This window comes from Dendropsophus ebraccatus, chromosome 12, assembly GCF_027789765.1.
Source record: "Dendropsophus ebraccatus isolate aDenEbr1 chromosome 12, aDenEbr1.pat, whole genome shotgun sequence".
In the NCBI taxonomy this organism is placed as follows: Eukaryota; Metazoa; Chordata; class Amphibia; order Anura; family Hylidae; genus Dendropsophus; species Dendropsophus ebraccatus.
In genome coordinates, this window is record NC_091465.1 from 51,053,693 (window position 1) to 51,125,781 (window position 72,089).

A 72,089-nucleotide genomic window follows, 5' to 3' on the forward strand; every position below is an offset into this window, starting at 1 on the left:
ATGCTTGAGTGGTAAGAACTCCCCTGTCCAACACAGCAAGTGAGATCGGAGGGTCATACTACTCTTTTCTTATACAAGGCATGGGGAGAAGATGAGGGTAACCAACATGCACCTGGCCATTTTGTCCTAAGGTGTTAAAGGGATACTCCAGAGGGGGGCCTTTTTTCCTTGGGCCGGGGAGGAGGTGGCTGAGGGAAAAGATGTTCACTCACCTCCCCGGTTCCAGCAGCGGGTCCTGCATCGCGGCGCTCCGTTCCCAGGTTCCCGGCCGCTTCCTGGTGTCTGACGCGGGCACGAGACGTGAAGTCTTAGGTCCGCTCAGCCAGTCAGTGACAGAGGCGGGATCCGTTTCAAGTCTGCTCAGATCCCGCCTCTGTCACTGACTGGCTGAGCGGACCTAAGACGTATCGCCTTGGGCCCGCGTCAGACACCAGGAAGCGGCCGGGAACCGGGGACCGGAGCCCCGCGATGCGGGACCCGCCGCTGGAATAGGGGAGGTGAGTGGATGTCGTTTCCCTCAGCCACCTGGTCCCAGGAAAAAAATGCCCCCGCTGGAATACCCCTTTAAGGTATGATATATATTGTACATCTAGCTCACTCTGCTACCGCTGTATGGACTGTAGCTGGGCCTCCAGTCTTCGGCAAGAGTATGGGCTTCACAATAGACAATGACGCTGAGGCAAGTCAAGAATAAGGGCACTTCCACTTTATTTGTCCATTAGTAAAAGCCTGTACATCCAAGCACACAAAATGGCAGATGATGGAACAATGTGTTTGGAATGCACCTGTCATTTCTATCAGCGATAACCATGATTAGGAACAACAGAACTGTTCAAAATGCAACTTGTACTGTGATATCCAAACCTCAGGCCTACTGTTCACAACACAGGCCATCAGCATCTTCTACTGAAACCTCACGGGGGAAACACACTCCCCAACTGGCTCCAAACTCCAAAGCCTTTTTACATGTTCCTAGGCCACCAGTTATCTGTCCCATCCATTCCCATTGTCAGCTACAGATGTCACATGGTTCCTGCAAAAAACATTGAAGCTCATTTACATATATGCAATGCAATACATAATATAACCACTGAGCAGTCCCTCAGATGCATAGTGTCCATTTACAAATGTTTACCAAGGTTACAGTTCTTGTAAGGAACGATAGATATTCACTCCTTTTTATACCGTGTGTGGCACTGTTACTTAGGTACTTAGCAGTATTTGTATGGTGGCGGTAGCACTATATAGCATTGTTACTATATTTAGGCACTTTATGCTAGCAATATTAGTATACTGTATCACTGTACACCATTTGAGGGGGTGCCAACAAAAGCTACTGCACAGGGCACAATCCAAAGTCAATTCAGTCCTGGTTTTAGGATTTTGATTTTTGTATACAGAGGAGTCACTTTTATCTCTTTAGAGAAGAGAGCACCAAAGTAATGCAAACAATATTCTCTGTTTTTATCTGTTACACTGTAATTTTAAATCTATTTTAATTTTATGTAAAGGGAATCACAATTAAATGCATTTAAAGTCCTCTTCTGGTGTTGCTATTACTACATAGTGGCTTATAACTGATACAAGGAAATAGAGACTGATGAGCTGGCTCTAAAGGTCCTATTACACAAAATGATTATCGGCCGTAGCTGCTAATCGTTTGATGTAATAGAGGCCATGATCAGCCGACGTGAACAATGTTGGCTGATCGTGGTCTTTCTACATGTTGAAACAGCCCGATTAATGTCAGTGACAGCCTGCTGCGTGGGGACAGCACCCCACTGCTGACTTCAATGGGCAGCCTGGACAATCTTAGCATCGTCTAAGCCGCCCCTCCCGCTGCTCCCTGCTTGTGCGTGGAATAGCACAGGCAATGAGCAGGGAACGAGCGGTGACCTGACAGGTTGTCGCTTCTCCCTCTTTATAGTGCTGTGTAATACGGCCTTAACATATGATAATCTACAGCTATGAATAGAAAATCCTGGAAATGCACTGACATTGATAGCAGTTTATGATATACCACCATTTGTATTAGGCCGCATTCACATGTTCCGTGTTCTGCACGGAACACAGACGTGGAATGCCTGTAACGCACTTCCCCCCCGCCCGGGCAGCATCTGTAATTATATGCTGGGAGCGGAGGAACTGTATTCATATGCACCGCTCTGTAATGAATCAGTCGGGTGGCTCTGTGATTACAGCACGGCGCATATTAAAACAGTCCCTCCGCTCCCAGCATATAATTACAGATGCTGCCCGGGTGGGGGGGAAGTGCGTTACATGCATTCCACGTTCATGTTCTGTGCAGAACACAGAACGTGTGAATGCGGCCTTAGGCCTCATTTACATGGCATCCCCTAGCATAACTCTTTTACAGACATGTTTTTTTTTTTTTTTTTTTACAAGAAACAGTGCTTCTAGTAGGGAATACCTGTTCATGTGATAGTTTAAGGCTGGGTTCACACTACGTTTTTGCAATGAAAAACAGATGGAAAAAACAGATGCAACTGTGTGCATCTATTTTTCCATTGACTTCCATTATAAAAAACCCCAAAACGGATCAGTTTTTTTTGACGGACACAAAAACGTAGTCTACCATGTTTTTTGTGTCCGTCAAAAAAAAAATCGAATCCGTTTTTTTTTTTTAATGGAAGTCAATGGAAAAACAGATGCACACCGTTGCATCTGGTTTTTTTGCAAAAAACGGATTGTAAAAAGGGACTGCAAAAACGTAGTGTGAACCCAGCCTTACATTTTATTGTTCTCTTTTGGCTTATGTAACCTTCTGGTTTATCAATTGCCAGACTAACCCCTTCCTGCAAATAGACATACCATCGCACCCTACATGTGGTGTCCTTGCTGCTGTAGGAAGTAATGGTACTGTATATCCTTGGGATGAAACAGATAACACTGATCCCAGCCGTTTAACCCCTTAGATACTATCAGAGGAGTTTAAGAGATGGAGGCACTGCCTCTGACAGCCCACTGGTGCCTTGCAATGTTTGGGTTTTTATGTACATTCCTGCCCCTTCACTGATAGTCAATAGAGCTTTTGTTATTATAATTTATTTTTAAAGTGTCCTCCCGAGTACTTTACATATACAGAATGTAGTAGAGTAGGAGGACTTCACTCCGCAGGTCAGTGGTGCTCATGGCAGCTCACAAGATAAGTCAGAGTGAGGGGATGGGACCTAGTACGGAGGCAGGTGGGGCAGAGAGAGGCTGCCAAGGACTGCTAATGACTCATGGTTAAGGCAGCATGAAATAGGGTCCAAGAGCTCTGCACAATGCCTTATTGCAAGTATTTTTTGCAAAATATGTGACAGAGGCTTTTAAGGGAACCTCTGATACAGATGTGAACCTAAACCTTAAAGGGAACCAATCACCATGAGGCTATGTTACCACACTGTACAAACAAACCCGTTGATCATTAATTCCGGCCATAGTTAGCGATAAACAACGGCTGCTGTTTGTATATAGTGGGAACATATGTCACTTGACCTGTAAATACAGTGTAATAAAGCCTGTAATACTTTTTCCAGACATATAAGTATTCAATAATTAAGGTAAAAAAAAAATTATATTTATATATATATATATATATATATATATATATATATATATATATGTATATATAATTCCTCTTTTCTAGAGATGAGCGAACCTCAAGCATACTTGAGTCCATCCGAACCCGATTATTTGGCATTCGATTAGCGTTGGCTGCTAATGTTGGATAAAGCCCTAAGGCTATGTATAAAACATGGATATAGTCATTGGCTGTATCCATGTTTCCCACATAGCCTTAGGGCTTTCTCCAACTTCAGCAGCCAACGCTAATCGAATGCCGAACGATCGGGTTCGGATGGACTCGAGCATGCTCAAGGTTCACGCATCTCTACTCTTTTCTTATTATAAATTGTGTTTTACAAAAAAATTATGTATTTGGTATTGTTGCATTTGTAACGACCTGGGCTATTACACAATAATATGATTTAACCTGCGCTGTGAAGGCTGTATTAAAATAAATAGTAAAAATTGTTTGAAAATTCTTTGTTTTGTTAAAACAAAAAGTGGGTTGCGTTTCCCAAAAATAGCACTAAGCATATCGACTCCTACCCGGAGAATCAAATACACCCACAAATCTATCAACATAAAAACATGGCTCTTAGAATATAGCAGAATTGGCAACATTTTTTTTTACTTGTTTCACCGCATAAAAAGTGGATCAGAAAGTGATCAGAGTGTCAGCTGTGCCCCCGAATGACACCAATGAAAACTTCATCTCGTTCCTCCTCTGCAGACTTGAAAGATGGCTGCAAAGGATCCTGAATAAAATCAAATCCTAAAGCTCCCCATGTCTGGGGTCTGTGTTGTGTGCAAGGGACAGCTCTAACTGCAGAATCAGGGTAATACATTGAGTTCCATGTCTCTATCGGTGCCTGCTGTAATACAGAATTAATGAATTATAAGGAAATATTTGCAAAAAGAAAATTAAATTATGCCTCCATTTTGTGTTCACTTCTGTGACATGGTAAAGGGTCAGCAGAGTTATCTCAGAAACACTTGGCTGAGGTCCCTTTTACGCGGGCTCATTGTCGGTAATAAGAGTTGCTAGAAATGCTCATTCGGCAAATAACGGGCCAGTGAAAAAGTGTCAGTGATCAGCCGAAGAGAGAACCTTTTGTGCAGCCCCATAAATCATTGTAAACAGGGGATGTACGGCCATTAACAACGTATTTAAAGGGACGCAAGAGATCGGATGTGTCCAGCCTTTTGATTAGTTGTGCCGCATAAAGGCATTGCAAGCGAGCGTAGATCTCACTGATCAGTGTCTGTTTGCAGCTGCAGAAGGTCAAGGATTGTTTAATGTAAAAGGAAAGCACCAGAGCCGTATTACTAGCTGCTGCTGCCCTAGGCACTAAACCTGAATACGCCCCATCTTCACTCACCAATCAGCCTAATAATTTTCTAGTTTCTGAACATCATATTGATATCTGATTAGTCTTAGGCCGCTTTCCCACATTTACTGTATGTCACCACATGCAGCAGATGCCAGACCCTCATGCGGTAGCCAATAGGCGTATGGCCAATAATCACGGTAACAGCAAATGACAACTGGGGACGTCACATTTACCACCACCACACCAGACCTGACCAATACCACCATACTGTGACTGGATAACACCAGCATATCAGACCTGACCAATACCGCTATACTGTGACTGGATGACACTGCCATACCAGACCTGACCAATACCGCCATACTGTGACTGGATAACAGCCATACCACACCTGACCAATACCGCTATACTGTGACTGGATAACACCGCCATACCAGACCTGACCAATACTGCTAGACTGTGACTGGATAACACCGCCACACCAGACCTGACCAATACGGCCACACTGTGACTGGATAACACTGACATACCAGACCTGACCAATACTGTGACTGGATAACACCACCACACCAGACCTGACCAATACTGTGACTGGATAACACCACCACACCAGACCTGACCAATACCACGATACTGTGCTGGATAACACCGCCATACCAGACCTGACCAATACCGCCATACTGTGACTGGATAACACCGCCACACCAGACCTGACCAATACCGCTATACTGTGACTGGATAAGGCTCTATTCATACGTCCTGTTCATGTCCTTAATTGCGGATCCGCAATAATATAGGACCAATGTATTTCAATGGACCTATACACACATCCGTGTTGTGTACTGGGCTGCAATCCGTTCCGCAAAAAAAAAAGGACAGACCCTAGTACGGACAGTAACTGACACATCCAATACAACTCTATGGGGTCTGTATTTTACTGAAGCAATACGGATGCAATACGGATGCAATACGGATGCAATACGGACTGAATTTGCGGATTGTATACTGACTGAAATTTGCGGATTGGAAAAATATACTGACGTGTGAATAGACCCTTACACCGCCATACCAGACCTGACCAATACCGCCATACTGTGACTGGATAACACCGTCATACCAGACCTGACCAATACTGAGACTGGATAACACCGCCACACCAGACCTGACTAATACCGCCATACTGTGACTGGATAACACTGCCACACCGGACCTGACCAATACGGCCACACTGTGACTGGATAACACTGACATACCAGACCTGACCAATACTGAGACTGGATAACACCGCCACACCAGACCTGACTAATACCGCCATACTGTGACTGGATAACACTGCCACACCGGACTTGACCAATACCACCATACCCCATCCCAAAAAGACACCAGCTTTACTGGCAAGTCTAAACATGAGGTGGGAGGTTAAAAAAAAAAAAAAAAAAAAAAAAAGTTGTTTCCTTCCCCCTGCTCTGTGGCACTGCCCCCCTATGCACCAGACCGCAGGTGCCTAGTGGTAAATACGTCTCTGGAAAGCCAATATTATTAGCACCTAAAGCGGGGTAGGGACCCTTGGCTCTGCAGCTGTTGCAAAGCTACAACTCCCATCATGTCCGGACAGACAAAGCGTCACCTAGTGAGGCTGGTTTGATTTGAAAAATTGGCTGGTCCTGGAGGGGTTAATTTAATACATTTCCTGTGAAACTAGTATGTATTGTCCTAGGCACACTGAATAATGGTGGGTATCTGGCTAGAGTTACCCTTCAGGAGTTTAGTAAAGCTGGGTGACAACCTCTGCAGGTTATTCCCTCTATCCCAGCCACCCAGCTTTCTCAGCAGGTATAATGGGGGCGGTGTCTGTTTATAATCTCGCGTTGTCACGTGATCTCAACATCACGCGCTCACAGTCCGGGTGATCACTGCGAGGTGTTGAGTTTCTGCGTCAGCTGATCACCTGCACGGAGGCGTGGAACGAGAGGCAGCCTGTGATTGGTCGGATTGGGCGCCCTTGTCTCTGTATGGCCCCGGGAAGGAGGTGGGTACAGAGCGGCTCTCTGATTGGACAAGGGAGTGACAGCGTGGATTGTAGCGCGCAGCACGTTCCCGGGATCAATGTGTCTGTTGTGTCAGGAAATAACTGACCTGTGCGATGTGATACTCCCAGAGGCCTGCAGGGGGCGTGCTTATATATCCTGAGCCGCCTGCACACACTGCTCTATCCGGAGGATGTGAGCCGGCGCTGTGCTGTGTGCGGGTCATGTGCTCCTCCTGTAAGGAGAGGGCCGTGCAGTGTGCTATGTCATACATTATAGAACAGGTGCAGGCAGGAAGGGGAGTCTAGTGCAGCATGCTATAGGTCACAGAGCAGGGAAGTGTACTGCAGCATACTGTACAGGCGATGAGTGGAGTTTGGGGGCAGCATTCTGTACATGTGATGAGTGGAGTTGGGGGCAGCATTCTGTACAGGTGATGGGTGGAGTTTGGGGGCAGCATTCTGTAAATGTGATGGGTGGAGTTTAGTGCAGCATTCTGTACAGGTGATGGGTGGAGTTTGGGGGCAGCATTCTGTACAGGTGATGGGTGGAGTTTGGGGGCAGCATTCTGTACAGGTGATGAGTGGAGTTTGGGGCAGCATTCTGTACATGTGATGAGTGGAGTTTAGTGCAGCATTCTGTACAGGTGATGGGTGGAGTTTGGGGGCAGCATTCTGTACAGGTGATGAGTGGAGTTTGGGGGCAGCATTCTGTACAGGTGATGAGTGGAGTTTGGGGGCAGCATTCTGTACAGGTGATGAGTGGAGTTTGGGGGCAGCATTCTGTACAGGTGATGAGTGGAGTTTGGGGCAGCATTCTGTACAGGTGATGAGTGGAGTTTGGGGCAGCATCCTGTACAGGTGATGAGTGGAGTTTGGGGGCAGCATTCTGTACAGGTGATGGGTGGAGTTTGGGGGCAGCATTCTGTACAGGTGATGAGTGGAGTTTGGGGGCAGCATTCTGTACAGGTGATGAGTGGAGTTTGGGGCAGCATTCTGTACAGGTGATGAGTGGAGTTTGGGGCAGCATCCTGTACAGGTGATGAGTGGAGTTTGGGGCAGCATCCTGTACAGGTGATGAGTGGAGTTTGGGGCAGCATCCTGTACAGGTGATGAGTGGAGTTTGGGGCAGCATTCTGTAAATGTGATGGGTGGAGTTTAGTGCAGCATTCTGTACAGGTGATGGGTGGAGTTTGGGGGCAGCATCCTGTACATGTGATGAGTGGCGTTAAGTGCAGCATTCTGTACAGGTGATGAGTGGAGTTTGGGGGCAGCATTCTGTACAGGTGATGGGTGGAGTTTGGGGCAGCATTCTGTACATGTGATGGGTGGAGTTTGGGGGCAGCATCCTGTACAGGTGATGAGTGGAGTTGGGGGCAGCATTCTGTACATGTGATGGGTGGAGTTTGGGGGCAGCATCCTGTACATGTGATGAGTGGAGTTTGGGGCAGCATTCTGTACATGTGATGAGTGGAGTTTAGTGCAGCATTCTGTACAGGTGATGAGTGGAGTTGGGGGCAGCATTCTGTACAGGTGATGGGTGGAGTTTGGGGGAAGCATTCTGTACAGGTGATGGGTGGAGTTTGGGGGCAGCATTCTGTACAGGTGATGGGTGGCGTTTGGGGCAGCATTCTGTACAGGTGATGGGTGGAGTTTGGGGCAGCATCCTGTACAGGTGATGGGTGGAGTTCGAGGCAGCATCCTGTACAGGTGATGAGTGGAGTTTGGGGCAGCATCCTGTACAGGTGATGAGTGGAGTTGGGGGCAGCATCCTGTACAGGTGATGAGTGGAGTTGGGGGCAGCATCCTGTACAGGTGATGAGTGGAGTTTGGGGCAGCATTCTGTACAGGTGATGAGTGGAGTTGGGGGCAGCATTCTGTACAGGTGATGAGTGGAGTTGGGGGCAGCATTCTGTACAGGTGATAAGTGGAGTTGGGGGCAGCACTCAGTGGCTCACAGTAGTGGGGTTTAGTGTAGACCTCTTTTGGGCCTATGCATAGGCTGGGGTTGAGTGTGTTCACACATTCAGGTTTAAAATTGCAATTAATAAGTAAACGACCAGGGGTGGATTTCACATTTCACCCATTTTAATTGAGTGGGTCCATGCACATTATGGACGGGTACAGATGTGTTATTGGGGCCTCGCGCAGCAGTATAGTTAGATGAGTGTGTCGCAGCACAGCGGTTATATCAGCAGCAGGCAGGTGGCAGGCTTCAGTGCAGCACTATATGGTTGTATTACCAGATTTTTCTTTCATATCAACTGATCAGAAAGTTATATAGATTTGTAATTTACTTCTATAAAAACAATCTCAAGTTTTTCCATTCTTATCAGCTGCTGTATGTCCTGCATGTTTTATTTTCAGTCTGACTCAGTGCTGTCTGCTGACATCTCTGGCTGAGGCAGAAACTGTCCAGAGCAGTCCTGTCACGGTTAGAGATGTCAGCAGACAGCAGTGTGTCAGACTGAAAATAAAACATTTCCTGCAGGACATACAGCAGCTGATAAGTATGGAAAAACTTGAGATTGTTTTTATAGAAGTAAATTACAAATCTCTATAACTTTCTGACACAAGTTGATTTGAAAGAAAAAGATTTTCACTGGAGTACCCCTTTAAGGCTATGTTCACACACTGTTTTACGTGTTCCTGCGGCTGATACTGTCATATCAGCCGCAGGAATATTATGTGATTTCTATTTGGATTGTGGGCACCTTTGGGTGTGCCTGCAGTCTGACTAGCCGTAGACCTCTCTGCAATGTACGGCCGTTGTGAGTTGGACCCTCTGTGCATACACTGTGCCCACAGAAGGTTAACTACGACCACTGGTTGCCGAACTGCGGCCATAGAAAATCGACTTTCATTTTTTTTTTTACAGACGTCTGTTACACTCACCGGCCACTTTATTAGGTACACCTGTCCAACTGCACGTTACCACTTAATTTCTAATCAGCCAATCACATGGCGGCAACTCAGTGCATTTAGGCATGTAGACATGGTCAAGACAATCTCCTGCAGTTCAAACCGAGCATCAGTATGGGGAAGAAAGGTGATTTGAGGCCTTTGAACGTGGCATGGTTGTTGGTGCCAGAAGGGCTGGTCTGAGTATTTCAGAAACTGCTGATCTACTGGGATTTTCACGCACAACCATCTCTAGGGTTTACAGAGAATGGTCCGAAAAAGGAAAAACATCCAGTGAGCGGCAGTTCTGTGGGCGGAAATGCCTTGTTGATGCCAGAGGTCAGAGGAGAATGGGCAGACTGGTCCGAGCTGATAGAAAGGCAACAGTGACTCAAATAGCCAACCATTACAACCAAGGTAGGCAGAAGAGCATCTCTGAACGCACAGTACGTCGAACTTTGAGGCAGATAGGCTACAGCAGCAGAAGACCACACCGGGTGCCACTCCTTCCAGCTAAGAACAGGAAACTGAGGCTACAATTTGCACAAGCTCATCGAAATTGGACAGTAGAAGATTGGAAAAACGTTGCCTGGTCTGATGAGTCTCGATTTCTGCTGCGACATTCGGATGGTATGGTCAGAATTTGGCGTCAACAACATGAAAGCATGGATCCATTCTGCCTTGTATCAACAGTTCAGGCTGGTGGTGGTGTCATGGTGTGGGAAATATTTTCTTGGCACTCTTTGGGCCCCTTGGTACCAATTGAGCATCGTTGCAACACCACAGCCTACCTGAGTATTGTTGCTGACCATGTCCATCCCTTTATGACCACAATGTACCCAACATCTGATGGCTACTTTCAGCAGGATAATGCACCATGTCATAAAGCTAGAATCATCTCAGACTGGTTTCTTGAACATGAAAATGAGTTCACTGTACTCAAATGGCCTCCACAGTCACCAGATCTCAATCCAATAGAGCATCTTTGGGATGTGGTGGAACGGGAGATTCGCATCATGGATGTGCAGCCGACAAATCTGCGGCAACTGTGTGATGCCATCATGTCAGTATGGACCAAAATCTCTAAGGGATTCCTTCCAGCACCTTGTTGTATCTATGCCATGAAGAATTGAGGCAGTTCTGAAGGCAAAAGGGGGTCCAACCCGTTACTAGCATGGTGTACCTAATAAAGTGGCCGGTGAGTGTAGTGTCTGTACCACAATTGTAGGACGTGTTAAAACCAGTCTAAATCCGCAAAAATAGAGGATGTCTGAATTGTACCTTAGGAATTAATGGGCTGCGAACTACTCCGCATTTGCAGATCCACAAATACTGCAAACTTACATGGACATGTGAATAAGGCCTTAGGATGGGATTTAGAGCCGCCCAGTTATATCAGCAAGAGGCAGGTGGTGAGGGCTTAAAGGGAACCTGTCACCCCCAGTGCCGGGGTGACAGGCTCCCGACCCCCCGCTACAGCCCCCTATACTCACCTGATCCTGCCAGGTCCCACTTCTGGATCCGGTCGGGTCACGGAGATCTCAGCCGCTGCAGCCCGACACGCGCACTGCGAGATGAGTCCAATGCTCATAGAGAATGACGGAGAGTCCAGGGCTGCAGCGGCTGAGTGGAGGACCGTATAGTATTAGTAGATGATGAGGGGTGTAGTGCACAACAGTTATATTAGAAGATGGCGCATGCAAGTAGTTATATAAGCAGATAATGAGTGGTGTACTGCAGCACAGTAAAATCGTATCCGCAGATGATGAGAGGTGTAGTACGGTTATTTCATCAGATGCTGAGAGGTGATGAGAGCTAGACATATTTGCCAGCTGCCTTTCACCTCACTGCCCCTCCTCCCCGGGTGTTGGGAAACTTCTCCCAGTTTCCCAGCACTGGATCCAGCTTTTCCCAGCACCCGGGGAGAAGAGACAGTCAGTTTATTACTGTATATTTGCAAGTTGTAGTACAGTTTTATGGTAAGAGTTGTAGTAAAGTTACATGAGCAGATGAGAGGTTCTATGAGCAGATGATAGGAGTTGTAGTACAGTTATACTGTATGGTAAGAGGTTTAGTACAGTTCTATGAGAAGATGATGGGAGTTGTAGGATGGTTATATGAACAGATGTGTAGTAGAGTTGTATGAGCAGGTGATGGGAGTTGTAGCACAGTTATGGTAAGAGGTGTAGTACAGTTTATGAGCAGATAATGGAAGTTGAAGTACAGTTGTATGAGCAGATGATGAGAGTTGTATTATGGCTGTCCCAGTAGTAGGCAGGGTCTCTATATAGACATGTATGGTGGGAGTTGTAGTGCAGCAGGAGGCAGGGGCTCTCTATAGACATGTATGGTGGGAGCTGTAGTGCAGCAGGAGGCAGGGGCTCTCTATAGACATGTATGGTGGGAGCTGTAGTGCAGCAGGAGGCAGGGGCTCTCTATAGACATGTATGGTGGGAGTTGTAGTGCAGTAGGAGGCAGGGGCTCTCTATAGACATGTATGGTGGGAGTTGTAGTGCAGCAGGAGGCAGGGGCTCTCTATAGACATGTATGGTGGGAGTTGTAGTGCAGCAGGAGGCAGGGGCTCTCTATAGACATGTATGGTGGGAGTTGTATCGCAGCAGGAGGCAGGGGCTCTCTATAGACATGTATGGTGGGAGTTGTAGTGCAGCAGGAGGCAGGGGCTCTCTATAGACATGTATGGTGGGAGTTGTAGTGCAGCAGGAGGCAGGGACTCTGTATAGACATGTATGGTAGGAGTTGTAGTGTAGCAGGAAGCAGGGGCTCTCTATAGACATGGTGGGAGTTGTAGTGCAGCAGGAGGCAGGGGCTCTCTATAGACATGTATGGTGGGAGTTGTAGTGCAGCAGGAGGCAGGGGCTGTCTATAGACATGTATGGTTGGGAGTTGTAGTGCAGCAGGAGGCAGGGGCTCTCTATAGACATGTATGGTTGGGAGTTGTAGTGCAGCAGGAGGCAGGGGCTCTCTATAGACATGTATGGTTGGGAGTTGTAGTGCAGCAGGAGGCAGGGGCTCTCTATAGACATGTATGGTGGGAGTTGTAGTCGAGGAGGCAGGGGCTCTCTATAGACATGTATGGTGGGAGTTGTAGTGCAGCAGGAGGCAGGGGCTCTGTATAGACATGTATGGTGGGAGTTGTAGTGCAGCAGGAGGCAGGGGCTGTCTATAGACATGTATGGTTGGGAGTTGTAGTGCAGCAGGAGGCAGGGGCTCTCTATAGACATGTATGGTTGGGAGTTGTAGTGCAGCAGGAGGCAGGGGCTCTCTATAGACATGTATGGTGGGAGTTGTAGTGCAGCAGGAGGCAGGGACTCTGTATAGACATGTATGGTGGGAGTTGTAGTGCAGCAGGAGGCAGGGGCTCTCTATAGACATGTATGGTGGGAGTTGTAGTCGAGGAGGCAGGGGCTCTCTATAGACATGTATGGTGGGAGTTGTAGTCCAGCAGGAGGCAGGGGCTCTCTATAGACATGTATGGTGGGAGTTGTAGTGCAGCAGGAGGCAGGGGCTCTCTATAGACATGTATGGTGTGAGTTGTAGTGCAGCAGGAGGCAGGGACTCTGTATAGACATGTATGGTGGGAGTTGTAGTGCAGCAGGAGGCAGGGGCTCTCTATAGACATGTATGGTGGGAGTTGTAGTCCAGCAGGAGGCAGGGGCTCTCTATAGACATGTATGGTGGGAGTTGTAGTCCAGCAGGAGGCAGGGGCTCTGTATAGACATGTATGGTAGGAGTTGTAGTGCAGCAGGAGGCAGGGGCTCTCTATAGACATGTATGGTGGGAGTTGTAGTGCAGCAGGAGGCAGGGGCTCTCTATAGACATGTATGGTGGGAGTTGTAGTCCAGCAGGAGGCAGGGGCTCTCTATAGACATGTATGGTGGGAGTTGTAGTCCAGCAGGAGGCAGGGGCTCTGTATAGACATGTATGGTAGGAGTTGTAGTGCAGCAGGAGGCAGGGGCTCTCTATAGACATGTATGGTGGGAGTTGTAGTCCAGCAGGAGGCAGGGGCTCTCTATAGACATGTATGGTTGGGCCCCGCTGGCCCCGCCCGCCTCTTTATCCCAGGCTCCCGTGGCTCGGGTGGGCGGTAGAAGCCTCAGGAGCGGCAGAACTGAGGAGCTCGTGCGGGCAGTCACCGACCATGGCAACCGGGGCAGCTCTATCCGGGGTGAAGGTGAGAGCAGACCGGATCCGGGGGAGGGGGGAGGGAGAGCCGCTCTGGGCATCATCCATACACAGGCATGGAGGGGGGAGCGGTAACACGGCGGTACCGGAGCCTGGTCTGAGCACCGGAGCCGGCCATACAGCCACCCTGATCCGTGCCCCAGTGCTCTTATATAGCAGGAGATCACATATACAGCTGATGTGTAATACAGGCTATATGTGTGAGTGTAGATCACCATACATATGGATACAGGAGGAGGATATCCTATATACAGCTGATGTGTAATACATGTACTGGTATATAACATTGTATACAGCCTATATGTGTGACTATAGATCCCCATACACATGGCTGGAGGAGGAGGATATCCTATATACAGCTAATAAGTAATGCATGTACTGGTATATTACACTGTATACAGCCTATATGTGTGACTGAAGCTCCCCATACACATGGCTGGAGGAGGAGGATATCATATATACAGCTGATGTGTAATACTGTCATATAACACTGTATACAGCCTATATGTGTGACTATAGATCCCCATACACATGGCTACTGGAGGAGGATATCCTATATACAGCTTATATATAATAGCGCCTATATGTGTGACTATAGATCCCCATACACATGGCTGGAGGAGGAGGATATCCTATATACAGCTAATAAGTAATGCATGTACTGGTATATTACACTGTATACAGCCTATATGTGTGACTGAAGCTCCCCATACACATGGCTGGAGGAGGAGGATATCATATATACAGCTGATGTGTAATACTGTCATATAACACTGTATACAGCCTATATGTGTGACTATAGATCCCCATACACATGGCTACTGGAGGAGGATATCCTATATACAGCTTATATATAATAGCGCCTATATGTGTGACTATAGATCCCCCCATACACATGGCTGGAGGAGGAGGATATCATATATACAGCTGATGTGTAATACTGTCATATAACACTGTATACAGCCTATATGTGTGACTATAGATCCCCATACACATGGCTACTGGAGGAGGAGGATATCCTATATACAGCTAATAAGTAATGCATGTACTGGTATATTACACTGTATACAGCCTATATGTGTGACTGAAGCTCCCCATACACATGGCTGGAGGAGGAGGATATCATATATACAGCTGATGTGTAATACTGTCATATAACACTGTATACAGCCTATATGTGTGACTATAGATCCCCATACACATGGCTACTGGAGGAGGATATCCTATATACAGCTTATATATAATAGCGCCTATATGTGTGACTATAGATCCCCCCCATACACATGGCTGGAGGAGGAGGATATCCTATATACAGCTGATATGTAATACATCCTATATGTGTGACTATAGATCCCCATACACATAGCTACAGGAGGATATCCTATATACAGCTGATATGTAATACTGTCATATAACACTGTATACAGCCTGTATGTATGGCTATAGATCCCCTATACCTGGAGCTGATATGTAACACTAACATACTGGTTGCAGGATATGGGGTCAATATACATTGTTATAGATCCTATCCTATGTATGTGAGCACTGGCCCCAGTACTGAGTCTGTAATAACATTGGAGCGCTCTATGCTGGTCATGGTATGTGCAGGCCTCTTACATACTGGTGTGACTGCGCCTATGGCAATAATCCCCCATCATCTCTCTCCAGCTGTTTCAGATCTATAGCTTCCAGAATACCAAGACAGCCAGGCATGCTGGGAGTTGTAGTTTCACAACAGTTGGAGAACCACAGTTTGGAGACCAGTGGCCTATAGGCCATATATATGTATAAACACCTATAAGCCCATCCGATATACAAATGAACCAAAGATATACAATGCATAAGTACAAAAAAACTTTATTGGAAAATATCGCAACAATGATATGGGCAAGAAAAAAAAAACATAAAAACAAACAAAGACCCGGGAGGTGGGAGACCAAACATGAGGACAGGTATATGTTTAAAAATTAAAGTGCAAGTGCATATCTTAAATGCTCATAATTTGGCTATACATAGCCCGGTTGTAAACATATAGTAAAGTACAAATACTAGAGTATATCCAAAAACACAGGCTGCATAGCTCAATAAGACAAGGTATAAGCAGGTGCACATAAACAATGTTACCCAGGGATACAGTTCCCAAAGCCTCAGGCCTCCCACCTCACACTCCTCCAACGTCGTTTCGCTATTGGCTTCTTCAGGGAGCCAATAGCCTGAAGAAGCCAATAGAAGCCAATAGCGAAACGACGTTGGAGGAGTGTGAGGTGGGAGGCCTGAGGCTTTGGGAACTGTATCCCTGGGTAACATTGTTTATGTGCACCTGCTTATACCTTGTCTTATTGAGCTATGCAGCCTGTGTTTTTGGATATACTCTAGTATTTGTACTTTACTATATGTTTACAACCGGGCTATGTATAGCCAAATTATGAGCATTTAAGATATGCACTTGCACTTTAATTTTTAAACATATATCTGTCCTCATGTTTGGTCTCCCACCTCCCGGGTCTTTGTTTGTTTTTATGTATTTTTTTCTTGCCCATATCATTGTTGCGATATTTTCCAATAAAGTTTTTTTGTACTTATGCATTGTATATCTTTGGTTCATTTGTATATCGGATGGGCTTATAGGTGTTTAGTTTATTCATTTTACCATTCGGTTATTTCTTTCCCCCCGTTTTTCTTTCTGGGGTATAGGACGTTCATCATAGAATCCAGAATCTATAGGTGTTTTCCATATATATGTATAAGGTGGTTCTCCAGGTGAGTACCGGATATGTTGCATCCATGTTTATATGGAGACTATAGAGTGATAATAATTCCACATCACCGCTCATATGCAGCATCATAAGAAACCTGAGAGTTTTAGATCCAGAACTGGTCATAGTGGATCACTCCTATAAGCCTGTGTACACACCTATTTACCTATGTTTCTATGTTATATTTCAAAGCAAAAATAGGTGCACATTTGTGCAACTGCATATTCCCGCCATACATCTGTATGGGATGGTGTCTACACAGTGCATGGGTTTCTGCATTCAGATGTATGGGACGGTGTCTGCATTGTGCATGGGTTTCTGTACTCAGATGTATGCTGTGCAGAGGCCATCCCATACCTCAGAGTACAGAAATGCATGCACAGTGCAGACGCCATCCTATACCTCAGAGTACAGAAGCCCATGCACAGTGCAGACACCATCCCATACCTCAGAGTACAGAAGCCCATGCACAGTGCAGACGCCATCCCATACCTCAGAGTACAGAAGCCCATGCACAGTGCAGACACCATCCCATACCTCAGAGTACAGAAGCCCATGCACAGTGCAGACACCATCCCATACCTCAGAGTACAGAAGCCCATGCACAGTGCAGACGCCATCCCATACCTCAGAGTACAGAAGCCCATGCACAGTGCAGACACCATCCCATACCTCAGAGTACAGAAGCCCATGCACAGTGCAGACGCCATCCCATACCTCAGAGTACAGAAATGCATGCACAGTGCAGACGCAATCCCATACCTCAGAGTACAGAAATGCATGCACAGGGCAGAGCTTTCTGTCGTGTGTGAACATGCAGCTTCCCTTTAGGCATATCCATAGCATACATGTGTAGGTTACTAAAGGTGAGTGGCCCACTTCTTGCATTAGTCCTTGCAGACATTTCAGACAATGCATTCCAATGAAAGTGACTGCTCTACCTGTGGTTGTCATAGATCATGGCTGTCACTCTGCTGAGCTTTCTAAGAAGACTTCCTGAAGGTCACCCTGCTCCTGTAGCTGCACTAATGACAACACGTCATGTGATACAACAGCCTGCACAGTACATACGGCTAGTGGAGGCTACATTATACTTCCTAGGTGCTATAGATCTAGTATTGGAAGCCCAGGACTGACCTACTTATTGTATTCTGCTCTCTGCTCGGTATGCTGTGTATTCATGGCACTGTCTGTACTAGTAGTATGTGATACAGAATGTTTGTAATGTGGTTACATAGGTCCTCGTAGATGACCTAGACAGGAGTATCTGGTATTTTGCTATATTGTGATGGTGCGCCTGAGCCTCAGAGGGGTTGTACAGGATTGAAGAATGTGGCTCATGGGTATTATTTTACCATGCAGGTGTTCTAGTCACAAAAGACTCTGCACTGCCACAGCAACACTCCTGCCATGGTGCCGGGCACCATCCCCACAGCATATATCATCTCCTCCATGATGCTGCAGTGCTCCCCCCTTCACTATAAGGTCGTTCTCCCTTCCTGTGCCAGTATCTGTAGTCAGACGTCAGCACTGGAGGAGCAGAGAGCCATATGGTACATGGCTGCATGTATTGTGCTCTGTGGTAGTACTTATGCCTATCTGGGGCTGGTTTGTACCCATGGCCTCATGTAGTTTGCCTGCTAAAAGACATTGTTGCTCCACTTATGTGGCACCTATTCCTTTTGAGGTGGTCTATGGTTAAAGGGATTCCCTTTAGGACACATGTTGCATGTCTATAGGATATGCCATAGATGGCTGATAGTTCCAGAGTGGAACCCACACCTAAATCTTAAAGGGGTATTCTAATTTTAACTAATATAGTTATACTTGTAGGGCTCATCTAGTTAAATATTTTTGCAAATACATTTATTTAGCAAACTCCCCTCCTTCTCCTGATATGTCTGTTCTTTCCATCCAATTTTTCACGCATCTTTGTCTAGGTTACAGACCACCACTCTGCTCTAAAAGCAGTGGTCTGTATATATAGCTATAATGTAGGTGTATTGTGATATAGGGGGAGATTTATCAAACCTACTGTATATCGCAACCAATCAGATTCCACTTTTCATTCCTCACAGACACAGACGAGTCCAACAAGTATAACTATATTAGTTGAGATGGGAATGTCCCTTTAAGGGCAAGGCCTCCCTGACCCTGCATGACTTGCTGTCAGTGGGCTGAGGTGGTTGGGAAGCGTAAAACAGCCAAACAAGCTGTGATATGTGTTTTACATAACTCAATAGAAGTTACTAGGAGGTGCATAGAAGGCGTAGCACCGCAGGCTGTACTCTTTCCAGAACTTGGGAAGCTAAGGACACAATGTACTTTGTGACGCCACTCCTGCAATTCTGAGGCGTAAGCTATTGTAAAGACATACTGTGTTATATGTGGCCTTTATTGTTAAAAAAATAGTATACTGCACAGTATACATTGTTTTGCCCTGGCTTCTGTAGGAAAGTGCAGTCTGCATTTTTCTATACAGTTAAAAGAAAGGTAAGAGGATAAAAGGGCACGCTTTTCACCTCTGTCTACTATAGATATGTTTATTGTACACACCAGAGGCTTATATATACACCCATGTACATACTGCTGGCACCCATGACTAGCATGCATAGCACCTGACATCCATAACAATGCAGCGTCTACAAAGGTTTTCACGTTAAGTTAATCCCAGTTTAACAAAATAAAGGCCATGATTCTTTACAGACTACAGATTTGCTGTGTGGGGTCCTGCCGCTCAATACCTCTTATTATCCCGGGGGCATCTAGGTACAATGGGCTTAGCAAATACTCAGCTAAAGTACCTACATGGAGCTTCCCCTCCCCCATGTGGTGGGCACATTGGGGAGATGTATCAGTAGTGTGATCACATGCAGCAACACTTCTATACAAATGGAACAGGCGGCCTGGTCCAAATCCCGCTACTGCCGAGCCTGTTCTTCTGGATAAACTGGAATTACCCCTTATACCAGCGGCAGAATCGGTTGTATGTGGACCGGGCCTCATACAGAGATAATGCAGTGTGACCCAGCTATACGTGCCATCAAGAAAGAGGGATGCTCATGTAAACTGTGGTGCTCAGCAGAAGGTCCATTCACTTTAATGGCTGCTGACTACATTTGGCCCACTTCCCGCATGTATATGTTTCCCAGTCTTTCTTCTGTACGGGTCCTCTGTTCTTGACCTGTTCCTGGCTTTGTATTGAATAACTACAATTAAAAACCTGAACATATTCTAGGGCTATGTTCACACACGGTCTTTTTTCATGGCCGTTATTTAGTTAGTTATAACAATGGCCATAATTATACAAATAATGTTCTTTATATGAAATAACAGTCGTTTTTTGGCCCCAATTTGCTGGCCGTCCTAAAAGATGGACGTCAAACCGCCAGAAAGATGCGGGGTAAATATAGCCTGTGGGGGGACAGGAGGCGTCCTATGGGCCCATTTATCTCCTGGGTCTTCCAGCAGTTACATTACCTTTGCATTGTTAGCATCAGATGGATGAAGCAACATGCATTGTCTTCTGCTATAGACGCTCACTCTCTCCTATTCTCCCTTCGTCCCATTTATCCAGCTATAAGTTCTCAGTTTATGAAAAGTCCTTGATTGAAGAGCACGTCTGCCTCATTCAGGCCTCTTCTATAGGAAACAGTATGGGGGATTTTCTGCATCTTCCGAGGATACATCAGTTCTGTCTTCCTGCAGAAAAAGAGATAAAAAATAAATGTAACTCATTGTAGTTTATTCAACATCATTATGTCAGCACTATTCATTGCTTACCAGACTCTACGGAGGGGGGGGGGGGGGGAAAGCTTTAAAATCAACTGATGTCAGAAAGTTATACAGATTTGTAAAATACTTCTATATGAAAAAAAAATCTTCCTGTACTTATCAGCTACTGTATGTTCTACAGGAAGTAGATACACTGTGCTCTCTGCTGCCACCTCTGTCCCTGTCAGGAACTGTGCAGAGCAGGAGAGGTTTTCTATAGGGATGTGCTACAACTCTGGACAGTTCCTGACACGGACAGAGGTGGCATCAGAGAGCACTGTGCCAGACTGGTAAAAATATACCACTTCCTGCAGTACATACAATAGCTGATAAGTACTGGAAAACTTGATTTTTTTTCAAATAGAAGAAATTTACAGATCTCTGACCTTAAGACATCAGTTGATTTACAAATCACAACAATCACTGGGCTCAGGGAGATCAGAAAAAAAATCCAATGTAGTACTCATTCAAGAGTCTCCATTAATACATTGCCCCCTATAAAATTTGAATATGCAAGAAAGTGGTCCACAGAGCCTCGATTGCAAGTCTCAAAGCATATGATTAGCCATTAGGGTAAGTAAACCTGTTTCCAAGGGGTACCTCCCAGTGGGGGAGATCTCCAAACCACCCTGATACGTAGTCCCACTTGGTTGCGACTGTTGGAACACAAGTGGGTAAATACCAGCGTGGCCCCTTTTCCGTAAAAGTCTAACATCAGTTGATTTAATAAGAAACATTTTCTCTGGAGTACCACTTTAATGCATTTGTATTAGCTGTATTGCAACTTGTCCCATTGGCTTTTACACAAGCAGCAGTACCAGGTACACATACCACTGAATATAGAGCTAAGCGTAGGCCATCAGTGTGAAGGTCCTGAAAATGCTTTTAAAGGGGTTATCCACCACTTAAAGGTAATTTTTCCTTAAAAGCTGAAGTGCCACAGCTATCTGCGTGCAGCATTTTCCTTAGAAATTGAAGTGCTGCAGCTATCTGCAGCTTTGTACCTGGTAGGGATCTGACAGATTCCCTTTAAAAACTTTTTGTAAGTTGCTGCCCTTATATAAAACCTACATCTTCTTACTGTTGTGTCTTCCTGTGCCTTCTCCGGGTCCTCTGCTGACCACAGTAATGATGTCCCATCTCAGTCAGTGATTGGCCCACTTGGCTGTTACTGCGATGGCACCTGCGGTCAGTGGGGGATTCAGAGACGTCGCAGGAATACGGCAAGGGAGCATAAAAATAAAATGTTTATTACGCTTTATATAAGGGCATAATATATAAAATGTTTTAAGTGCCAGAGTACCTCTTTAAGGACAGTAAGATTTCTGCATTTTATACATGTGTTAGAAGCAGACATTATGTTAATGTGTCTTCCTTGAGACCCCCTCGAGCCACGAGGAGGAATATTTAATTATTCATAAAAAAAAAAAATGGTTAGCCCCTCCTACAGGAAGTCTATAATGTGCGGCCTCCTGACTGCCATAGTCTTAGTAAAGAGACATTAACATAATAATGTCTTCTCCCCCCCCCCCCATGGGAGGGCTTTCCTGCACCGCAGCACTGAGGCTTGACCTAGCAAAGGTTGTCCGAGCAGAATGAAGGGAACCAAGTCCCTAACCAATGTCGCATGGAACAACCAAGTGGCAGATTGGCAAATCTCTTCTAATGGAACCAGACTATGCTTTGTCCAACTAGTATGGAATGAGCCCTTGTGAAATCCGGAGATTGAAGACCTGCAGAGGAAAAAAGCCAGTTTGATGCAGTCACAAATCCAGCGAGATATAGAAGGTTTTGAAGCTTTTTTTTCCTCCTTATTTTTAACGTGAAACAAAACAAAAAGGTTTTCTTCTGGATTAAAAAATCCTTGACTCTGCAAAGGTAAATCTGTAGACCTCTACAGAAGAAAGACATCTAGAGAAGAAAGATTTAAGGAGCTTGGACCTTCAGGGAAAAAAAAATGGTAAAACGATATCCGCTGCAGAAGTGGCCGACATGCAGACATGCTCTGATGTCCATGTGCAAATGGCCCAAAGGGTTCTCAGGATTAAAAACCAAAGCTGCTTTTTCCCCAGAAGACAGCACCACATCTGTCCACTGGTTTACAGCTTGGCCTCATTCACTTCAGTGGAACTGAGCTATAATACTGGGTACAGCCAGTGGAATAAAGTGGCCATGCTTGAGCATTGCCTGAATACACACGGAAAGATTGTCACTTAAATCTATGTGATATCATGATTTTTCACACAATACAACGATTTTCCGAGTAATAGGGCCCTTAGTGGCTGGCATCTGGTCTCACCTCACCACTGCTTATTCAGCTGAAAGTGAAATCTCCAGGATCTGCCATACTCTACCTTTCTGATAGAAGATACGCTGAGCCACATAGAAGAGGCTAGAAATGGCTTATAAAGTGATTATTACACATACAGCTGCCCTGCGGGCATTTACAGATTATAGAGTACCTGTTATACTGGTTTTTCCCTATTGTAGTATCTCCTGCAGTAGATTATTCGGTAACGGTGGATGTAACTATAGAAAGCCTATAGGTTGTACACAGTTCATGTATAGGTTGTGTCACTAAGGTAACATTGCTAAAAAGCCAATAATTGTCCATAGGTATTGATTGCATTGAGGTGCCAAGGCCACTCTTACATAGTTACGGTCAGTTGTGACTGGGGTCCTGGGTACAAATGCTGTAGGCTATGTGCATTTCCAGCAGATAATAAGGAGGCAGAAAATGACCAGAGAAATTGTAAAAATTAATGAAGATCATTTACAAAGTGTTAGAACTTTGTTTTTAGTTTTTATAAGCTGTTCATTTATTAGTAATTTTTCTGTAGTACCCCTTTAAGTTGAAATTTCTAAACCAGTTACCTAACCACTACCTAACCCCTGGTCCATATGTTATATTACATTACCAATATGCACCGGAAGCAAAGTGTATGAAATTATAGGAAATCTCATTTACACTATGGACTGTATGTGTTGTCCTGTTTGCAGTAATTTAGATTATTTTACGTCATACATCTAACTATGTACCATGCTCTATTGCAGTGATTTTCAACCTTTTTTGAGCCGTGGCACACTTTTTATACTTAAAAAATCCCGGGGCACACCACCAACCAAAATGGCACAAAATGACACTAAAACAGTACATATTATACATATAGTTAATAATATAGATTCTAAATGTATTTATACTAACTCAGTGTGAAACCTGGGCCTCTTTTCTTCTCCCCCCTGTGCCTCTCTCCACCATACTTCTCCCCCCTGCTTCTCTCCACCATACTTCTCCCCCATGCTTCTCTCCACCATACTTCTCTCCTGTGCTTCTCTCCCCCATGCTTCTCTCCACTGTGCTTCTCTCCACTGTGCTTCTCTCCACCATACTTCTCCCCCCTGCTTCTCTCCTGTGCTTCTTTCCACCATACTTCTCTCCTGTGCTTCTCTCCCCCATGCTTCTCTCCCCCATGCTTCTCTCCTGTGCTTCTCTCCACCAAACTTCTCTCCCCACTGCTTCTCTCCGCTGTTTCTCTCCCCCATCCCCAGGTTTCTCACCCCCATTGTTTTCTCCTGTTTCACAGGGGCACCATAGTTTGGGGAACTTTCCCCGCGGCACACCCGTCCATGTGTCGTGGCACACTAGTGTGCCACGGTACACTGGTTGAAAATCACTGCTCTATTGTATATGAGGCATAGAAGGTGTAAAAAATACAGGCACATATTAAGGCTGCATATCCTGACCCGACTGTGGCTGCAATGACCTGAATTGATCACCTTATATTTCTAGGATGCTGCCGGTCAGGTCCAGCAGCTGGGCCAGGGCATGCGGGTCCATGTCACCCTCTGGTAAAGTCCACCTAACAAAGCAGCAATTTACTGTACATCTCGGTTACAGTAAAGCAGAGCGCCCTCTGGTGTTCTGTTTCTAGCACATGTAATTACAGAGTTGAACACTAGAGGGAAGCATTGTTCTATTTCTATTTACAAGCCTCTCTATAACTACGGACTTGGGCCTTGTTCACATGAATATGTTCTATTTCTGTTCGTGAGCGAGTAGCTGAGGTTGTTATATTTTCAATCAGTTAGATTTCTGTATACATTTAACTATACAGAATGCTCTATTATATATAAGGCATAGAAGCTGCAAAAAAGAAAAAAAAAAGCTGCAGTGTATGAACACAGAACAAAACTGATTGGCCTAGAGGAATCTTCTGTAGCATGGCACCTTTTTCTTACTTTCTTCTATTTCACTAAGGATCCAACAGTAAAACACCAATGCAGGCATGAAATGGGAGAGATTTAAAGGTACATTATGCCGATAGCACGAGATACCTTAAAGGTATCAAATATTATAGACGATTACTTATGTGTTTATTATGTGTCTACATTTATGTGGATAACAAAAAGCTTCATTAAGAGGAAGCATTACAGAAACGCACCTGGAGGGCACTTAGTCATGTTTGCTGAGCCAGTGATATGCCATGTGAACCGACCAAATGTTTTCCAAGGTTACACCGCCTGGTCATGGAGTTTTTCCTACAGTCTGTTATCTGGCAATCATCAGCTTGATATTGTGGACTATAGACAGAAGGTATATAGTAGCTGGTTATGAGCTGAAGCTGGTATATTGGCCTACCAGCACTCACTGTAGTGAATGGACATGAACCAGAGGATCAGGATAAACAGTACTTTAGCTCTCTCTCCAATGTATAGGAAAGTGTGAACTTGTGCTGCAGAGCGTAGAAGACAGATAAAAGTGAACAGTTCATGATTCCACTGTTTCCAGCAGAAATAAAGAGCTCCCTTTCTGTAATACACTATTAATGACTGTTTAAAGGGATTAATGAGAGAATTTCCCAGCTCTAGAAATTGTTGTAAAATAGAAATAGTGTAAAAAAGCCCTTTAATTACCCATTTCTTCTAGATCCTCAGATACTCACACCAGCCAGTCACAGGCTTTGGGGATGACATGCGGTCTAACACTGAGGCCAGTGATTGACTGCGGCGGTGACAGGGATGTATGGCCATGGTATCCCTGGGGCCATGACATGTACATAACCCAAGTGTGAAGGACCAGAACAGTAGTACTGGATGGAGGGGGTATTCAATTGGTTTAAATAGGCTTTTTTCCCTTTCATTTTACCACAATGCTGGGCAATTTTTTCGATAAGTTGAACAATTCACTGTAAAGGACATCTGATATTTAAAAGACTATCTCAGCACCAGAAAGGTAATGAAGGGCACAATGATGTGAGGTGTCAGGGAAAATTGCTGTAACTTGTAAGGAGAAGCATGTCGGGGCTTGTCCACGAGGAGGTCATGGGGCTGGAAGCCGATGCCAGCGACAAGTGCCAGAGAAGCACCTGAGAGGTTGTCAGGAGCCCGGCCAGTACCACTATGCTGGTTGTAGTTCTGTGCTGTGGAGAGGCCTTGTCCCCAGGGAGACGCTGAGGGAATTTATCAAAGCTTTTACCACAAAATCAGTGCGCAAAACACAGGAAAACATTTAAGTAAATAGGCTTAAATAAAAGTGTGACAAATTTACACCAAAATCTACCCAAAACATTGATAAATTCCCCCCTAGTGCCTGCTGAGGGATAACTGAGAGGTGCAGTGTATCCTTCAAGGGGAACTCCATGCATATACACAGATATTTGCAACCTGTTAATATGAATAGTGTGAAGCCTATAACTCAAATCATGCCGTGAACTTGTTAGTATAACCTCTTATTTAGAGTAACAAAAAACCAACATATAAGACACCTGTTATGTGGTATCCTGCATCCCTCACAGCCCAAGTGTCTTGTATCACTGATGGAGCCTGGTGCTACATATGTACAGAAACAGACTGTTTAGTCTGTAAAAGATGACGCGCTTACACTCTCATAGTGCCAATAGATTTACCATCTGAAAGCAAGGCTGAAACAAATGACGGCTTGTGCCATGTGATGTTTATATCATCCAACTTCTAATGTGCGATTAAGTTTTTTTCTTCTCTGCAAAATTGATAAAAATGTTGCAGTATGAGATGAAGGACTACAGCTGCTACCTTAGCTACAACCTCCAGCATCCTGTGAGCGCCCCCTGCTGTCAGGGTATGCTTGGAGTTGTAATTGCAACAAGTGAAGTGTCACAGCTTGGAGACAATTTATATACATATAGAGCTGACATATTTTCTATCTCCATTGATGTCCCTAACAATAGGCTGCCCTGGTGTATCTATTAGTCCAGTGCTCCAACACAGCCATATGCTTATTTGTAAGAATGGAATAAAAGCTGCATTTTATGATAACCCAGTCTGCTGCAATTCTCTATAGACTGCACTCTATGGAAATGTCCTGGAAAGTCCTCTGCGGTGTTATATAATGATGCACTCACCCTTTCTGCTTGACAACCTCCAGCAGGCAGCAAGCTGTTCCTGAGTCCTGGAGAGCCTTTTCTATACATCTGCTCATCCTTTCTGGTGACGTGACTAGTGATCACTGTGCAGTGTTCATTTGTCATCTCATAGGGTCCAGAGTCCACAGTCCAGAGTGAACTACGAAGACAGTCCTGTGGGCTGATTGGCTTGGGTGGAGGAGAGCCCTTCCCTAGCCCACCTTAAAGGAGGAGTCTGCATGTCAGGGGCTTGCTTCTCACGACACTAAACTTGCTGAGCTGTGCAGAATGCAAATCAGCACTTTGCCTTTTGTACCCAGTCTGCCAGGGGGTCGGGTCGTCCGCGTGCTGCCAGCATGACAATTAATGCATTGCTGTTAATCCCTCTGTGGGAAATCAGGTCAGAACCCTCCATCCGTAGGCAGATCAGCTACCGAGGAGACAGCAGAAACATTTCAGATTGTAGGTCTCCGAACTCTATTCCCCAAGAGAAATAGGCCCAGGTCACCTGGTGCATATGTACTATGGTTTTGACATTGTGGTATTTTATACATTTATACAATGTGCAGTGATGCTGCGAACTCCAGGTGAGGTGTTTAATCTCTTTTTAAAGAATTTAAAAAGTTCCCTTGAAACTTTTTGAGCCCTGCGTGAGTTAAAGATCTATGATGCCACCATATAATGGGGTACTTAATAAAAAAAACAAAAAAAAAAACCCCTTGTGCACTGTTAGATAACGTTTCCATGTGCCTCAGAATACGGATGAGCTATTGACACAATGGACTTCACCTGTATATATGTTATGGTGTGTTTGGAGTCTTTGATGATGAAATGGTTCATTACCCAGCTGGGGGTTGTTGGTGATGGTATGAGCCCAAGAGGGGCCTCATACTGGTGTTGAGACAGATGCTACCTCTTAATACGAATAGGAGGACCTGTAGCCTGTGCTCAAAGTCAGAAAGGTTGGCCTTTAGCGAGGTGGTGGAGGACTGGAGGTTGGAGTGGCTGACCTGTGTAATGTAGCCTTAGTAGCAGAGGAGGACAGCTTGTGGAGATGGTTTTGACTCAGTATGTTATCAAGGGGTCTGTTCTGAAATAGGGCATTAATCTGGGTTGTAGGAGTGTTAGCCTCCAGGGCATGATAATTGGTGGCTAGCTAGTCATGGACCTTGGGTTTCCTGAAATGTGGGTGTGGTCTGTAGAAGTGTAAGCCAGATGGGAATACTGGGATAGGTTAGGGTCCATGAAAGAGCAGGTGTGATGTTGGTGACCCTTGTCCGGTTGTATTGACCTAAAGGGGATCTATCAGCAAGTTAGACTAATCTAGCCTGCAGATAGCCCCCCTGGGGACACTGAGGAGGAAGGTATGTGTCTTACTGTCCTTTTCGACGCTGGTCCGTCGCTGTTAGTTGGGGTAAACTCCGCTCTGGAGCACTGTTAGGAGCACTGCTACATCATCCGGCCCACCACCTCCATTGGTTATCATTAGAAGGGACTGGACCAGATGACGCAATAATGCTCCTACCAGTCCTCCGGAACAAAGTTTACCCCAACTTATAGCCTGGGACTGGAACCAAGGAGGAAGGTAAAACGCATACCTGTGTCCCCGACTGTACAGGGGGCTATCAGCAGGTTAGATTTGTCTAATCCAGCTTCATAGTTGTTTGTTTGAACTATACAGGGTGGCGCAAAGAAGCCACCCACTTCAGTTTCTACCATTTTCTCACAAGTCATGGGATCCCTGTCGAGTTGCAATGGCCTGCAAGTATGGTTTAATAGTGTTTTGTTCATAAAGTAAAATAACTTATAAGTCAGGGTGCCACCTTTTATATCCTACATGTTAAACTTTTGTGTATATTGTGTGTTGTAAAACAATTATGCCTACTGTACTGCATCTTCAGAAATGTAAAGAATTTTCTGCAACTTTGTTCTTTTTTAAGGGTAACAATCATATTGCAGCCTTTTGCACCTACATATAGTGGTATACCTCCTGGAGTCTCCATGCACTTAAATCAAACCTGTCATCTAGAAAGATTTCTGACACCTCACAGGGACACGTCCTTCCCCACTGATCAGGGGAATGAGAAGGAGGAGGATGGACGGTAGTGCCATATTCACTATAGACCTATAATGGATCTGTCTGGACAGAGACCACCAGGCATTCCTCTCCTCAGCAGTGAGACCCTGGCCGATTATTACCCATATCCCTGTAACATGTCAGAAATGTTTCCTAATGATTATGCTTATTTAATGGAAATATTGTACCATAAGCTTCATCCGTCAGAATCGGTTCATGTTCCAGTTAGGCGCTATGAGCGGACTGTTTGACAGCTTATGTGCCAGAATGATGAAAGTGAGCCTAATCCAGTGTTTTCTTACCTCGTGTTAATCCCTTATTAATTACATTCTTAGGATTGAGAAAGCTAAAATCTGCCTGATACATTCTCTATTACTCCCTGTTATCAGCCACTTCAAGCTGGCAAGAAGCTGACTGTAAATGATTATATATATATATATATATATATATATATATATATATATATATATATATATATATATATATATATATATAAAATAGTTTTTAGGAATATGATTGCAGTCTAGATGTTTATTGCCCTTTATAGTAACTGAGTACTGTCAGCAAAAGGTGGAAGCCACAGCATAATCCCCATATCATACGCATACATTTTGTTGTGGATTTGCATTTGAACATATACTTCTATAATTTAGAGTACTGGGTTACCCCTTATATGTGTTTTGCTTCTTTCCTTAGGTTTTCGGGAAACAGCTAATATCAGTTCAACGCAGTTTGCCTGTTATATCATGGCGAGCAGTAAGCACGTCATTCAAGGTAAGGGTCGCTGACTATATGGAGGTATATGGCTGCTTTAGCTGGCAGCTTGAATGAAGAAGATGTTTATAAAGTCCTGGACATTTACTATTAAAGGCACAGTCACCCGGACTATCGCCCCTTGCAATTTTTATCTATTGAATGTATGAAATACTTTGATTTAGTCCGCAGATCTGCAAGTAGAATTGAACAAACATCCTAAGAAGAAGCCGGCTGTGTCAGAGTTGGTGTTTGGAAAAACCTTCACAGACCATATGCTGACAATAGAATGGACCAGTGAGAAAGGCTGGGGAAAGCCACACATTAAACCCTTCCAGAACCTTTCCCTTCACCCTGCATCCTCCGCACTTCACTACTCAGTTGAGGTAAAATACTGTTGTCAAGAAGGTAATGGCATGTAGTAATGCCATGCAGGGAACTGTATACCGTACTGTTTTTCACACAGTGAGCGAGTCCTTAACCTGTTATCACTTTCAAGTTATAAAAGTGCAGAAATATGATGTCTGCTATGAGAGAATGCATTGATGTAGCTGGTTACAGGGCTTGGAGGAAATATACTGGTGCATTGTGTTCCATATTTCTCCTCTGTTTCAGATGACATCAGTCATTGGATGTACAATTACGGCAATGTGGCTGTTTAGTAAGAGCAAAAAAATGGCTGGGATCAGAGCTAGGTCCCTATAACTTGTAAGGAAGAGAAAGTAATGCTGCTTCACCCCTAAAACCTATTAGAGGGGGCATGTGTCTTTTTAGACATGGCTGGGTAACTGTGAATGTCATAGCTCTAAGCATTCCACATCATGAAGACCCCAAGTAAATATAATTTTAGACTGGATATAACTGGTTCAAATCTGGATTTGTATGTTATGCATGGAGAGTCCTTCAGTGTGCAATGCCCATTAATCTGGTGGTAAATTTCAGTGTGGTACATATTCTATGTTGCATAGTGGAGTATACTCTTGCTTTACTTATGAATTTATTGCTTATTTATTATCCTTTTTCTGTAGCTTTTTGAGGGTATGAAAGCCTACAGAGGAGAGGACAATCAGGTTCGTCTCTTTCGTCCTATGATGAACATGGAGAGGATGCATCGGACAGCACTTCGGGCTTGTCTACCTGTAAGTGTTAATGATTGTGTATTATGTAAGAGGTCTACCATGGTGCAAGCGACTGCAGCATTGTCCCATTGACTTGAAAGGTACACCACTGCAGTACCTTGCATCACTGCTACTAATAGTATAGTGAATGCTAGGAGGAGCATAGCTAAACACTGAGGAGGCTGCAGTGCTCACATGAGTGCCGTGACCGTATCAGCTGAATGATGCGGGTGCTGGGAGTTGTACCCTCAGGAATCTAGAAATGATGGCCTATCCTGATAATAGACACAGCGCCTAAATAAATAACAACTCACATAAAAACACATGGTCCCATACAGCTGCCGTACTGTGATTTGAGAGAAATAGAAGTTTATTTGTGCTTCCTTTTAGTATAAACTAAACCCGTTTTCTGTTCTCTTTGGCACCCCGCCGATCAGTCTATTTTGCCCAGTAAACCCCTTTAACACAGGCCAAACTGTGTCAAATCATCCACTATAAAAACCCAGTAACGAAATAAAATAATGCACTCCTCATGTATTTGCTGAGTGCGCTCAGTTGTACTGTACACATATACTGTACAGTCTATAGGCTTGACAAAGTAAAGTGGATATAATCAGGTCAGGGATGGTAGACAGTGACCTTTTCTGCAGGATGTAGTAAAAGCTTTGTCGTGTGTAATCTTGTTCTTGTCCTAATGAAAGGAGTTTGCAATGTTTTGTTTTCCTGAATGACTGGCACAATTGGCGTCCCTGTATTAATATTCCTTCTGGTTTCTTTCTTTCAGTCTTTTGACAAGGCAGAAATGTTAGAGTGCTTGAGAAGACTGATTGACGTTGACAGAGACTGGGTTCCTAAATCCAATTCAGCTAGTCTCTATATACGGCCCACCTTTATTGGCACAGAGGTATAGTTATTGCTTTTCATAACGCTGTCTGTTACACAAGAGTATAATGAAAATTTGTCTTTTGTACATGCAGCCCCGTTTTTTTTTTTCCTCTTTATACTACCGTATAATAGTTTCGAACACAAGGAAATGTTCTATTTCTTGTAGTTTGAGCTACAAATTTTGCTAGTTTAAAGTGTTTTTCACTGTTCTTGGAAAGTCCCGTACTGTGCAAGATTGTGTAAAAGTTATAAAGGACGGATCACATTTATGTCTATTAAAGGGGAACTATCAGCAGGTTAGATGATTCTAAACTGCTGATATGTCCCTATTGCACAGAAGACGCAGAGGAGGAAGGTGTGTCTCTTACCTTCCTCGTCAGCACCTTTCCTGTGCAGTTAGTCGTGTTCCCCGTGGTCTGGTGAGAACGTTAGGAGGGCTGTCTTACCGGACAATGAAGAACACTACTAACTGCACCGACACGGCGCCAAGGAGGAAGATAAGAGACATACCTTCCTCTTCTTCGTCTTATGTGCAATAGGAACATATCAGCAGGTTAGATTCATCTAACCTGCTGATAGTTCCCCTTTAAGCTCTTAGAAGTAAAAATAAAAGAGAAAACATAATTAGTTCTGCTCTCTCCATGCAGCCATCTCTTGGAGTCACAAAGTCCAACCATGCATTACTGTATATCATCATCGGACCTGTAGGACCATACTTTCCAAGTGGAGGATTTACTCCAGTTTCACTTCTAGCAGATCCAAAATATGTGCGCGCCTGGATGGGGGGAGTAGGGAACTACAAGCTGGGTGGGTAAGTAACCGCTTATGTACTGTATAAAGAAGCACTCCAGGATGTTTTTTTTTATCTTATATAGTTCAGCATAGGCCATTAGAGAAGAATGTACAGGTTCTTGTGTGTGCCTTGTGTATACCTGTCCTAGGTGATGTGGTGTTCATGCTCCATCAACATTCATAGCACCTAGGTACATAGTACAATACTGGGGTAACAGATTGTAACATTACAACTTGTGTAATGAGTAAGCAACTCTAGAAAAGAGTCCGTTGTGCTGGGAGGTAAAAGACTCTGCAATAGATATAGACATAATAGATTTTTCAGCTAGGAAGCTGTTTCAGGGTTTGATTTTTGCTCCTGTTTTTATATTTTATTGTTTTGATGTGTGATTTATTTTTATTTTTTTCCCTAGAAACTATGGACCCACAATTTATGTACAACATGAAGCATCAAAGGAAGGATGTCATCAAGTTCTATGGTTGTATGGTGACGACCACCAAGTGACTGAAGCTGGTACCATGAACTTCTTTATGTACTGGATCAATGAGCAAGGAGGCAAGTCATGTTCTGCATTGTGTTCCTTTGTGGGCTGTAGAACTTTGTGACATAGAATTTTGCAACGGAAAGCCAGAGGTGTGCCAGGAGTGTCTACTAATACTGTAAACTCTTAAGGGCCCAATATAAGGTGTATGAGATTCTTGCAACCAGCCACCAACAGATTATGTCAGTGGATAGGCGTGATGGAAAACCACTGCCTAACCCCTTTGTTCTAGGAGAGAAAAGCTGCATCCAGAGCTGTCTGGCTGCATCTTAATCCGTCCCATAAATAACACCCGGCCATCCTTTGTATAGGGAGGACAGGAGAGAGAACTGACGGTTGAATGTTTGTCCGTCAGTTATTGAAGGTGTATGGGGACCATTATGGTGGCAATGGCAAAAACTAAAGTACAGCTTTTTTATTCGAAAAGGAAGAAACCCTTACAGCTATAGATATGCTAACATGGCCCCCCAGCTCCAGAGGGCCATAGCAGTGTCCTCATCCAGGTGGCTTCTTCACCACAGCCGCAATTTCAGGTCTATGGAAACTGTCTTGGAACCTGCACAGGGAATAACTTTGCATGGGGAGTACAGAGAGTTACGTTCCTTCTCTGATTCCTCGAGATACCAGCTATTTCTCTGGTCTCGGACATCCTGCTGCAGCTTAGAAGCTGAGTTGCATGTTCCACATTTATGGCACACTTACTTTGAGGGGCTGTTTATTAATAAAAGTCCTATAAATTACAAAAAAAATACAAAAGTTCTATAAATTACAGTGTTTTGTGTGTCTGTGCAGTAGAATATACAGCTATGCCCTGCTTCTTCTTCTTCCTCTCTGGTCCCATAGTATTACATTATGACACAGCCATATGTGGCACAGAGCATACTGAGGAACTGCTTAGCTCAGACATCTGGCTCGTTCTAGTGACTGGTTGGGGTCTAAGTGTTCCCTAGGACATGTCAAAACTCAATGCCCTTTTCACAATAAAGCTTCTTTGGCAATTTTCTATAAGTACTCTGATCGCATTACAGTTCGTGATGACTTTTTCTTTTGTGTCTGGTTGCAGAGAAAGAACTTGTGACTCCACCACTAAGCGGTTTAATCCTCCCTGGAGTGACAAGACAAAGTCTCCTTGATCTGGCACGACAGTGGGTGAGGTTCAGATTTAACTGGTCATAAAATAGAAGATACCTTATAACAGGGGTAGGGAACCTTGCAAAACTACAACTTCCATCATGCCTTGACAGCCAAGGCTAAGCTTTGGCTGTCAAGGCATGATGGGAGTTGTAGTTTTTCAACAGCTGGAGAGCCAAGGTCCCCTACCCCTCTCTTATAACATACAGAAGGGTCAGTGTACTGTGTGAGGGGACGTTTTGGTGATCCCTGGTGGGACGTTCTGTCTGCTGGAACCCCCACTGGTAAAGCACACATATGATAGCTATGACATATGATAGCTATGCCTGTAAATCAGAATATCCATTGCAGTGCTGCCTTGTAAACATTATTGTTTTATGCATTACAGTTGACTTTAAAGTTGGATCACTCCAAAACCAATAGTCAATAAAATATGCAGAAACTGAGCCAAATGAGCATGACAGTCAGACATATTAGACATTCATAGAATATATTATCCACCCAATCTGCCTTAAAGCTGTGTTCTCATTGTGGACTGCACACACTTACTTCTATTCTTTCCCACTGTGTGAATCCTGCAGGGTGAATTTAAGGTTTCAGAACGTGAATTTACTATGGCTGATGTGGTAAAAGGGCTGAGAGAGAACAGAATAAAGGAGCTCTTCGGTGCTGGGACAGCCTGTGTCGTTTGCCCTGTTAATCGGATATTTTACAATGGAGAAGTAAGTTCTGTATACTGTAATAAATGCACAGACTTGAATAAGGAGAAGGAAATCTATAGAGGGACATTACTTCTTTACTTGTTTTCCAATGAAAAATAATTGATGGCCTATCCAGAGGATAGGCTAATAATAGCTGCTCAGTGGGATATCAATATCCAGCACCTCCCTATCAGCTGATCTGTACAGCCACAGCACCTGGATGTAAGCTATGTATGGAACCGGAAGCCTGGAAATGACCTAAGTGGAGACCACAATTACCCTTTTCTGGCTTCTCTCGGGTGATTGGGGGGTCTATGGGTTCATTTTCTGTATGCGCCAGGAGATTTGCCAAGTATAATGCTAGTATCAGAAGCCAAAACCATGATGTTACAATGCGTCCTGAAGACGTTTTGTCTGTTTTATATAAAGACTTTCTGAAATACTCTGTTCATCTTGTACAACATGTCTGCGATCTAAATAATTTATAAGATCATTTAAATATGAGGACTGCAGTCCTCTAAAAATCTGTAGCGTATAAATATAGGGCATATATAGAGCACTATATGTTCCCTGCAATTTACCGTATTTTCCGGTGTATAAGACGACCCACAACGTTTCCAGTGAAAATATAGAGTTTTTGATATAATCGGTGTACAAGACTACCCCTCTTCCAACACACACCAAATAAAAATGAATAAAAGACAGCAGTGAAATCTGAGAGGCAGAGAAGGAGGCACAGTAATACCGGTAGGATACATGAACGAGCCAGATGTGTGAAATGTGTTTTTCTGGGCACAGCGCTACTCTGATGTATCTCTTTTTTTCATTACCCCAGACGGCTGCAGCTTGCTCCGCCCTTCATACGGTCTCCACATACGGCGAGGATGTGGCTGTTTTTGAGCCCCCCACCATATGCAGTGACCGCAGATTCTCCAGTCCGGTTCCAACGTTTTTCAGCACCCTCTCTCTAAGATGACACCCGGCGTATAAGATGACCCCTGACTTTTCTGGGTTAAAAAGTAGTCCTATATGCAGGAAAATACAGTACATGGAATGGTTCTGCTGTGCTGTAAAAGGGCCAATGGAAAGCCAACAACCTTCTTTTTTTTTTTTTTTTTTAGATAGCATTAAACTGAATGTACCATCAGGCCCAGGCTTAAGCACTGGAAGCGGGCCGACCCACCCTCAGTGGGTGGAAACCCCCGCCCCTCTATGATGCAGCTTCATTGATTCTAATGGGGGAGGGTCGGCCTGCCTCCGGTGCTTCAGCCCGGGTCTCATGGTACATTCACTTTAAGGTATCAGAAAGAATAGGAGAAGAAAAATCTGCTTCTTCTGTGGAGCGTTTTCATCTCTTACATATCATGCATGTATAGGAGCTTTATCACAGTCGGTTATATTCTTTTTTTCCATTTTTGCAGAATTAAGTGAATTTTATAACCTTCATTTTTCAGAATTTCCTCGTACCCACTATGGAAAATGGACCTGACGTGGCAAAGCGCTTCTTGAAAGAGCTGACAGACATTCAGGTCAGTTTCCTTACACTTCCTTAAATTTCTTCAAAATATTCTGAATTTTTCTCTGACTTAAGTCCCTCCTACACATCAGTATTATATTGACCTCAATTACGGATCCATAATATAGTACCCATTCATTTCAATGCATAATTTTACACGTCCGGAGTTGCTATAGATCCGCAAAAGGGCCGTGATCTGTGCGGCAAAAAATACTGGCAAGCCATTATATGGTCTGTATTTGCACAATCACCTATACCTATGAATAGTGCTGTCAGTGGCCACAGCGCTCTCAGTGGGCACAGATCGCCCTATGGATGTGTGACTGTGGCCTTACCATTGAGCACAGCAAAAGGAGAATCTGTGTGTGTGTTATATATTTTTTTTCTACAATGGCCTAGTATTAGAGAGGTTATCCAGGCAGAAAAAAATGTGGGTATTTTGCTGGGGCAGCTATTAATAAAAAGCCACTGTTGTTACCGCTGATTGATCGAGTGGGCTGTCACTGCTGAGAAAAGAAGTAGGAAGCCGAGCAGCAGACATCATACCCAATGACATCCCCCCTCATATTCATATATATATAATATACTGTAGTATAGTATATATAATGCGGTTCAGGGAAGAAACAGAGTGCTGCACCTCAGACCTATGGCTGATACTAGTGCCGCTAGGCTAAATAAAAAACGCATCAGAATTTTGTGTATGAATTGATCAAGCCATACTGCCCCATGTACCTCGTGCCGGTATCTGATACACATGGGTCCCTACACTAAGTCCACACCGTGCCAGTCAGTGGCTACCAACCCCGCAGGCGTGCACAGTCAGGGAACGGGGGCTATGGGACGGCCCTGCGACCCCCATGCCACAGGCATCCAGACTTGTGCTGTTTGGGGGCGACCTTCTCCGCCGGCGGTGCTGGCCGGGTTCTGGTGTGGTGTTTTTGGGTCTGGTCCTGTGGCATGGGGGTCGCAGGGCCGTCCCATGGCCCCCGTTCCCTGGCTTGGTGGTTGGTGGCCACTGACTGGCACGGTGTAGACTTAGTGTAGGGACCCATGTGTATCAGATACCGGCACGAGGTACATGGGGCAGTATGGCTTGATCAATTCATACACAAAATTCTGATGTGTTTTTTATTTAGCCTAGCGGCACTAGTATCAGCCATGGGTGTGAGGTGCAGCACTCTGTTTCTTCCCTGAACCGCATAGTATATATAATACTTTCAGTGCACAACACACACACGTGTGTGTATGTGTGTCAAGTTGGAAGTTGTTCTAACTTCCACACATTGACCATTAATTGTGGTTCCCTGGTATCCTGGCCACAATTCTCTCAAGTGCACTTCCAGTCAGGCAGGAGAGATGCATGACTTTATGCATGGTTTTTCCTTGGTTTTCTCTTCATGTTTGTTCTTTTGTGATCACTAGAGGGCAGTATTTCCTAATTATCCAGTGTTTAGTAGTAAATGTTGATTATTTGGGGCTGTAAAGAATTCTGTAAAATTTGGCTGTGCGTTGGTACAAAAAGTGGAAATATTTAGAGATAATTGTTGTAGCTGATAAAATTAATACGTGCAATGCAGGAACATGAACGGCTGAATGAAAATTATTGCGGCTTTTAAAAGGCCTTCTTGTGCCTTCTCCACCTCCTATTGACTTCAATGAAAGATATTTAAAAAGTATGCGGTTTTCAAAAAAACAAGTTAAGGTGATCGATCAATCAATTGGAGCTTGAAGTAGAAGTAGAGGTGTTTTTTTTAATTGAGATTTTACAGCTAAGCATACACAATGCCAGCGAAAATGCTAGGAAACTAAATCTGTGTCATGCTGAAAAATGTGCTGTTGCACTATTGGGATCTAGACATGATGGGCAATGCTGCACTGTGGGGGGCCCCCTTTGTTGTTTTCATTTTTTATGAATGATTTGTGGGGCATCACCAGTATCTGGTCTAGTTTAAACCATATCATTATTGCCTGTTAGTAGTGAATTGATAGGCAAACTTTTAGACCTGAGGGCTAGGTTAGAGGCCACCAGATGTCTACTCCTGGATTTTATTTACTGCTGTAAAATACTGATTTAATGCACAGATGTTCATGAATTTTAAACTCAAAAAAGTATTGGGTATGACTTAACAAGAGATGTGAAAACTTTTGATTGGTATAGGGGTCTGAACAGCCATACCCTGACCTATCACTAGAATAAGCTGGGAGAAGTGATCTCACTGCCTCGCTGCAAGGACAGATTCTATAGAAAGTCTATGAAGCCGGTCTCCTGTAGCGAGGCAGGACAGGCGCTTCTCGCAGCTGATTATAGGGATCGGTGGGGGTCTGAAACGTTTCACATGACTCTGTGGTGTTAAAACTGTTCACAGTTTGATAGTCATCCTTAAAAACTATTTGGCAGTGCCACGGCCAACTCTGTTACCTCATTGTAAAACAACATCATAAAAAGTCCCAATACCATCCGACTCTTCCTGGAATCCGGAACCGGATTAGCCATTGTCATGTATGACTATGCACCGCCAGGTATACTACATCAGTCACACTGTGGTGTCCTCCAGTACCTGGTAATAATCCAAGCTGCTGCGTTGCCCACCTGTAACACTCTATAATGCACATAGTGTGACAATACTGATCCTCATAATGTTTGGTGTGTATTGTATCACAATCCTCTCTCTGTCTCTCCCCAGTATGGCCGAACTCCCAGTGACTGGACGTATGTCGTGTGACACAGATGAGACGTCATCAAAGACTTGTCCATTCCAAAGCATCACAATCATCCACCTCTTGGATTTTATTTATGTTTTTATTTAGGGCTCATCAAGAAACGGTAAATCAAGAGCGTCTACCTCCAGCATCGTAGTCCTTTTATAGCCCTCCAACATGATGGACAAGTGGCCTCTTGTATTTTATTGTATTAAATTGAATTATGAGATTATTATCCTAGATGATCTAGAATTGCAGTGTCTGTAGATTAGTAGACGCTACAATGGCGGCAGAGGCTTTGTTTTTTTTTTTTATGTGTATTGTACGTTCTGTAGCTAGGACGCATGGACGGTGCTGCAAGAATACAACTTCAACAGATCTTCCTTGTTTCTGCTACACGCAAGGCTCTGCGTTCTTCCAGCAATACTATAAAGAACTGATGTCTTCTCAGTTTTACTTACACTCCGCTATTAAACGCGCAAGTCACTTTCTATGACAGCTACCCTCTGTCTTATGTGCAGGCCCTTCTTTTGTTGTGTTTTTGTTTTATTTTTTTTGCAGATTTACAAGCTAACCGTAGAGGGAGCACCTGGGAAGTAAATGATGATAATATGGAATAGGACTTGTGTTATTGATGACCTATCCTGACACCAGCCCCCTGGTGACATTGAGGCAGAGCCGGAAGCAGACAGCTCCACATACTGTGTATGTAGGGGCATGATTCTGGCAAACAGCTGTTTTCCCTAGCCAGATCACCCCTTTAAAAGCAGAGACCTGATCGGAGTCTTTGGGACCTTTTATGTATTTTACTGTAACTTGATTATACTTTTCTATTTTTTCAAAAGTCAATGCAAATTTAGTTTTCATTGATTTCTGAGCAAATCAGCTCTCGTACCACCATTTCAAGGAAGCTTTCCCCCTAAAGTCAATATCTCACTCAAACTAGGAGTCTTAAAAAAAGGACTGGGAAGTTATACAAAGCCGGAGGTCTCTCCAGAAGATATTACCTATCTGTTAAGGGGTTAGTCACCTCGTCTGTACAGAACAAGGATGCAGGTTGGCTACTGAGAGGCTTTTTTGTATCAAAATCAATGACATTGAGTATTCAAGGACATTCCCGCTCCACTGGGAATTCTGGGAAGAAAAGATACTCCTTTTGTCCCACAACAATAGGCCTCTTGCTAACCAGCCAGCGACCTGCTCTGTACCGACAAGGGGAAATAACCACTAAACATCTGCCTGCAGATGGGTAATGTGCCCTACTAGAGAGATCTGTGGCTTATGGTGTGTTTTACTCAGAGATTTATCTGACAGATTTTTGGAGCCAAAGCCAGGAATGGATTTGAAAAGAGGAGAAATATCAATCTTTCCTTTATGACCTGTTCTCTGCCTATACTCTGTTCCTGGCTTTGTCTTCAAAAATCAGTCATATAAATATGTCTGTGTAAACACACCATTAGAGTCCCTTTGTAGACATGTTTTTAACACTCCTGATTGATGTTTAGGGAGATTGACGCTAAGGGGATGCTACTTTAAAAAGGGGGTGTCAGAGAGCTACTTTAAAGATTCCCCCCCCCCCCCCCCAGATTTCCCAGTGAAGCATGAATGGGAAGTTAAAAGTTAAAACTCAACCCCTATAAACCAGTACAAATTACATTACGTTAATTTTCATGAAACTGCAGATAAAATGTCAAACACCAAAGCCATACTCCTGGAGGCATATGAAGTTCCTATGACGCCATATATAGTGCTTCTACATAGTGCCACATTTCTGTAATATTGTGTCCAATATAGCATGCAACAAACTTTTTTTCCTCTGTACATTCTACACAACTTAGTTCCTTTCAAGGGAAATCCTGATGGGGGTTTTGGGGCAGGAAACTTTCATGTATATGCCCAGGGAGGGAGGTAGTAAAAGAACACTAAATTAAAATTCTCACCCAATGGTGAGTTAAAGCGGGTAGGTCATCGATCACTGATTGGTGTTGACAACCGGCACCCTGGTCGATCAGCTTTTCAGCGCATGCACTGCATAGCGAACAAGCAGTTGTTCCCATTCGCTGTTTGCTGCAGCTCAGCTTCGATTACAGGTCACCTCTGCTACACAGTAAACCAAGCTAACTGCTTCCAGCCATGTTCATTGGGTAGTTTGCGCACTGAACAGCTGATCGACAGGCTGGCGGCACTCTAACAGTGACTGATGACCTATCCTATGCATAGTTTGAGTCCAGACCACCATAGTTGCCCAGAAAACCCCTTTGATACATCAGGTTGGAGAGGGTCTTGGATGCCCTCCTTGAAATTCACCTGTGGTGTGGCTTTGAAGTCCTCACTATGTCAGTTTATGCTGAGGACATACTGCAGATTATCCTATGTAATCAATAGGGGATTCAAAGTCAAATCTCATTATTCTGGATTTTATATTGGAAATGCAGCTGAAGATTTACTTACGTAAATTATGTGGTTTTTCCACCAAGTAAAATCTGCAGCATTTCCAACCAGTTAAAGGGGCAATCCAGAGGGAGCCTGGTGAAGTAAAAACAAGATGTTTATTATGTTGTATATAACTGCAGCATTATATTAAAGGTTTTAAAGTGCAGAAATACCCCTTTTTAATAACCTAAGGGTAGCAAAAAGGCAATGGGAAAGAACCGCTGCCATTACTATGTATTTCTTAGAATTTGTGCTGCACTTTTACACCTGATCAAGGTTGATATTTTACCTGTAAACTTGCCTTTAACCAAATGGGCCAATATTGTTGCTAATGGGAGCCATTTCCGGTATGGGCTTGCTTCAGACCACATGGAAATCTTTGTTTTGATGTAGCTACAGTAGTGCTCAAATATATAGCAGTTCAGGACAATTAACCTGAAAAATCAATGTGTTGGTTGAAGTAAGATCTCTACATAGCAAATAATTTACTTAAAAATATAGTAAAGTAGTAGAAAAATAACAGTCGCTTAAGGGGTTTTCTACAGAATAGCTCATCAGTCACTGATCGTGGGGTGCTGCCACCTATGCTGATCAGCAGTTCACTGTCTGCACTACAGTGTGAAATACTGGAGAAAATGGGGCATTCCTGACATTGTTTTGATAGTTAAAGGGAACCATTCACCCCGTGGCCCCCGTTAGAAACAGACAAACAGTTACATAAAGGTCAATATACTTACCATATCGCTCCCGGTCCCGTCCCGGATCTCGTTGTTGACACGGAGAAATCGCCGATTCTTCTTCTTCCGCCCATTATGGTAATGAGCTGAGATGAGTCCAACGTCCATAGGAAACGACGGACGAGTCCAACTTATTCATGAGGTCCTCTTCTCGTCGCCGCCCATCCACGCCTCCTGGAACTTGATTGACGTCTTCAGTCTTCAGTCTCCTCACGAATTCCCGCGCAGGCGCCGTTGCGAAGGTCTCGTCATCTCTTCTGCGCCTGCGCGGTAAACAGGATACGTGCTCGTGACGTTCCTGTGTACCGCGCATGCGCGAAGTCCAACACGTCACTTCAGCTCTGACAATCGGCGCACGCGCAGTAAACATTGAAGCTGTGGAGCGGCTTCAATTGTGAACTGCGCATGCGCTGAAAACGACCGTCACGGCGCCTGCACGGGATCCGGCGAGAAGAAAGAAGACGAGGAGGAAGAAGACCCGGCGTCAATCAAGTGTCGGAGGCGGGGAGAAGGCTGGACTTCGGGCCGGCGGCGCTCATTACCATAATGGGCGCGAGAAGAAGAATCGGCGATTTCTCCGTGTCAACAACAAGATCCGGGACGGGACCGGGAGCGATATGGTAAGTATATTGACCTTTATGTAACTGTTTGTCTGTTTCTAACGGGGGCCACGGGGTGAATGGTTCCCTTTAAATGTACCTGTACTTTGAAAAGTTATTTGAAGAGAGAAAAAGTGAAAGGCTACTCTGCTGAAATAATAACTAAAGTGGTAACTAAAACTTGAAAGACACTAAAGGAAGCAGTGAACTCCTGTTTGAATGGATGTAAGAATGCTGAGCCAATTATCACCTCCTGAACGATGAAATAAGATCTGAAATTACCTGTACTTGTACAATCAGCATTAAATGCAGCCAAGTAGTCACTGACTGGCTGAGCGGGTAGTACCTGTGGGGCGCAAACACTGACAGAGAGCTGATATATCTGGGCCTATGGCTGACCCTATATCATTATAGACAAAAAAGAAGGAGACAGCTCTCCATGGCGAGGATCAACCAGATAAAACGAAGGGGAGGAAAAAACAAGGTAACCCTCACCTGGTAAGGTTGTGCTAGCTAGGAGGCACAACACTCAGAAGCACATGTGAGACAGACCGCAGCCACTCCCGATATCCTCCAGGGATCAATAGAGCAACGATTCCTCCAACCACAAACACACGGGTGTGAGGGCGCAGGTCCAACAAAAAAATATATAATGAAACTAAAACATATGTATAAAATATATATATAAAATTTATTAAAAGACTCAACGCGTTTCGGAATCGCTCCGGTTCCTTTCTCAAGAGTCATGGAGATTGAACTAACAAACAATCAATTTATACAAAAAATAATCCATGATGTCAGAGGGGGTTGGACGAAGAAGGAGATTTAACCCTTAAGACGTAAGAATTACATCAAAATATTCTAGGCATATAAATAAACCAATATCACAACTTATATGTATCAATGACACTAAAGTTATAACTTGTTATAAAAAAGAAAAAAAAAATTAAAAAAATATATGAAAAAAATTAGAAAAATAAAAAAAAAACAAAATAATAAAATAAATAAATAAAAATTCCCTTTTTTCTTTTTTAAAAACACAAAAAAAAAAATATATATATATATATATAAAAGAAATATCAAAATATTAATATAAATAAATAAAATAAAAAATGAATAATAAGGTACATGAAATCAAATATATATACCACATGAACATGACCTATCAGCAAATAAGACACAGTTCAGACTCTGGTGTTTTCTAGCATCTCATTAAGTCCCCCTGGAAAGAGAGTACCCATTCTAAATATCCAATAGGACTCTCTATTGATAAGCTGTCTGTATCTATCGGATGTATGTTCTACAATCTGTTCCAAAATAGTCAATCTCAAACTACCTGGATCCGCATCATGTTTTAAAAAGTAGTGTCTAGAGACGCTGTGTAATAGAAAAGCATTCTTGATATTGGCTCTGTGTTTGTTCATACGGCCCACGTATTGTAATCCACAAGGGCACTCAAAAGGTATATCACATACAGTGATGAACAACTGTACACCCCTGAGTCTGGAATATTTCATTAGTAGCAGTGGACATAAAAGTGGCTGATGGTGAATCCGCTATCCAGTTACAACATAAACACCTTGCCACATTGCACCGTGAGGTGCCAATGGGGCCATGGTTGTGCATACTAGAATCTGTATCAGAGGTTAATTTGCGAAGTCTGCTTGGCGCCAATTGACTACGTAGAGTTCTTGTTCTGCGAAAAATAACAAGGTTGTTTGGGGAGAATAGATTTTAAAACAGGATCACCGAAAATAATCTTCCAATCTTTCATTAGCACTTTTTTTATTTCTTGTGTGCCACAGTTATATTCAGTGATAAATGATACCTCATATTTATTATTTTTCTTCACGCTACCGCGGTCCTTCTGTTTTTTATCCATATTATCTAAAATACTTTTCTGTGTAATGTCTTTATTTTTATTATATGCATTGAACAATAATCATTTTGGGTAACCTTTTTCTACAAGGCGGTTATATAAAATTTTAGACTGGTCTTTAAAATCAGAGTCCCTCGTGCAGTTCTTCCTAATGCGCTGGTATTGCCCAAAAGGTACATTTTTAATCCAGTTGGGAAGGTGGCAACTGCTGTAGTCCAAAAAACTATTGACATTCTTTTTTAAAAAAAAAAAAAAAGTAGAAGTGATAATGGAAGAATCAGGACCTGCGCCCTCACGTGTTTGTGGTTGGAGGAATCGTTGCCCTATATCACTATGCGTGACCCCCTCTATATTACTATGGCTGACTTCTATATTACAGGGATCTGGCATTGTTAGCAGTGTTTCTGTGTGTATGGTGAATATTTAATTAGGAACATAGAAGATTTTTAGCAGGAAAAGACCACCTGCTCCATCTAGTCTAGTTCTGAGTCGTTCAGGACATGGAGGCTGGAGACTGGCTGCATTCACTGCACACACGCAGGACAATCTGCTTTATATCTTTCCTTATTCCCCCAGAAGTTGCCCCAGGATCATGTAGGACATTAGGAAAAAGCTTCTGAGCCAGTTCTACTTTACCCCTGGTGCCTGACGTTCATAAGGGAACTGAAGTCAGGAGTCGGCATTGGTCCCTGATAAAATCAGGAGTTGGAGTCGGAGCTGCAGCATACCGACTTCACAGCCCTGGTTACAATACATTGATAGATACCAGTGTTGCCCTGGTAGTTAGTCCCTCCCCCCAGTAGGCGCCCCACGTAGGTAATCCTCCCAGTAGGCACGTAGTTAATCCCCCTTTAGGTAGCCCCCAGTAAATAATATACCCCGGTAGGTAGCCCCCTATGTAGGCATTTCCACTGTGGATAGGCCCCCAGCCAGTTTCCCCTCCCCCGAGTAAATCATATCCCCCAAGTAAGTAATGCCCTGCAGGTAGCCCCCCAATGTACACATCCCCTATAGGTAATTCCCCAGTAAGCAGCCTCTCTCTCATGTAGGCATCTCCCTGAGGAAGGGGCCGCCTACTGGGATATTACCTTAAGGGGTGTTGTCTACAAGGGGGGCTGCCTACTGGGGGATTACCTAGCCCCTCCCCCCAAGTAGATAGCATACTCATGTTAGATCCCTGTGTAATTGTGTATGTAAAAAGAACATACTCAGTAGGATGCAGTGAATGCACTGAAAGTCCTGGGTAGGGCAAAGAGCTGCATCATTTAATGGTGAGCACTCATTGGGAGCGCTCACAGTTAAAGGTCCAAACACAGCATCCAGTTGCCCGGTGGGCCCTGGTTTGCAGGTGATGGACATTGTCCCTCCTAGTTTTTGGCTGTACACGTGGTGCAGAAGGAGCAGTTGCACCTGAGCTCTGGCGTGTGAGGGCACCCCTTAGCCACATAAAGAGACACCAGCATTCTAAATGATGAGGGCAATTAAGCTCCATTCAGAGTAATAGAGAGAAGGTCATGGCGATAGATACCTTCTGATGGTATGTGAGATGTGACCATGTGAAGCTTTGGCAGTAGTAAAGGTCTTATGTGGTTAGCCAGATGACGTCATTTACAGGTAACTGTCTGTAAAATTTTTTTTTAGTAATACTAAGAATACGTGTTATTTTATAGAAACCAGATTATAGTGTAACTCTTTATGAGAAAATAATAGGTCAAATGTCCGAAAAACTGATTTTTTTTTCCAGACATAGCAGTATGCATCAGATATAAATAAATGCAGTGACGTGAGCGATCCGGAACACAGCTGACAAGCTGCATTATGTCAAAGTACAGAACAGATGAACACATTCCTATGATGTAAAAGTCGGAAAGTGCACTTGTCACTTAGATACCGCGGAGAAATGACTACTGGGAACTGTTAACGTCACTGAAGTCTGAAGCATTTCTGAGGATCCTAATCTTAAATTTCACATGACTACATGCCAAAAACCGCATCTTCTATTGACTCTAAGAGTAAAGCACAGCAGACGTCTTCTTGTTACTGTTTAATAGAATATCTAGGGCAGTTTTCTAGTATAAGCACATAAAGAAATACATCAAACAGCATAAAATTGTTAAACAAAAAACCTGGCTGGCTTTATTTTTAAAAACTAAGATAAAACTATAGCACCTGAGCCCTGTTCACAAATCTAACACATACTGTATAGGAATAAAGAGGTACCGATACAAATGGCTGTGGTTGTGCTCCACTAGTGCTATACAATGCTGCAAGTGTTAATAATGGCAGGAGACCATGGTGGTGGGCATCTCCACCACCCACTGCTCTTATGAGCACAGTAGTGTTTAATACCAACATATAGGTTAATGCCCAATCATGGTGTTTGGATTATTAAAGTTAGGCATCTACCCTGGGTAGATTATTGTGATTTGTATGTCTTTTAGCATGTGTATTCTCTTTACTACCACATTTTGAATGTATGGCTTTTGATTCTTGGACTGTATACTGGGTAACCTTTTGTTGGTATATTATGTCCTGATTTGATTATAATCAAATATTGGACTGTGTACCCATTAACTCCTCCAAGATACAGCCTATTACCTAGGCTGAATTCCAGGCGGTACCCGGGCTGTCTCCTCCTTCCCCACGGACTGGAAAGGCATCGGGAATCAAATACGGAAGGTTCGACAAGGTTCAAGTTCTATAGAACCTAAGTTTTTCAGATGTCTGATCATCTCTAGTACTGATCTGGCTAGAAAACCATGCTATACCCTCTCTTGGCGCTCCTGTAATAGTTTGCAGCCTTCTGACCAATGCCATTACCCCTTTTTTGTGCTCTGCAAATGCAGCCTGGGTTCCTAGTAGCCAAGCCAATGCAGTCTTGCAAAAGGCTGTGGTGAAGTGAATGTACTCTGTGTCTGTCTGATTCTTTGTCTGTTTTATGCTGTGCATTTTAGAATCTGCCATTTTGGAAAGTGAATTACTTTAAGCCCCTATTACATGAGACGATTCAAACGAGTGCCTACCTGTCAGGTCAGCGCTGCCTGGGTGATCGCTAGATCGTCCGGCAGCCCATAGAGGACAGCGGTGGTCTGCTCCCGCCGCTCCTATTACATAGAGCAATGGCAGCATATCACTGGTGAGTTGCTATTTCGCATTATTTCTTCTGACGTTGATACTTGCTTGTATGGTGAGTTGCCGTTTCGCACTATTTCTTCTGACATTGATACTTTTTTGTTTGATTTCCTCACATAATTGCTGGTTGGTCACCCTATTCTACCCTACTATAAGTCCTGGGGGTATCTGAGTACTGGGAGACGTTGTTAGGAACCATAAAAGGCAAATACTAAAGGTAAAGCCTGGCCCTACTGTCTAGCAACCCATCAGCGTTGTTACAAAGAGTTGGCAACTCTTATGAAAAGAAAATACAGGTCCCTCAGAATATATTTATTGGTTTCAGGTGGAGCCACCCTCACCAGGCATCCAAAGAAGCAGTGGTAAAGAGTATTGCGGAACATGTGCTATACTGTAAAGAGGCACTACTAGACAGCCAACTAATGCATACACTTCAGATATACAGGGGATTACCAGTGAAATGCCCACCCTTATTGCTCAGATCTTCCAGCAATTCACATGTACTGCAGATACTGACTATCTAAAGGACTGTATGTTGTGTCCAGGAAAGACCATTACCTGTTTGATATTGTAACCCAAGGCCATTGTAATTTCAGAGTTTATTTTACCGAAATACATTGCAAATTTATGGCCTACAAATGGACAACATAATATCGACAGCATATCTGTTTCATGTGAACGTGACCTAAGCCAGGTTCTCACAACGATGCCATAGAGGTTTCCATTGCCTCAACAATCCTTTATTTGCATCAGTTTTGTTTACTCTTTTGAAATACATCAAATTTAATGGACCTTGCCTTCTTCTTCTTATCTTCAAAATATGGTGGGATGTGATAGAAAAAGTCTGCGGCAGCTTACTGATAAGTGCTACAAGTACATATGTAATCACATAAGCTGGTACATACCGCTAAGGCTGGGAAGACAGAGGAAACCAATAGTTTTTTGTTTTCTTTTTACGCTATAATAATCAGCCCTGGATGGTTCCAAGAATGTCTCACTAAACACAGTACTTTATCAACACTTCATAGGCAAGTGCTGGCCATTTAGCATCTTGATTTATTTTGTTACAATTGTAAAAATTGTGGTGAAAATTGGAACAAAGAAACAAAACAATGAAACAACTCAAGTACACACATCTGTTGCACATAAGTTTCAGGTGTTCTCTGTAGAATTTGCAACAAAGTCAGTAACTAAAAGCCAATACAATGCCTGCGGATGTGGTTACACAAAATCATTTACTTGCTCTACAAAAAATTCACATGGATTTGAGAATATACTGTAGAAGTTCACAGCCCCCTTTGTTGGGGATTTGCTGCTGGATTTTCACTTGGTGGTAATCCCATTACTGACAATATACCGACCAATGGCCACCTTACCATAAGCATCCAATGAGAGCTCATCTGTAAAAACCAACGAGCTGTCCCTACTGTATATTTTACTGAACAAGATCCCTATGGACCAGAAACTCCCATATATGACACAGTGGGTAGCCGACCTACATCCTACATTATGCCCTTGCTTATCACTTGCTGAGACTGCTCTTAAAGTCTTACATAGATCTTACTGTGTCCCTATCAGGCTCCACTCCATATATCCAGAGGTTTTCTCACTGTTTTAGACGGTGTTCAGCACATGGTTCTATGCATCACATCTGGTGGTCATGCCCCATAGTGCAGGCCTTTTAAATGTCAGTGGTCCACCTAATAGAAGGTGTTATTGCAAGATCTTACCCTAAAACCCCCCAAGCGTGCTTGTTCGGAACTAAACCCTCTAGGATCCCGAATTAAATATTTGAGCTGTCCCAATAAATTCTCTTGGCAGCACTTATACAGCTTCTTGTTGGAAGCAGCCACATCTGCACCTAGATAAAGCGGTGGACTGAGCAAATGATATTATGCTCTCTGAAAAGATAGCGGCGATACGCAGAGACATGGTTGCTGTGTATGAGAAGACCTGCTCCTCTTGGTATAAGTCACCTCATGTTGCTGACATTTCCTATTATATATCGCTGTGACAGACCCAATGCCCATGTTCCTTTTGCCCTGAAGAAGGCCAATATATTAAGGTACCATTTACTGACACTGTACTGATTTATACCTATGTTCATTTTCCCTCAAATTTCTTATATTTTCTTTGTTCTGTAATGATATGTACCTGGTGCTATGTAGGCCACTGATTCATGTGACTTTTCTTCCTGCTTTAAATAAAATTGATATGTTTGACATTAAAACCCAACGAGCTAATTTTTGAGTCTATAAGCACAGTAATAGATTATGTGCATGAAATAATACAGAGGAAAGTATGTATTTCAGCGCAGACTCGTCTATAGCATGTAGAAGACATCAGCAGATATCTGAGGACATGGAGTCCTGACCGAGCACATTCAGTCCCTTGTAATTCTGTGGAGAGAAACACTGGAGTTCTATAAGTCCTGTGTATAATGTACAATTGAGACAATTGGCCTACCTCCCCTATGTACTGACTTGGGACCAACTTCTAATGGAAGACCAGTGTTCTGGTACAATACATTTTTCATTTTTATATTTTTACATTGTTTTTGTTAACCATCTTTTGTATCGTTAGAATGGACATGTGGAACATAGGTGTCTTTTTTTGAGTACGTACCAAACAACAAAAAAGTATATAGAAACACCGGTAAGCACACCGTAATAATCATAACAAAATACATAGTTTATTAAAGATCACAAATACAAATAATGGCCAAACATGATTAAACCCCCCCTAAAAACACTTAAAATCATCCCACATGATTCAATAGTTGTCAGAGAAGTAACCAAAACAACCAAACTCCCTAGACTGTAAATACTGAGACACTCTCTGGTATAAAATAATACAACAATTCTAACTGGTACTGTATAGATACACAATTCTCCCTATAGATACTATTAAAGTGCTGATGCATACATAATCCAAAAGGGGGGGTTTGTGTGAACAAGCATGTAACTACATTGATTATTTTTTGCAGCCCTTGGTGCTACGGTTACCTTCATATGTGAGAGACTCTTCCCATCTTATTGAACAATTGGATGACTTTGAAATCCCGGACAATACCATACTTGTCACTATGGACGTGGAGTCGCTTTACACAAATATCCGGCATCAATTAGGGGTAAGAGCAGTAGCTTCCTTTTTTCAGTCTCAATCATTGCAAGGTGAACAACATTCACACTTTTTGCTTGAGCTGTTGACCTTTGTCCTCGACCAGAATTATTTTGTTTTCGATGATGTCTATTATAGACAGGTGTCTGGAACGGCGATGGGTGCACGTTGCGCGCCCTCTTACGCCAACCTATTTTTGGGTTGGTGGGAGGGCGCGTGCGTGTACCCCTCATCTGCTTTCCAGAATTATGTCATCAAATGGATGCGCTACATAGATGACATTGTCATGCTATGGTCGGGGACAAAGGAGGACTGTGAGTGTTTCCTACAACATCTGAATTCTAATGAACATAACATTGTTCTTACTTGGAATATCTCACAGGGTACTGCAGAATTTTTGGATCTGAGGCTTCGAATCGAAGGTGATCGTATCCAAACAACACTGTTTAGGAAGAAAACTGCCAGCAACAGCCTACTACAATATGGAAGTTTCCACCCAAAACATCAACGGGATGGTATTCCAATTGGTCAATTTCTCAGAATAAGGAGGAACTGTAGCTCGGACAGTGACTTTAGGGAGGAGGCCAGGAACATGACTGAACGGTTCCATAAAAGAGGTTACCCAAAAAGGATCATCTCTAAGGCATTTCCGCGGGCTAGGGATACGGATAGAGTGCAGCTACTTGGACCCCGAATACGACCGACGGAGAATAGAGTAAGATTGGTCACAAGCTACAACAACCAGTGGCAGGATATCTACAGGATCTTGAACAAACACTGGAATATTCTGCGAATGGAACCTCGCCTGGATCTACATATCAGTCCAAAACCCAATCTAACAGCTAGACGAGCCAAAAACCTCAAGGACATACTCAGTCATAGTCACTTTGTACGACCAAAAGTGACCCTGGGGAGCGGCCAAAAACTCTGTGGTACATATCCATGTGGGAGCTGTACGGTCTGCCAGTTGATCGACACGGGACAAACGTTTAAGAACCCAGTGGATGGACAAGTCTACAAATTGAAAGACTACATTAACTGTCGGAGTAGAAATGTGATATATGTGATTATCTGCTCATGTCCATTGGCATATGTTGGCCAAACCACACAGGAATTACGTAAAAGAGTGCAACAACATCTATCCAATATACGTCGGAGTTCAAAAACTACACATGATACATTGGACTTGACATCAGTGGCGCGACACTTCAGGGATCATCATGCTGGTAAATATGATGGACTTAAGGTTACGGGATTGGAAAGAGTTCAGTTGGGGAGTAGGGGAGGTAACATTATCAAACCCCTTTTACAGAGAGAATCGAGATGGATTTATCGCCTACAAAGTGTAACACCATTAGGGCTGAATGAGGAACTTTTATTCACAGGTTTCTACAAGTAGGTATTGTCAACTATTATTGAACTTCTCTGTTATTTTTCATGTTTTAGTTTGCAGTGTTCACTTTGTACTTACAGTTTTTTTCACATTAGTCACATTATTCATATATACCATACACTTCACACACTTCAGGTACTTATAGCTCTTTTCACATTTTTCACAACATTCATATATACCACACGTTTCACACACCTTTCTCACTATTCGTTTTTTTATTTTGTACATATATATCTACATATCTGTGGTTCGTCCTCATTCACTACACTGGAGTTGGTTCTCCACTCCTCTTACGATATTGTGTGTTTCACATGCAGTTTGCATTTTTTCTTCCTACTTCATTCACTTTCTTTTCTTTTCTTTTTTCCTTTTTTCTTTCTCACTTAGTGTTGACTACATGAATTCACTAAAGAATTTCGGTTACTAATCTGTGTGTTTTCAGTCCTATCGCTTTCGCCAGTATCCCTCCAACTCCCCACAAAAGAAGAAAATAAATATAGGAGAGGGAAGAAAAGATAATTCACGAGCACCAAAAGGAAAAAGATCACAGCAACGGGATTTATTGTGACTCTCTGTAAATGTGTCCACCTATTGTCACTTTACTCCTATAATACTATGTTTTCATCTATAGACAGTTATTTTACCCCACTGGGAGCGTCTCCATACATGCTCGCCGTTTATATTCCCGGGGTCATGTCATCATACTATTACTTTACTATTCAGTGATCCATCCTACCATTGTGGCTCCTTTATACTACTTTGTTATCGCTCCGAGTAATATAGCTATGGTTGAGGCTGGACTAATGGACGGCTTCCCTGCATGCGCGTGTATAGCGATTAATACATTCCTGAAGTTTATTTACGCGATCAACTAGTTCGTGTTGAATATGTGAGGACTATCCTTTTTGGGCCATTCTTGGACATTTTTATGAAATTTTTCGCCGCATATTTTTTTGCCCAGTAGATTTATGTGTTATTTGAGTACAAGGATACGTCGCCTTGACACTATGTGTGTATGCGAGGCTTATTCCCGCTTGGACAATTCGTGTTCAGATGTGAGGAGTATTCCCTCAAGGTTATCTCCAGACTATGCAACCTATTTCTGTACGATGATCATTTACTACCTTCATGTATTATACGCCGCTTAGTTTTTACTATTAATATAGCTTGTGTGAATCTGCCTCCCTTTTTTGGAGACAATGACGTACAATTTAGTCTTTGTCCATTGGTAGTATTGGTTTCTTTGCTTGTTTTTCCTTTTCTAAATTGCCAATTGTATCGTATATCTTTTGAGTTGTTGGGCACATATTCTATAATCGCGATAGCGCATGCTCTATGATTTCCGACTCACTATTGTGGATACTTCCCATGACTCTGACACTTCCGGGTGGTGGAACGCATGATATCCAAGCCTCCCTCTCGACTCTGACATCACTTCCTGTTTGACTAGAACTAGCGCATGCGCAGTACTATTATACGGACGCCGAGCGGCCATTTTGCCGGGCGCTGCGTGTATGGAGACGTCTCCCTAGTGCGGTAAGCACCATAGTATTTGCCACTATTGCTCACACCTGTTACTATTATTATGTATGACATAAAAACATGTATTATTCCCCACCATGTTACCCTTGAGAAAGTCCAGTTAGTGGACGGAACGCGTGGGGTTCGGTCTCCCAGCCTGGAGGCTCTCTGGTGTTCTCATGGTCACTGGTGATATACTGTGCTTTTCTCCCTGATAGTGTAGCACTTGCTTAGCACTTGATTGTATTTTGTTTGATATCCATCCACAGCACCTTATCATTATTGTACATATTTATATCCATATACATTGTTTGGTCCTTTTGGATTATGTTTGCATCAGCACTTTAATAGTATCTATAGGGAGAATTGTGTATCTATACAGTACCAGTTAGAATTGTTGTATTATTTTATACCAGAGAGTGTCTCAGTATTTACAGGCTAGGGAGTTTGGTTGTTTTGGTTACTTCTCTGACAACTATTGAATCATGTGGGATGATTTTAAGTGTTTTTAGGGGGGGTTTAATCATGTTTGGCCATTATTTGTATTTGTGATCTTTAATAAACTATGTATTTTGTTATGATTATTACGGTGTGCTTACCGGTGTTTCTATATACTTTTTTGTTGTTTGGTACGATATTAGTGTTCTATATAGAGGTTTAGCACCCGAAGTAGTTTTACATGGGCTGTGCATCTCTTTTCCTTTGGTTTGTTTTTTTGAGTACGTCTTACTGAATGGCAGGGATAATTCAATGCAGTGCCTTTAAGGGGTGATGTCATAATCCTGGGTATTTCCCGTGCTGGATCTGAAGACGAGATGTTATGACATTTTCCAGTAGATGTTTCCGTCTGTCATCACATTTCCTCTGTTCCTCCCACCTGTCACAATAACAAATTCTGCGCTCACAGCTGGAGGGCTGTCGTATCAAGTGCTTGGTAATAGGATTTGTTTTAAGAAATACTTGTGATTTTTATTACTGTACAAATGACAGCAAAGCCAAGAAATGGCCTTAAACAGGAAGTAATGAAACGCAACTAAGGTCAAGATTTTGTTTTGTAACATGGCTTATATACTCGTAATTCTCTAATAATATTGGCTAATGTTGTGGTGACCAGATATGGATATTACCTTTAAATAAATTATTTGAGCTTCATGTACTATATGTAAATATAAGGAAATATTTTTCAGCCGCCAAAATTCACCATATTTATGCATTTCTTTTGAGTGCCTTGAAAATTCTTAAGGCATAATGTGTATTATAAAGATATGGGAGACATGCAGAAAACACATCCAAAAAGCACACAAATAAATAAAAAAAAAATCCTCAAAACTCATTAGATCAAAGGGGAACTCTGAAAAAGAACAAATTGTTTTTAAATCAAATGGTGTCAAAATGTTATACAGGTTTATATATTACTTCTATTTAAAAAACTCAAGCCTACCAGTACTTATCAGCTGCTGCATGTCCTACAGGAAGTATGTATTCTTTTCAGTCTGACACAGTGCTCTCTGCTGCCACTTCTGTCCCAGATAGAAACTGTCCCCAACAGTAGTAAATCCCCATAGAAAACCTCTACTGCTTTAGATAGTTCCTGTGGCAGCAGAGAACACAGTGTTAGAAAAAATATGTGGTGTCCCACCACAGGTGTTTCTAGTTTAGGCACCTGTCTCAAAAGCCTTGTATTATAAAGTAAAGGGGTGATGAAGGTGTATGTAAGTTTCACCACTAGATGTCACTATGTATCACTTTTTATGTTACACAGCTGTAGTTATTTAAGGGTTACTGTTTTATTTTGTGATTCTGTGCACCAATGAGAGATGCTCTTTTCTTCCTACCTATCTCTCTTCTCTTCTGCACACTCTCTTCCCCACCACTCACAGGGACTGTTACACACCCCCTGTAGGAAGTAGTCACATGGGGAGAAGAAGTTTAGCGTCACTTTTAGTCAGTTTTTCTCTGATTCTCAGTGGTGCGGGACACACACAGATCAGGCATCCCTGCTGAACTTAGCCAGGAGCCTGGCTCTGCAAGGTTCCCTGTCCGGGACAGACTAGCTGCGTTAGTGGACACACATATGGAGAACACAGAGACTCTTCCCAACAGCTAAACTGACAGACAAGATGCAGTGCTAAGCACTTAAGGAGGACAAGTCAGAGAACTCCTCAACCCACGCTGTGAACCTCTATATACAGTGCAGGGCGGTATCCTAAAGCAGAGGAACTGACCCGGATAGAACAAAGCAGCCGTATCTAAGACCTACATACTCTATTTTACAGTGCAGGTGACACCGGGATATGCTCTGACACTAACCAAGACTGGGGCTTGTGTCACCCTTGTAGGACGGGTAACCCGACACTGCACAGCAGAAGGTGGTTTAGCCACAAAGGTCGACACACAGGCACAAGTATTCTTCTTTTCTCAAGTATTTCTTCTGATGAGTTCCGGCAGAGCACATTACTAAACTGGGTTAGGGCTCTCCCGACAAACTCCTCTCCACTTCTTAAAACTCCTCTATTCTACCCCAACACCTCAACATCTCTCAGCACAGATTCAGTGTACTCAAGTCTGTACCCCAGAAGCCACTTGTTACCTTGTTATCCTGTATTGCAAGAGACTTGTCAGTAAAGATAGTTTTTTTTCTATTCTACTTGTGCTGGTGGTAATTGCACCAGCACCTATACCCACAGGCTACACCTTCCTTGGGTCAGTTTCCTCTTTCAGTGGGTGGTGGTACCGACAGTCTGGGTGGGTCATCTCCCCACTCGGGACCACCGTGATAAGAGCCCAAGGGACCCATCACAGCCCATTGGGGATCAGTATAGCCAGCCACAAAAACTAAAAGCAGGTAGACCATCACTTCTGTGTGCTGAACCAGCACTGGCGTCTCTGGTGTCCATAAATGTAAAGTTTTGCACTTGGGCTGTAGAAATAAGTATAGTTAGTTGCTAAGTAATAAAATACTGGGTAACACTGCTTCTAAAAAGGACCTGGGGGTATTGGTGGACAGTAACCTCATCTAGAGTTATCAGTGCCAGGCAAGCTATTAAAATTATGAGATGCACATACATTTTGGGCACCTATGTCTAAGGAGGACATGGCTCAACTGGAACGAGTGCAGAGGAGGAAAACCAAGGTCATTAGGGGAATGTGTGGGTTACAGTATCAAGACAGATTATCAAGCTTGGGGCAATTAAGTTTAGAAAACATACATCTTAGGGGCGATCTGATTACAATGTACAAATGGACAGTACAGAGATCTTTCTAGTGATCCTTTTTACACCTTGGCCTGTAACCATGACAAGGGGGCATCTTCTACGTCTAGAGGAAAGAAGGTTTCACCATCAGCACAGATGCAGATTCTTTACTGTAAGAGCAGTGAGACTTTGGAACTCTCTGCCTCATGATGTTGTTATGGCTCAATCATTAAAGGAGAAGTCCGGCCAAAACTATTTTTTAATATGTTATTACTTACGGAAAGTTAGACAACTTTCTAATGTACATTAATTATGGGAAATGCACATATAGGGCTATTTCCCTTAATTTAGTAGATCAGGGAGACTTCAGATTCTCTAAAAAAAAAAGTGACGTCACAAACTGGGGGTGTAATTCCAATGGAGTGTCCAGCAGGGGTGCACTATATATAGAAGTCAAAGGGCCACATGTATCATCCGGCGAATGGCTGATTTTCGGCGGAAAGTGCCGATTTGCGTATTTTTTTAAGCAAAAATGGCGGATTTGCGAATAAAATATTCGCAAATCGGCACTTTCCGCCGAGTACGCCAGGGGGCGGAAAGGGGGCGGAAAAGGGGCGGAGAGTGGGCGGAACGGAGGGCGCGGACTCAGAGTTGGCGCGATTTATCATCCGTTCCGCCAAAATGTACGCCGAAAACCTACTCCAGTCCTCAGCTGGCGTAGGTTTTCGGCGGTGCGCAACGGCGCGCACGGGATTTATGTAGAGGCAGTCCGCCTCTACATAAATCTCCGTAGCGCCGGAGCTGCGGGGGCATTTTTACGTCCGGCGTAAAAAACGCCGGACTTAATAAATGCCTCCCACAGAGTACCATTGACTTCTATATATAGTGCGCTCCTGCTGGACACTCCATTGGAATTACAATGGATGTGTATGTAAATGTAATATACAGTGTTTTTGATTGAATACATTTATGGAATACTTTGGGTAGCAAGTGTCCTTGCTCCCCAAAGTATTCCATAAATGTAATCAATCAGTACATCACATTAAGCCCGCTGAACCGCCGCCGCCGCTCTGGACTACACTCAACTACTACTCTCATCACCTGCTCATAGCATGAGCAAGTGATGGGAGAGTAGTAGCTGGGTTATATTGCGATGAGATCGCCACCGCCGCTGATGCCGCGCAGGGGGAGCCGCTCATCACTGTGCAGCTATCATCCCCCTCCGCTCCCCCCTCCTGCTTCTTCTTCCTGGATCTAGCCAAACTTTACACTATGTGATGGCTGACTCCCGCCCGGCCGCCACTCTCCGATCACATGTGCCGGCCGGGGACACCAGGAAGCATTGGGAGCCAGCACGTGTGATCAGAAAGTGGTGGCCGGGTGGGAAGTCAGCCATCACATAGTGTAAAGTTTGGCCAGATCCAGGAAGAAGAAGCAGGAGCGGAGGGGGATGATAGCTGCACAGTGATGAGCGGCTCCCCCTGTGCGGCATCAGCATCAGCGATCTCATCGCAATATAACCCAGCTACTACTCTCCCATCACCTGCTCTTGCTATGAGCAGGTGATGAGTAGTAGTTGAGTGTAGTCCAGAGCGGCGGCGGTTCAGCGGGCATAGTTTTGGCCGGAGTTGTCCTTTAAATAAGTTCAAGGGAAATCTAGATGCCTTTCTCAATAAATATATTATTATAAGTTATGGAGATCAGATTTCATGTGAAAGAACATTGATCCAGGGATTATTCTGATTGCCGTTTTAGAGTCAGTTTTTTCTCCCTGTGGTTGTCATCTGCCTCATGAGAGTTTTTGCCTTCCTCTGGATCAACACAGTAGAGTTTCTGTAGGTTGAACTTGATGGACTTGTCTTCTTGTCTTTTTTTCAACCTTATTAACTATGTAACTTTGGATTCCATTTACTCATCCCTAATTATAATATACATCAGGGCAAACTAGATGGACCAGGTGGTCCTTTTTCTGCTGACCATCTTCTCTGCCTATAATATACATTGTGTCCCCTGCAATTCATTACATTACACACCGAATCCCCTGACATTTATTATAATATATATCATACTCCCTGAAACCATTAAACCATACAGTACATTACTTTTTCTATTTTAAGAACGGGTTAACAAGGAACTTTTAATAGGCTGGCTCCTTACATTACACAATGTACATTGCTTACGTTCATTGACCCATAAAATCTGGGGTGTAGTCTTAACAATTAAGTTATTGTATCGCAATAACTGCAACTTTATTCATGAAAATGCAACTCTCCCAGAAGGTTGCATCAGATCTGATTAAAATAAATTCTCCATGACAAATGGAAAATACTGTATAGCTTTAAGGCAACAAGCGATTATTTCATCACAGCCCCAGTACAGATTTACCTTGCACTTACAAGGACAAATATGATTTTGCGTGTGAGTTATGGGCTGTCTACTCTGCTTGCTGATGTAATACCTAAAGAAAAGACAGCAGGTTTATATGAATTATTTTCGTTCCTGCACATACAATTAGCCTGTCATGTTTGAGAAAAAATTTGAGATGAAGAATTGTAGCCAAAAAAAAAAGGTATCGAGTTTCTAGCAAAAGTTTAGCTGATGCAATAGAGAACACATCAACAGTCTTTTTGTATAATATCAAAAAAGCATATATAATTGCATTAGACTCACAGTCGGACCAAGGCTCGGCGGTCAGCTTGTCAGCCTGCTTCCATTAAACTCTGTTCTGCTACGCTCCAGGTGACTGGAAAAGCTGGATCATTTCCATCTCCTTTAAGAGTAGCCAAAATGAGATTTTTTTTTTTGTCACACGATACAACCCCTGTATTGGTGAGGGGACTAGATGTAACATCTTCATAATGCAGGATTAACATGTAGGACTTTTGCATTTTCTTTTCTTTACATTACAACTCAAAAAATAAGGAAGCTGCGATTCTGATTCCACCAAAAATGTTATAGGGGGCAACTGTGTTCTTTCTGCACTAAAAGTATTCAGGTGCAATTGTAGCACAGCTGCACCGCATCAGCAGAATGGAGCTGTTATTTAACCATGTTTATTTATTATTACCACTACATGTATTATCTACACTTTAGCTTTAAAGAGAATGTACCATTAGATTAGAAAAAATGGGCCACACATACTGCCCTATCGGCGCTGCAGTGTATTGTCCGGCCGTGTGGAGCTTTTTTCATCCTGCCGATATATGTATATGCTAATTAACCGCTCTGAAGCACAGGAGGCCGGCCCGGCGCCTGAAATTCCACCTCCTCTCCGTCCCCCTTGATGCCGGCGTTCGGGATCTGGCGTGAGGACACTACGGTTGGGCAGAAGAGGGGCGTCACCAAGAGGGGCGGAAAGGAGGTGGAATTTCAGGTGCCGGGCCGGCCTCCTGTTCTTCAGGGCAGCTAATTAGCATATACATATATCGGCGGAAATAACGGGAATCGGGCGGCGGAATGAAAAAAAGCTCCACACGGCCGGACAGTACACTGCAGCACCGATAGGGCAGTATGTATGGCTCATTTTTACTAATCTAATGGTACATTCTCTTTAACCCCTTCATGACCCATCCCAAAATGGCCTAAATAACCGGGTCAATTTTCATTTTTGCATTTTCTCTTTTTTTTCCTCCTTGCCTTCTAAGAGCTATAGCGCCTTTATTTCTTCATCTACAGGGCTATATAAGGGCTTTCAGGAACAATGGTAGTTTGTAATGGAGCCTTTTTTTTAATTTACCCTTAAATGTATGACAGAACCAAAATATTTATTTATGGGGTGTAATTGGAAAATAAAATGCAATTTGGTAACTTTTGAGGGTTCCCGTGTCTATTTAATGCACTTTACAGTACAGCTGACATAATATAATTATTCTATAGCTCAGTCCGAACACAACAATATGTCTTACTTTTTTTTGTTACATTTTTTTTTGCAAATAATTATGATTAAAATGGCCCTTTAGTGACTTTTATAATGATTTTATTTTTTTTCACCTATGCGGCGTAATTTTTTGTGGCGTGATCTCTAGTTTTTAGTAGTATCATATTTGTGTAGATTGGACATTTTGATTACTTTTTTCAACAATCATGGCATTTTTCCACTTTTCCTTTACACTTTTCACCGTACGGGAACACTTTTGCTCTATTTTAATAGATCAGAAAATTATGCACACTACTGTATATAACATGTTTATTTTATTATTTTTAGATGTGTTATTTGTATAATGGAAAGGAGGGGTTACCTTTTATTGAGGGAAGGACTCTAACATTTTTTAAACTTTTTTATTTTTTTTTACTTTTTAAGTCCCCCTAGGGGAATATTAGATATTAGTTTGCATACACTGGTCAATACTATGCCATTGCATAGCATTGATTAGTGTTATCGTCGATTTTCACATAGGGCTTTCCTATGGCAGACTCTTTGTAAAGATCGCTGAGCGAACTGCATGGAGGTTAAACAGTATACCTCCAGCAGTCAGGGAAAATAATCGGAACCCCTGCAATGACACTGCGAGGGTCCCACTCAGTAAGTGACAGGAGCTTCTCTTGTCTCTTACACTTAAACACTGCGATCGTGGCTGCCTGTCATTAACAGTGAGGACCCGGCTGCTGTTGGCAGCTGTCCTCACCCACTTTGAAGCAAGCTCAGCACTATAGTAAATAATGGTGTATGGGTAGGACATTGGTTGTTTGCACCCATGCTATACCCATATGGCATAGGTCATCTAGGGCCAACAAAACGAAAAGGAAAGACCTGTCATATATACTTACTGGTACACCAAACAAATAAAGAAGAAAATATGTACCTTTATTTCACATAAATCAAAGTAACAAACATCACACGGGGACATAAACAGTTAAAAACACAAATATACATATATACACTAAAATACATATAAGGAAAAGCCCCCAGGACACTCTGACAAGCAAAAATGGCAAAGACCATATCTAACCAATGAATATAATGTGATAACTAGGCCCCACTACTTTAAACAATGATGATGAAGTAGAAAAACTACCAAAAGATGTGCAAAACAAGCAAGGGCAGGTATAACCAAAAAATGACCAAAATATCACCAAATTGTCAGAAGGTCCATGTCGGGGTCCAATGCTCCCCACGTGTTCTGTTCCTTACTGGGAACTTCCTCAGGGGTTAATGGCCTTAGTGTGGAAACCAAATATATATATATATATATATATATATATATATATATATATATATGGAAAATAATGAGAAGCCACAACAAACATGGCCTAAGACCATCAAACATCCTACTGCACATGCTCAAGTCTCAGCACATGAGAGGGTCACATGAGCTGCCGACAAGCCATGTGATACTCCTTAATTGAATAACCTTATTGACATTAACCCAATGAGAAAGTGCTACAGCTACCATTATACTTAAAATGTGTAAATCACCTAAATAATGCTGGACATTTCAAACTTAAACAGATATTTTCATGTGAATGAGATGTGTGAACACGTATGTGGAGACCATATATTGCCCCTGTGACAGGTGCACCAAGCTCCATTTAGCAAAGTTGTACTAATACATAATAACACACATGTGTAAATATGACCCAATGCAGAACAAACACTGTAGGGCAAATGATCACTTTAAAAATACATAAAGGAGAAACCCAAAGAATAAATAAATATTAAATATAAAAAAAATTAAGAAATTTTCTTTAAAAAAATATATATATTTTTTCCCCTTCTTTTTCCTTCCCTTATTTAGTCATGTGATACCATGTTCAAGGTGACAATGACCTAAATGTACTTATTGAGTGATGTGCAAGGCTTGCATCCACAACCAAGAAACAAAAATGGTGCTAAATTGTGTGAAAAACACCAAAAACGCAAATCTATTGAACTGAAATTACTTAATGGCACTTCATGAGAATCCAACAATTATGCATACTGTCCTAATAGCTTACAATAAAGGCCCTGCATCCATAGGACTGCAATAATAAGCGACTATTGTAACAATAAGATAATTGAGTAAAAATAATTCCAGGTTATGTCAATAAACGCTGACATTAACATATAGAACCATATGTTAGCCACATCACCTCCATGGAGGGACAAAAATGTGATACTAAATGTTAGGTAGGGAGAGGTTTATTCTTTGTATGGTATCACAGATTAATCCACACATGCACACAATTCTGTAAAGGCAAACTTCAAGGGCAGGATACGGCAGAAGCTTCTAGCCAGTCCGGCATTTGGGATCCAGGCTGAGGAAATACCAGGTGTATTGCAGGATCATCCATGGCCAAAACCCAAAACGTGTCTAGAAATAAAAATGTGATAATGAGTGTACAAGTAATGCTCACCATAACGTGATTAGGGCCTGTATGTGCCACGTGGAGAGAAAAAAAGGGAGGGACATTGGTTGTGGTCACTGGTTATTGTGCTGTATGCACTCATTCTACATGTGTAACAATACACATCGAATAATGCTGACATACTAAGTGCAATTTTCCATCTAATGCGTCGACATTTGGTATTTCATTTTTGTCCCTCCTTGGAGGTGATGTGGCTGACCTATTGTTCTGTTTTTTAATGTCAATTGTTGAATTGTTGGACTCTCATAAAGTGCCAATAATTCACACAATTCTGTCCCATTTTTTCTCTCATGGTTGCAGATGCAACCCTTGCACATCACTCAATAAGCACATTAAAGGGAACCTGTCACCCCCCGTGGCGGGGTGACAGGCTCCCGACCCCCTGTTAGAGCCTCCTATACTCACCTAATCCCGCCGGGTCCCACTTCTGGAGGTGGTCGGGTGATGAAGATCTCAGCCGCTGCAGAGAGAATGACGGAGCGCTGGACTCTCCTGTCATTCTCTATGGGTGTTGGACTCATCTCTCAGCGCGCGCGTGCAGCGGCTGAGATCTTCATCACCCGACCACCTCCAGAAGCGGGACCCGGCGGGATTAGGTGAGTATAGGGGGCTCTAACGGGGGGTCGGGAGCCTGTCACCCCGGAACGGGGGGTGACAGGTTCCCTTTAAGGTTGTTGTCACCTTGAACATGGTGTATCACATGACTAAATAAGGGAAGGAAAAAGAAGGGGGGAAAAAATGTACACATGCTGATTTACACATTTTAAGTATAATGTATATGTAGTGGGGCCCCCTTGTGTTTTTGTATTTTGTGATGTTTGTTACTTTGATTTATGTGAAATAAAGATACATATTTTCTTCTTTATTTGTTCGGTGTGCCAGTGAGTATATATGACAGGCCCGTCCTTTTCATATTGTTGGTACTATTCATATTCCTATCATCTTCTGAGTACCCTGAGCACATATTTTTGTCATAGTATAGGTCATCTAGGGGTTAATGATATTTTCTAAGAATAGGAATCCATGCATTATGCAATGTTATTTGCTTCTTGCATAAGCTGCTAGGTGTGTGCAGACGTGTTCAACTTATACATATATTTTTTTTTAACATATGCCTTCTGTCTGTGAGCACAATAGAGACAAAATCCTAGCCTTAGGGAAAATATTGAGAACTTACCTATTCTCTGTCCTATACTTGTTGCTGCTGCAAAAGGACAGGCAAAATAGAACACAAAAGCCTGAATGCAAACTGTGATGATACATTTTAATCCAACTTTGTCAAAAAAAACATAGAAGCTCTGTTTTAATTGGATAATCTTTTTCCCAATCCTCCTAAGGGCCCTTTTACACAGAAAGATTATCTGACAGATTATCTGCCAAAGATTTAAAGCCAAAACCAGAAACAGACTATAACCAGGGAGCAGGTCATAAAGGAAAGCCTGGGATTTCTCCTTTTTTCAAATCCGTTCCTGGCTTTGGCTTCAAATCTTTGTCAGATAACCTTTCTGTGTAAAAACTCTTCCATTGCTACTTACCAGCAGTAAGATGTCTTTTTTGTTTTTACTAGATTGCTTCTTATCATACAATAAAGTGCAGCTGTATCTCACAGATGAATAGATAACACTATATAATAACAGTATGACACGTAATATAGAAAAAATAAAATACAGAAGTGTTTCTTAAAGGACAACTCCCGCGGGACCCCAAAAAAAAAAAAAAACACAGACACACACAGACACCATACTCACCATCCCTCCGGTGACGATCGCCACTCGATTTGCCCGCCGTCCGCCTCTCCGTCGCCGCCTTCCGCCATCCAGCGATGTCTCCAACTTCCGGGTCCAGGGGATGGAAAAGGCTGCCAGTGCGCTTGCGCACCGGCAGCCTTTTCATTGGCTGGAGCGCATCACATGGCTTCCAGCAAGCTCAGCCAATCAGGGCTGAGCAAGCTGGAAGCCATGTGATGCGCTCCAGCCAATGAAAAGGCTGCTGGTGCGCATGTGCACCAGCAGCCTTTTCATCCCCATTCACTTTGCATGAAGACGCCGAGGAGGAAGAAGACCCGGACCGCCCCTCGGCTCTGACGTCGTCGTCACCAGATGCCGCCCCGGAGAAGAGGACCGTGACGATCGTAATAGGTAATGTATACATTCCTTAACTTCCGGGGTGGGGGGTCGGGGGTCCGAAAGTGGGGGAAGGGGGCCAGGCCGGGTATTTAACCACATTACAAAGTTATATAACTTTGTAATGTGTGTTAAATGAGCAAAAAAAAATTTTTGTGGGAGTTGTCCTTTAAATTAGTAAACAGCATTTATAATAGTAAGGCTTACAACAGGCACTACTTTTGTTTGGCATTATTTGGCCTACAAAAAGCCACAAAAAATGAACACTGCCTTAAAGCCTTTGCATAGAGCTGTGTATGTGATAAGTTATGTGTTTGTCTTGCCAGTCACGTGCATAACCTACCTGAGCTTCGCTTTTCTTTCCTCTCTGTCCAATCACAAGATATCACCACCTGATCTCTGCTTTGTGCTGCACAGAACCTTTGTCAGTGGAACTAAGAGGTGTATATATATATATATATATATATATATATATATATATATATATATATATGACCCTGCTATTGGCTACAGCAAAATAATGTGAACATGTGGTAATGACTGGCTAAATAACCTTTAAATATACAGCACCTCTTACAGACACTGTGAGAGAAGGTGTGAAACTTAATCCATTATTCATTTCCATAGTAGCTAATTGTTCTCACTATTATTGAACATATACAAAATAAACACGTACAAGAAGGTGGAGCTCAGCTGCCCAAGTGTCCCAGCCTAGCACACCTACTTACATGGCCTCGCTTTCCAGCCCCTCCTTGACTGACACACGGGGTTTGTACATGAGTCAAGGATAGGCTGGGAGGTGAGGGCAAACAAGGAAGTCTTCCAGGGTGTGGTAGTTAAACAGTTGAACTCCAACCCCCTGGACTTTTGACTGAGGAAAAAAAGGAGCCTTTATTAGCCTGCCAACCACACCAATCAGCTCCAGGAAAGTTTCTTTGCAGCTTGCTTTTATACCTTGACAGCTATCCAATGGTATCTGCAGGTCTTAGCACTGTTGCACCCGGGATCCAATGTGAACTATCACCAAGGCTGCAATAGACATCACCATCTGTCCAAGTCTCTGGCAGAGGCACCCCCAGAGGACAATCCCCACTCACTGACTGAAAGGAAACCCCTCACTGGGATCCAAATCCACAGCTGTATATTTCTGACCATAAGTATGATATATGCTTGATTGTATCAAACCTCTGGTACTAAGCATTGTAAGTTATAAATCCAAAGATCTCGATCATTTGTTCATTTGGGAGAATTTTTATTATATTAAACCTTTTATCGTGTTCTTACATAAGGTGGCGGGAAACACTAAGGGGGAGATTTATCAAACTGGTGTAAAGTAGAATTGTCTTAGTTGCCCCTAGCAACCAATCAGATTCCACCTTTTATTTTTTAAAGAATCTGTGAGGAATGAAAAGTGTGTGTTTATTTATTTATGTAAGAGTTGTATTGTCCTCCTATTGCTACCCGCATTCTCAGTGTAATAGATAAATAACAAAAGCGGAAGCACAAGCCAGATTATTGCTTTATCTAAAAAGTTTTTGCAATAATATTAATTTTTCTTTTAATTTTTTTTCATGCACAATGTTTTTGCAACAAAGTCAAATGCTCTTTCCACCTTTGGAGATACCTACTGTATTTTTTCACTTGCTTTCTATCTCTTTCTTTTTTAGGAGACTGGGTGCAGTAAATTTTTAATAGCCTTTGCTCTCCAAAATGTTTTCCTTTTTTTTTTTTTTAAAGACTTTCATACATAGACTATTGTCAGCTGAACCTGGCACTTGTTATTACAGATTCACACACACACCACATTCAAAGTGGATTTCACACTGCGAATTTGCAGCAAAATCCGCTGCGGATCCCTTGCCTGTCATTTTCAATCAGATTACATACTCGCCATACATGACATCCCAGTGCGAGTATGTGACAGCCCCCTTAACCCCCCCCACTGGCCAGAGAATACATTACCTGCTTCACGATCCAGCTTTTTTCGGGGATACCGCTGTCTGGACATCCCGCTCAGCCACTCATGGGCTGCGGCGGGGCAGTGCACTGATTGGCTGAGCGGGAACATCCAGCCAGGAACCCCCCTTAGCAGTTTACTATTTTTGCAACTATTTTATGACTTTTTACTTAGATACGTTCACTATGGCAGTAGTAAATTTTAATAAATCAGTCACAAGATATTGGATCGAAATATCCACCAATCCTCATTAGAAGAGCCACACACATTAGACTCCTCAGTAAATGTCCCCCTAGGTGTCAAAACAAACTTCATACTTTCAATTAAAAAAATCATTTAAATAGCCTAAATTTTTAGCTCTGAATCAGAGAGCAACTCTCTGGAATACAATGAAGTGACATCAAGAGTTAAAAAGCTATATTAATTGTGTCACTGGAAATCTGAGTGTTGGGGTGAGCCTCCTATCGGCCAAAATGTCTCCTACGCTAACATGTTACCACACTGTTCTGACCAAATGACAATGTGGCACAGAACTGGATCTTTGGCGCACAAAGATGTGGTTCTCTGTCATCAGCCATTATTACAGTCTGATGCCAGTCAAAGGCCTGACCCATTTAACCCCATATTTGCCACATATGTACATTTTGGGTATCCAGCAAGGTTTTGGTAAAGGTACTGACCTTGCCAGACGTATACAGCACTCACTCACAATTGTTCTCTGTTATCAGCCTTTATTACAGTCTGAATAGAGGAATTTGCAAATCTTATCTGGGTCAGTATATATATAGCAGACAGGTGTTGCAATCTAGTGGCTGTCTTCACAGTACCATGTGTCCCATATCCTGGCCTGGAAAAGTTTTTTTCCCGAAGGTGAACTTTGCATTATCTGATGTAGTATTTTTATTTGCAGGGGTCAGTAACCTATTTCAGATTAGTGCGCTTGCATTTCATGAACTAAAGTAAAAGTAAAGAAATGATATCATACTGACACTTTAACCTTTAGGCTGGAATCATACGAGCAGTTCTTGTGACAAGGTTTGGCGCAGCTCTTGTGGCAGCTTCTTGAGCCCAGCTAGGAACTGGATAAAGTAAGGAGTAAAATTATGTAAAGACCAATAGCATACCTCCCTACTGTTAGTAAAAGGTAAGGCTGACTTATTATAGGGCACAATGCACACACAGCAAAGTGTGCGGTCACCCACCTTAACCTCGCTTCATTTCATCAGTAAACAGTGTCGCCTAGGTGGGGCTTCACGGGAGTTGGGTCTCATCTTCCCTTGGGGAGAGGGCCCTACTGCCGTGAAGCCCCACCTAGTCGGCACTGTCCACCAATTAAATTAAGCAATTTTAGAGTAGAAAGAAGACAAGTGTTATACAGGTATATATCAAATGTGCTGTATCTAAGCTTGTGGATCACTGCATCACTGTTCTTTTCCAGCCAATGATTGGCTGAGCAGCCTGTCACTTTAGAGACCAGCTCAGAAGTTCCAGTGGCAGCTGCAGGCAGAAGCAGTGATTGGCTGGGCAGCCTGTCACTTCATGGACGTGTGCAGAAGCTTCAGCGGTCACAGAAATAAAGAAAAATACTGACACGACAAGATTGCCCTTTCTCCTTATGTATCCATTTCTTTGCAATAGTAAAAACAGTTTTTACAAAAAATATTCAGTATTTCATAAATCTCCCATATGTAGATGGATACTTAATGGAACTCTGTCTTGGCGTCCTGCTCAGGGCGCTGTTAAAGTCCACATATCTGTTATACGGCAGAAACCTCCACAGCCAATGGGAGGCCAAATAGTAGCGTGACATGTGAAAACAGCGCTCTGAGCAGGATGCCAAGACGGAGTTCTATTAAGTATCCATCTACACACGGGGGATTTATGAAATACTGAATGATTTCTGCAAAAACAGTTTCTACTGTTGCAAAGAAATGTATACATAAGGAGAAAGAGCAATCTTGTTGTGTCAGTATTTTCTTTTATTTCTGTGACTGTTACAAGGGGAGGAAGGCGGCCCCTATACTTGACATGACTCACCCGGTGTGAATAAAGGTCTTATTTGAAGCTTCAGCCGTGTCAGCAGGGAACAGGCAGGAGGCCACTGTGGAGTGTGGACCGGTGTGTATCCATCTTTATTATTTTCTATATACTTTTATCAGCTGCCAACCACACACTATTACATGGAGCAATGTGCCATCAGAGTCCGGTGTTTTTTTTTAACATGCTTAAAGACATTGATCAGACGATGATCAGCTCCTCAGCTGATATTTGTCTTTATTACACCAGGAGATATCTGCCTGAGTTGGCCTGATAGGGCTGATAATCACCCCGTATAATGTGACCCTTATGGTGCTTTTATACAGAATGATTATCGTACGAATTTTCGCGATAACGATCGCATTTGAGCGATAATCGGCCCGTGTGAACACAGCAAACGATCAAACGATGAGTGAGAAATCGCTCATTTTGATCTTTCAACAAGTTCTCAAATCGGCATTGGTCGTTCGCAAAAAATTCGCAGATCGCTTCGTGTAAGGTCTTTCAACGATTTACCCTATGTGTGAGATGGGCTTAAGCAATCTTAAAACGATCGCAATAACGATTTTTTTTAAACGATCTATCATTCTGTCTAAACGCTGATCGTTATAAAAAACACATTGTTACTTCAAAATCGTTAAACAATCGATTGGGCAAATTATCGCTCCGTGTAAAAGGACCATAAGCGATCTTAAAACTATCGCAATAAAGTTTTTTGTAAAACGATCTATCGTTCTGTCTAAACGCTGATCGTTATAAAAAACACATTGTTACTTCAAAATTGTTAAACAATCGATTGGGCGAATTATCGCTCCGTGTAAAAGGACCCTTAGTGTCAAAGAGGGGTCAAGCAGTTGAGGTGTTATAATATGGAAGATTAGTAATCAAAGTGAAACAAGAATTCCATACATTTACCTTTAAACTATTTAGTGTTTTCCCCCCCCATCTGCCTAGGAATATCCCAATACCAATTCCAGAAACATTTCTAAAACCCATACATTGAAACCAGGGGGTAAAATACATTCCTTTCTATCTGGTTTACCATTTCTTCTTATTGCTATTGATTACTGAAATATTTTTATGATCCCTGTCGGTTGTTTTAGTTACATTGATTTCACATTCATATTCACCGGACATCATCTAGTTCTATGTCATCCTGTTAAAACCCTGTGCACGGACACTCCACGTCTACAATGACTAAGGCCAGTGTTCTACTGTGTGATGTAATGTCACATCCAGACTGCAGATTATGCAAGACTCAGATTTACAGTTGTTTGAAAGTGCTGCGGGATTAGGAAAAGGCACAGTTATAATAGTCTATTAGACATGTTGGGACCTGTTTGTGAAGTTTGTTGTATAATACTGATTTATTTTTCTGACCATTGTATAACTAGACAACTTCCTAAGAAATTACTGCAATGAAAATGTCAGGCAATCTTTTTCTATTTCACAGACAAATTAAATCACTCTGTTTCTGAGAAACCTGTGTAATATGAAATGTGGCCTACGATGCAAGTACTGCAGATGTGGCTGGTATTGAAATAGAATTTTTAACAACATGGTGCTCAATACCTTATAATGGTGTCATTAAATAATACAATTCATTTGGCAAAAACAGGCCCTTATGTCAATAGAAAAAGTCTAAAAGTCACGGCTCTCACAAGGTGGGGGTGAAAAAAATAACCTAAAAGCTATTACCAAAATAGGAATGCAGTGGGAACGGGTGAACAACCTAAGGGTGCCCTCACACACACTTTTTGTCCGGCCAAAAAAAAACACCAATGCGACACAGCATTTTTTAGGCCATTTTTTCTAATGTTTTTTTTACTATATGTGCGAATGATCTTGTTTGTGGTTTAGATGTTTTTGTGTGCTCAACTATTTTTCCTCTGCCATCACATGACGCAGTTGCTGGACCACAAAAAGTGACAAAAATGGCAGTGGAAAAATAAGCCATACGCACAGCATTGGCATTTTTGAGACAACCAGAACAATCCCATTGAAGTCTATCGGAGAAAAAACGCCACACCCTCAGCATGCTGCGATTATGAATTACTCAAAAGAGCCTCAAAAATGCCAAAAAGGAGAGAAAAACGGCATACCGAAAAAATGAAAACACTGTGTGTAAGGCATATCATAAACTTTCATTGACTTCCAAATAACATCTGGCCGCTGGCATTTTTATTGGCCTTTTCCCAAGGCAGTGTGAAGCCAACCTAATAGTAGGTAATATCAAGAAGCATCAGTGTAGCATTCAATATACAAGAGTAACAATTGAAAAGAAGCATCAAAGAAATGCATATGAATTTGAATTTGAATTGAATGAATATGAATTTACTGTTACATATACGTATGCAAACAAAAAAGTCTCGGCATGTCTCATTGGAACAAAGAATAAATAAATTCTGGTATGTGCAACAGACGTGGATATGCAGAACGTTATTGGAGTGGAAGAGTCCACTG

At 42.9% G+C, this 72,089-nt stretch overlaps 1 protein-coding gene and 1 long non-coding RNA gene across 2 annotated transcripts; one reads left to right on the top strand and one right to left on the bottom strand.

Moving 5' to 3' along the window:
• Positions 1-13,912: 13,912 nt before the first annotated feature.
• Positions 13,913-39,665, top strand: LOC138769796 (branched-chain-amino-acid aminotransferase, cytosolic-like). Its single transcript, XM_069948480.1, has 11 exons — positions 13,913-14,020; positions 29,715-29,792; positions 29,957-30,157; positions 30,800-30,910; positions 31,674-31,793; positions 32,422-32,585; positions 32,980-33,122; positions 34,172-34,257; positions 34,821-34,961; positions 36,395-36,469; positions 39,141-39,665. The coding sequence occupies exons 1-11, from the start codon at positions 13,988-13,990 to the stop codon at positions 39,177-39,179; spliced, it is 1,191 nt and encodes a 396-aa protein (XP_069804581.1). The 5' UTR covers positions 13,913-13,987; the 3' UTR covers positions 39,180-39,665.
• On the bottom strand, positions 19,315-27,101 carry LOC138769798 (uncharacterized). The gene is made up of 2 exons (XR_011359309.1): positions 26,942-27,101; positions 19,315-20,489 (listed from the first exon to the last, which is right to left on the bottom strand). It is a non-coding gene; the product is annotated as an uncharacterized lncRNA (long non-coding RNA).
• Positions 39,666-72,089: the final 32,424 nt, after the last annotated feature.

Excerpts from the sequence above, each read along its gene's own strand:
- LOC138769796 (XM_069948480.1), top strand. The coding sequence starts at position 13,988 with ATGGCAACCGGGGCAGCTCTATCCGGGGTGAAG. Across the intron at positions 14,021-29,714 it reads CAGCTCTATCCGGGGTGAAG|GTTTTCGGGAAACAGCTAAT; the intron begins GTGAGAGCAGAC and ends TTCTTTCCTTAG. Across the intron at positions 34,258-34,820 it reads TTGATCTGGCACGACAGTGG|GGTGAATTTAAGGTTTCAGA; the intron begins GTGAGGTTCAGA and ends TGAATCCTGCAG.